Source organism: Arachis hypogaea, chromosome 11 (assembly GCF_003086295.3).
Source record: "Arachis hypogaea cultivar Tifrunner chromosome 11, arahy.Tifrunner.gnm2.J5K5, whole genome shotgun sequence".
In the NCBI taxonomy this organism is placed as follows: Eukaryota; Viridiplantae; Streptophyta; class Magnoliopsida; order Fabales; family Fabaceae; genus Arachis; species Arachis hypogaea.
Window position 1 is genome coordinate 48,258,737 of NC_092046.1, and position 72,089 is coordinate 48,330,825.

General features: G+C 35.7%; 6 protein-coding genes and 1 non-coding gene across 8 annotated transcripts in view; 5 read left to right on the forward strand and 2 right to left on the reverse strand.

Annotated features, from left to right (window-relative positions):
* The first annotated feature begins 1,808 nt into the window (after nucleotides 1-1,808).
* Nucleotides 1,809-1,915, forward strand: LOC112724926 (small nucleolar RNA R71). Its single transcript, XR_003164065.1, has one exon. It is a non-coding gene; the product is annotated as a small nucleolar RNA R71 (small nucleolar RNA).
* A 12,878-nt stretch (nucleotides 1,916-14,793) lies between these two features.
* LOC112721335 (uncharacterized) lies at nucleotides 14,794-26,935 on the reverse strand. Its single transcript, XM_025772405.1, has 9 exons — nucleotides 26,720-26,935; nucleotides 26,493-26,604; nucleotides 26,299-26,375; nucleotides 22,878-23,993; nucleotides 21,557-22,315; nucleotides 15,824-15,897; nucleotides 15,633-15,720; nucleotides 15,493-15,561; nucleotides 14,794-14,922 (listed from the first exon to the last, which is right to left on the reverse strand). The coding sequence occupies exons 1-9, from the start codon at nucleotides 26,933-26,935 to the stop codon at nucleotides 14,794-14,796; spliced, it is 2,640 nt and encodes an 879-aa protein (XP_025628190.1).
* Nucleotides 26,936-32,925: 5,990 nt separating this feature from the next.
* Nucleotides 32,926-36,984, forward strand: LOC112720820 (uncharacterized). Of its 2 annotated transcripts, none has more exons than XM_025771913.2 (2): nucleotides 32,926-33,320; nucleotides 34,877-36,978. In XM_025771913.2, the coding sequence occupies exons 1-2, from the start codon at nucleotides 33,011-33,013 to the stop codon at nucleotides 36,751-36,753; spliced, it is 2,187 nt and encodes a 728-aa protein (XP_025627698.1). In that variant the 5' UTR covers nucleotides 32,926-33,010; the 3' UTR covers nucleotides 36,754-36,978. The 2 variants fall into 2 exon arrangements, with proteins under 2 accessions (XP_025627698.1, XP_072062915.1); XM_072206814.1 differs by having other exon boundaries at nucleotides 33,177-33,358; nucleotides 34,877-36,984.
* Nucleotides 36,985-59,860: 22,876 nt separating this feature from the next.
* Nucleotides 59,861-62,950, forward strand: LOC112720821 (autophagy-related protein 8f). The gene is made up of 6 exons (XM_025771914.3): nucleotides 59,861-60,025; nucleotides 60,369-60,416; nucleotides 60,520-60,575; nucleotides 61,410-61,462; nucleotides 62,146-62,264; nucleotides 62,692-62,950. Exons 2-6 carry the CDS (start codon nucleotides 60,380-60,382, stop codon nucleotides 62,793-62,795), a joined length of 369 nt encoding a protein of 122 aa, XP_025627699.1. The 5' UTR covers nucleotides 59,861-60,025; nucleotides 60,369-60,379; the 3' UTR covers nucleotides 62,796-62,950.
* Nucleotides 62,951-66,880: 3,930 nt separating this feature from the next.
* Nucleotides 66,881-67,435, forward strand: LOC140176109 (uncharacterized). Its single transcript, XM_072205985.1, has one exon. It carries the CDS (start codon nucleotides 66,881-66,883, stop codon nucleotides 67,433-67,435), a length of 555 nt encoding a protein of 184 aa, XP_072062086.1.
* A 198-nt stretch (nucleotides 67,436-67,633) lies between these two features.
* Nucleotides 67,634-68,428, forward strand: LOC140176110 (uncharacterized). Its single transcript, XM_072205986.1, has one exon. It carries the CDS (start codon nucleotides 67,634-67,636, stop codon nucleotides 68,426-68,428), a length of 795 nt encoding a protein of 264 aa, XP_072062087.1.
* A 2,926-nt stretch (nucleotides 68,429-71,354) lies between these two features.
* Nucleotides 71,355-72,089, reverse strand: part of LOC112720822 (uncharacterized) — a 3,064-nt gene continuing 2,329 nt past the window's right edge. Inside the window, exon 5 of the mRNA XM_025771915.2 lies at nucleotides 71,355-71,973. Within this exon, the coding sequence (XP_025627700.1) occupies nucleotides 71,830-71,973 (144 nt within the window). The 3' untranslated portion in view covers nucleotides 71,355-71,829. The remainder of the gene's footprint in view (nucleotides 71,974-72,089) is intronic.

Sequence of the window (72,089 nt, forward strand, 5' to 3'; positions counted from 1 at the left end):
AAATCCACTTTGAGTGCAGGGAGGTCAGAATCCAACAGCATCAGCAGTCCTTCTTCAACCTCTGAATCTGATTTCTGCTCAAGTCCCTCAATTTCAGCCAGAAAATACCTGAAATCACAGAAAAACACACAAACTCGTAGTAAAGTCCAGAAATGTGAATTTAACATAAAAACTAATGAAAACATCCCTAAAAGTAACTAGATCCTACTAAAAACATACTAAAAACAATGTCAAAAAGCGTATAAATTATCCGCTCATCACAGACAAGGCTACATCTGGGAGGATGTGTCGGGTTGGCATTTACGGACCGACAAGTGATATCACGAGCAATAGGATAGACATTCATCATATGCATCTTTTACATGCTTATTTGCTTTGATTACTTGGGTTTTCCTAATTGTATAATATGCCTACTTGCTTCTTGAATTACTTGTTATATATTTGAATATTACTTGTGTTTTCCTTGCTTGCATTATCTGTGTCTGTCTGGTGCAGAGGAGGCTAGGTAGTCAGTGGCGACGAGATCGTACGGAGGATAGGTTGGCGAAGGCTGTGGGATAGCGGTGACTAGTTTAGTTAGTAATCCCCTAAGTTAGATTACACTGTTATTATATTATTGTCTTAAGTTATGTTAAAATGTTTTAGTATGCTTTAAGGTAAATCTGTGATGGATATGAAGTTCTAGGATTGCCTTTGGCGTCCCGGGATCTTATATCCTAAATCACTGGGCACTGTTACCATACTGAGAACCTCCAGTTCTCATACCATATTCTGTTGTTATTTTTCAGATGCAGGTCGCAACCCACCTCGGTGAGTTGCATTCATGGTGATAGAAGCGAAGGATCATGGATACTTTTGGAGTCTGTTGTTTTATTTTGTTTATATATCTCTCACTTTTGTATTTTGTTTTGTCCAGAGGCTTGTATTTGAGAGCAAAAAACTTGTATAAGCTTATTTTACTATCTGGATTTTGTATGTTTGTATATAGCTAGCTGGCTTAAACTCTGCGAGTCGTGGCTAGCCTCTTATGATATTATACTCTATACTTTTGTTATATTATGTATATACCTCATGCCTCAAGTTAGTAGCTTCGTTAGTACGCTTTGCGCTTTTAAATCCTGATTTTGAGTTATATCTTTCATCGGGCTTCTAGATAATATTAATTCTTTCTATATATTATATGTATGAGCTTAGAACTGTCGTAACCTTTGATTAACCTTGCTTTACGACGCGAGGTAAAGCTTAGGCTAATTAGGGTGTTACAGTCTCCCTTCTTCTTCTTCTTCGAATCGCAACTCCCTCTCTTCTCTCCTTCCCCTGCTCCCATCTCCCCTTTCTTTTCTTTCTTTCTTTCTTCCGATGGGTGTGTGCGTGTTTTGCTGGGCACAAAAAGGGGGATGCGGCTGCTATGTTGTTTGGGGGTTAAGGTTGAATTTGATAAAAGTTAGGGTTAGAGTTTGTGTATTATAATTGGGGATTTTGGGTTAACCAGGGTTTGGAAATTCCTAAATCAATTTAGGTTATATGATATTATTTTGAAATCTAATTTAATCTCTAAAATTACTTTAAAATATTATTTGTGGTATAAAAATATTAATTGATTCTCTATCAAATACTCTAATTGAAAATATATTACAGTATAACTAATTTTCTTTATTAATAAAACCTAATTAGGGTGTTACAGTCTCCCTTCTCCTTCCTCAACAGTCTTGTTTTTGGTGAGGGATCCTCCACTAGAGGCATCTAGGAGAAGCTTATCTTGGGGATTCACCCCTTGAAAAAAATAGCTAATAAGTACCAACTCGTCAATACGGTGGTGGGGGCATACTTCCAACAACTTCTTGAATCTCTCCCAGTACTAATAAAGAGTCTCCCCATCTCGTTGTATAATGCAAGAGATTTCCTTTCACAGTTTGTCTGTCTTTTGTGGTGGGTAGAACTTTTCCAGAAATTCCTTACGCAGCAAGTCCCAATTGGAAATCACATCTCCCGGTTGAGTATAAAACCATTCTTTTGCTTTTCCCTCCAAAGAGAAAAGGAAAGCGAACACCAAAACTGCTACTTCATCTGCACCATGTCTTCTCGTAGTGGAGCATGCAACTTGAAAATCCTTAAGATGCTTAAGAGGGTCTTCTCCGGGCAGTCCATTGTACTTGGGGAGCAAGTTGATTGTGCCGGTCTTAAGCTCAAAATTTGGATCCAAAGCCGGATACCGGATTTGTATCGGTTGCAAGTTAATACAAGGAGCTTCGGCTTCCCTTAAGGTGATTCTACGAGGTGGATCCGCCATGGTGTCATCACCTGAGTCACTCAAAGAGATTTCAGCGCTCCCCACAGATGAATATAAGGTTTCCTAGTTAATTGAAGAATGATGGTCACGGATTGATGGTGATAGTGAATTGGAGTACTCTTCGAGCAAGCCCGATTCACTATTCACAAATGCTAGTCGGCGTCGAGCTTGCCTAATATGAGTTAAAGTTATTTCTATTTCTGGATCAAAAGGGGCCAAGCTCGGATTTGGAAGCGACCGTGTCATTCAACTGAGGAAGCAATAAAAGCATGCAATTATGAAAAGCAAAACAAGAATGGGCAAATAAACATAAACCAACCTAGCAATTAACAACTACCAAGACTAGCTAGATAGAAATAATATCTACAAATTAGTACCAATTAGCAAACAAAAACCAAATATTCACACTATTCACAACAACCAAAATTATAGCACTCATTGCACTTAAAGTGATTCACTGGCAACGGTGCCAAATTTGATGCAAGGAGATTTACCGTTAATCCAGGTTTTCACAAATTAGAATTCCATCATTGAAAGCATAGCCTAGACCAACGATTAATTCCTAAATCAAATATCAATCTAAAGGATACGTCACAATTCAAAACCAATTCAATTCCGAGAGTTTCAATTCCGGGAGTTTCAATTCCTGGGTCGTCTCCCAAGGACACTTGAGACCAATGAGTGTGCAATCTTGGTTGTGAGGATCATGGGATTTTCAATAAAGGGATAAACATATAAAGCAATAAAAGAACATGCAAAATTGTAATAAATGAACTAATAAAGGAATCAAAGAAGTAACTATGCAATATAGAGAAGTAAAGTGTAAAAGGAACTAATGTAATGTGTGTAAAGGAATTTAAGCATAAAAGGTATCTTGGCTTGGAGTGAGCTAAGGGTCCTTTCCTTGTTGGAACCACAACTATACCAACTAGAATGGATCAATCTCACTTGATTAACCCTCACATCGGAGAGGAAGTTAAATAAGCATAAGTGTTCTTAACCCACAAATCCTAAATTGCTTGATAATTGCCTTAGCAACAACCTAGCGTTAGTGGGAACAAGAACAATTAACAATCCAAAATTAACACTAAATGTTTGACATTCCAACTCTAAGAACCCAATTGCTCACTTTTCCCAAGCCAAGAGATAGAAAACTAGCCCAAAATCATACTTGACATTTTGTCAAACACTTGGTGGGCAAAAACCTTGAACATGGGAAAAATGAGAGAAAGCTTGGAACCAAAAGCAACAAATTATCTCAATCAACAATAAAAACTTAAAAAAGCATGTAACAATCATCAATCATCAAATTCATCAACAAAAAATAGAAATTGCAAAAGAGAAGTAAAATTGAACTATAACTTGAATTATAAGAAAGTGTAAGAACAATGTAACTATAAAGAGTAATAACAAAGAGATACTTACAATGGAAGCTAGCAAAATCCAAGATCAAAAATGGAAATGACACTTGAATGTAAAACCCTAGTAGAGAAGATAATGAAAAACTTAAAGAAAAACTATACTAAAGCTATCTACTACTACTCCTAAAACTACACTAATGTTTTGCTATATTATGGTCTTCATTTTTCCTTCCTTATGAGCTAAATGGCTTCAGAAATGGGCCTCCAAACCACCAAAATTGTGAGTCACGTGAGATTTTAATGAAGGCATGTGCGTCCACCTATGCGGACGCACAGACTTGTGCGTCCGCACACTCTGCCGAAAATCCCTACCCGTGCGTATGCACAGGAAGTTGTGTGCACGCACACTAGGCAATGCTTGATTGAACGCGCGACGCGCACGGTGCGCCCCACGCGCACGCGTGGCTCTGATCTGATGGCTATGCGTACACACACAGGTCTGTGCGTACGCACACTAGGCTGAGCTCTTCTCCTTTGATTCTTCATGCTTCCTCCACTTTGAATGCTCTTCTTCCATTATCTCTAAGCCATTCCTACCTTATACCTCTGAAATCACTCACAAATAACATCAAGGCATCGAATGGAAGGTAAATGGAATAAAATTAATCAAATTAGGCACAAAAGAGCATGTTTTCATAATCATGCACAAATTAGGAGGAAAGTTCAAATGCATGCTTTTTAGTGGAATAAGTGCAAGTTTATATGATGAAATCCATTCAATTTTGACCAAAAATCATCATCAAATATGGATTCATCAATGAGCTTAGAACTTTCGTAACCTTTGATTAACCTTTGCTTTACGACGCGAGGTAAAGCTTAGGCTAATTAGGGTGTTACATTTAGTGGTATCAGAGTGATTCGTCCTCGTGAGCCTGAGGGATGGACCGATTGTGCTTCATTGCATACTCTGTGTGTCTTTTCTTTTATGCTATTAGGTTATCTGTTTGATATTGCATAGCATGCTTGTTTGTGAGTGCCTGTTTGGGATAATTGAAGCACTAGGCTTTTGATATTGAGACTGATTACCTTGATATCGATTGTTTGGTGTAGACAGGAACCCTAATGGCCACTCGCGGACGAGGTCGTACACGTTCACGAGAGAGTAGGAATGAGCAATCGGCCGATAATCATGCTGAGTTCATGGCGGTAATGGCGAATCTTGCAAACACCATGGAGGCTAACGCTGTTGCGACTCTGCAAGCTATGCGGAGGTTAGGTCAATCGACCGGGAATGGGATCGGAAATGGTGAAGGAGATGCAAATGACAATGCTGAAGGGAACGATGATAATATGAGTTGTGCTCCGATGACCTTGGCGACTTTTCTCAAGGTTCATCCTCCAAGTTTCAGAGGATCAACCAATCCCACGGAAGCGGATAACTGGTTCCAAGCTATGGAGCGCGCACTACAAGCACAGCATGTCCCGAACAACCAATACGTGGAGTTTGCTGCTTATTAGCTTCGGAAAGAGGCTCAGCATTGGTGGCAAGCAGAATGCCGCTTACTATAGCTTCAGAATGCCGATGTTCCTTGGGATGTATTCCAGACGGCCTTCTACAAGAAGTACTTTTCTGAGTCTGCAAGGGAAGCGAAGGAGATGGAACTTATGCAGCTGAAGCAAGGTTTCTTATCGGTGGCGGACTACACCAGCCAATTTGAGGAATTCTATAGGTTCTCTAGAGCGTGTCAGGGTGCCCCAGAGACCTATGAAAGTTGGAAGTGTGTCAAGTATCAAAGGGGCTTGAAGGATGACATCATGACTGCTGTGGCTCCTATGGAGATTCGTATTTTCTCTGATCTGGTGAACAAGGCAAGAGTGGTTGAAGAATACGCAAAAATGGTAGCCTTGTCAGGAGACACTCATGAAGGACACACTAGTAGGGAGCGTGACGATTACCTTGGACCAAGGGGACAGAACTTCAAGAAAGATGGACATACTCCTTAGCATCTGCAAGGTCAAGGGAACTTCAGAAGAGACAACAATGCCCAGTTTTACCATATAAGGGGAGATCGTCTGTGTTTTACTTGTGGGAAACTTGGACATATATCTAAGTATTGTCGCCGCGGGAGGAACCGAGATGAGGGTCAGAATCAATAGTCGGGACGTGTGTTTGCCTTGGATGCACGTGATGCGACGAGGTCGGATCCTCCGACGAGAGGTAAACGTATGCTTTGAATATTATATATTGCCTGGACCTCAGGGTAGCTTAGCTCTATATTACAAGGACTTAGAGTTTTGTTGAAAATAAACCATGGGTTACGAGGATTCTAGTGGCGGTAGCGAGGATTCCGGACTTGTGATGACGAGCGATCAGAGTGATGCAGCGAAAACATGCTGATTAGCATTTTCGAGGGCGAAAATCTTTTTAAGGAGGGAAGGATGTAAAAACCGGAGTTTTCATAAATGAAATAAATTAAATGCCCAAATTAGGTTCTGGAAAGTTAGAACGAGAATTTGGGGATTTAAATATGATTTTTGGACTCAGTAGGCTTTTTTGAGTCAAAAAATGCGTTTTCTATGAAAAACCGTAAAAAACTGCGAACCGGCAATCGGACCGGTTAAACCGGTTCAAGTCTGCCCGGTACTGTGCAAGCAAAAGCGAAAATAGTCGGAAACCATAGAAAAATATTAGAAGTCGAAAACTGGGCGTTAATTTTAAAGGTTCGGCCCAACATTGGGCCAAACGGGCTAAAAATGCTAACGGATTGGACCGGACCCAAGTTGGGCCCAAGTCCCATATATATAAGGGTTCATTAAATGAACCCATTCAATACACCACACACATAAACACACACACACCAGCTGCAAGAGGAGAGGAGAGAAGAGAGAAGAAATACTATTCATCCCTTCACTCTTTTCATCATATCTTGAGCTGCGGTGCTCCGATTTGCATGCCGTTAGCGGTTACGCGAAGCTCTCGCCAAGACCGTCATTTCTATCGAAGTTTTGTGGTAAGTCTCTCGAGTTTCCCTGCCTATTTTTCGTGCCCTTGTGAATTTCGAGTTTTGGGGTTTGGTTTTGAGTGAAATCTTGTGTTTTAGGTGTTTTAGGTACACTCTAGCACTTGATTGTTTGTGGTTTTGGCTTCCAAAAACTGTTGGACAAGGTAAGAGCTCTTGAAACCCTTGTGAGATTATGTTTATGTTGAGCCCTAGGTTGATTTGTGGTGGTTTATGTATATATAGCTTGATTATAGAGTTTGGAGGCCTTTGGGGATTGTTGGTGGCTTGGATTGTGTTGGAAAGCTTGTTAGTGATTATTGTTGTGCTCGTTTGGGGTTTTAGCATATTGGGAATCGGCCAAGGTATGCTTTCGGTTTTCTCTATGTAGTATATAATATTCATGGACACTTAGGCTAGTGACCTATAGGATAGGTTTGGATTATAATGGTTGATGGGTTGTTGAATGATGATGTATGATGATTTGTGATGGATTGATGAAATTTGAGTTTGATTATAATGATTGATTATGATATGATGATGATGGATGATTGTGTGAGGGTGAGAAGTGTTATGATATATGTGATATTGATGTTAATTATATGGTAATGTGGTTGAAAAAGTTGAATGTGGGTTGATTATGGTATTACATCTTTGATGTTGATGGCTGGGAATAGTGAAATGTGATGGAAAAATCGTACGAAGGGTGTTATATGATATAAAGGTTAGATGTTGATGAAAATTGGAGTTTAGAATGGTTTTATTTGGTTTTGGTTGATTTGAGTGGTGAAAGTTGGGAAATTGATAACTTGTGAACATTTGGTAAAAGTTGGTTTTTGGTGAACTTTGTTTGATCATAACTTTTGCCTCGGTTTTCAAATTTTGTTGAAATTAGTTTAGAATTAAAGTTTATTGAAAACTCTTCGAATCAATATAAAGTTTGTAAAATTTGAAATTTTGTAGAGGAAGTTATGATCATTCAAGGATTGCTGTTAAAATCTGAAATTTTGCAAAGTTGCAGAATTTTGTGATTTCTGGTATGTGTGCACGCACAACCCTGTGAAAATTTTAATCTGTACGCACGCACAGACTTGTGCGTCCGCACACGCAGGGGAAGGCTCCCTGTTTGCAGCGCTAGCACAGCTTGTGCGTGCACATACCAATGAGGATTTGCAACCTGTGCGTACACACGCACACATTGGGAAGGTCAGTCTGTTGAGGGCGCTAGCACAGGTTGTGCGAGTGAACAGACATTGTGAATTTTGGCACCTGTGCGTACGCACACCTTTATGTGTATGCACACGTTTTAAAACTTCTCTAAGGCGTGTGCACTCACACCCCTGTGCGTACGCACACGCTCTGTTTCTCAAATTTAAATTTAAATTTTCAACTATTTGACCTTTCCAACAAGATTGTAAGCTTCTGTAACACCATTTTAAAACTCTTGGGTTTTTATTTGGGCATCGGATTTGAGAAAGGTCCTAGGAGGATTTCATTTGGTATTTCTTTGAAAAGTTAGAAAGCGGAGGTTTAGGTTTCTGGTGTATTTAAGGTGGGTTTGGTTGAGGGGGAAGGAAGAGTAATGAATTAGGTGATTGCTGACAATGAATTGAGAAATTGACGAGCTGACGAGTTTGGAATGGAGAATTGTGAATTTACGATGGTTGTGATGAGTTAAGAACTTGGAAAGGAATGATGAGGAGATGATTGGATTATGTTGAGAAGTGTGCGGAGCCTATATCTCCGGCATGACAGATTATTCTGCTGCATGACGAGTTGTTGTTGAAAAGTATGTGGAGCCTATATCTCTGGCGTGGCAGATTGTTCTGCTGCATGACGAGTTGTTGTTGAGAAGTGTGCGGAGCCTATATCTCCGGCGTGGCAGATGTTTTTGTTGTATGACTTGTTCAATGTTGAGAGTGTGCAGGGCCTATATCCCCGGCGTGGCAGATTGTTCTGCTGCATGATTTGTTGTGGTTGGTTCCTTCTCTGCTGCAGGAAGTGTGCGGGGCCTATATCAGTGGCGTAGTAGACTCCCTACTGCATGAGTGTGCAAGGCACTATATCTCTGGCATGGCAGAAAAGGATAAATCCGAGAGGATGTGTCAGGTTGGCATTTATGGACCGACAAGTGATATCACGAGCCAATAGGATAGACATTCATCATATGCATCTTTTACATGCTTGTTTGCTTTGATTACTTGGGTTTGCCTAATTTTATAATATGCCTACTTACTTCTTGAATTACTTGTTATATATTTGAATATTACTTGTGTTTTCCTTGCTTGCATTATCTGTGTCTGTCTGGTGCTGAGGAGGATAGGTAGTCGGTGGCGACGAGATCACACGGAGGGTAGGTTGGCGAAGGCTGTGAGACAGCAGTGACTAGTTTAGTTAGTAATCCCCTAAGTTAGATTACCCTGTTATTATATTATTGTGTTAAGTTATGTTAAAATGTTTTAGCATGCTTTAAGGTAAATCTGTGATGGATATGAAGTTCTAGGATTGCCTTTGGCGTCCCAGGGTCTTATATCCTACATCACTGGGCACTGTTACCATACTGAGAACCTCCGGTTCTCATACCATATTCTGTTGTTGTTTTTCCGATACAGGTCGCAACCCACCTCGGTGAGTTGCATTGATGGTGATAGAAGCGGAGGATCATGGATACTTTTGCAGTCTGTTGTTTTATTTTGTTTATATATCTCTCACTTTTGTATTTTGTTTTGCCTAGAGGCTTGTATTTAGAGCGAAAAACTTGTATAAGATGATTTTACTGTCTGGATCTTGTATGTTTGTATATAGCTAGCCGGCTTAAACTCTACGAGCCGTGGCTAGCCTCTTATGATATTATACTCTATACTTTTGTTATATTATGTATATACCTCATGCCTTAAGTAAGTAGCTTCGTTAGTACGCTTTGTGCTTTTAAATCCTGATTTTGAGCTATATCTTTCATCGGGCTTCTAGATAATATTAATTCTTTCTATATATTATATGTATAAGCTTAGAACTGTCGTAACCTTTGATTAACATTTGCTTTACGACGCAAGGTAAAGCTTAGGCTAATTAGGGTGTTACAGTATCCCTTCTCCTTCCTCTTCAAATCGCAACTCCCCCTCTTCTCTCCTTCCCCTGCTCCTGTCTCCCCTTTCTTTTCTTTCTTTCTTTCTTCCGATGGGTGTGTGCGTGTTTTGCTGGGCACAAAAAGGGGGATGCGGCTGCTGTGTTGTTTGGGGGGTTAAGGTTGAATTTGATAAATGTTAGGGTTAGAGTTTGTGTATTATAATTGGGGATTTTGGGTTAACCAAGGTTTGGAAATTCCTAAATCAATTTAGGTTATATGGTATTTATTTTGAAATCTAATTTAATCTCTAAAATTACTTTAAAATATTATTTGTGGTATAAAAATATTAATTGATTCTCGATCAAATACTCTAATTGAAAATATATTACAATATAACTAATTTTCTTTATTAATAAAACCTAAAGTATTTATTTAAAAAATATTATCATATAAATATCTTATTATTTTACAAATACTAATTTTTATAATTTAAATATAGAAATTAATTCAATAATTAGAAAATTAGATAAAATTCTAATTTTTTTATATCCAAACATCATTATTTTTAAATTTCTAAGACTTTAAATAGTAAATAGAAAAATAATCCAAAATTATAGAGTTTGGATAAAAACCTTAATTTATTTCAAATCCAGTTAATCAAAACTACCTTTAATTATCTTCAATAAAATAAATTATAAAATTAAATATTTAAATAAATATATATTTTGAAATTAATTCGTAATAACTTTTCAAAAGTTCTAGATCTTACATTCCACTCACCTTATAAAAATTTTCGTCCTCGAAAATTAACTTAATACGCAAAATACTAAAATAGTTTTAAATACTTTACTTTAGAAAAGCAGGGGTCTTGGCATATATATAATCTTCCAAATAAGTTTAAATCATAAATCAACCAAATCATAACTCCTCTTGTAATCCTTTAAAACATTTAAAACTTGTCTCTTTTGGCAATTAATTCAAATCAAACTCAGATTTTGAAATCATAACCAAATCAAATGCAGATCAACTGGAAATCAACTGGAAAGAGGCAAAAAATTTTCTTTTGAAGAGTACTTAAATACATAATCAAATAAGGATTTTTGGAAAAATTGTAATAAAGTTGTTAGAAAATCAAGTTTTATTTAAAGTAAGTATATGTCCGTAAACCAGTAAAAGAACAAGCGAGGTATTAGAAACAAATAGTTTTTTTTCATATTTAGCTTTTCAAAAATGCGGGATGTTACATCATTAACCGCCATTCTCATGGTCACTTAATTCCAATTAGGGGGTTAAGTTCAAAAACTAGTTTATAGCCACAAAAACCCTAGTTACCCAAAGCTAACAGGATTAAATGTCACATATCCCAATTAGTTCATGTAATTAGCAATATAGGAAGAATTTGTTTTCAAACTGTTGTTCAAGCGAGATAACTCTCTCGAGAATCACAAGAACTCAAATAGAATAAGGGTCATACTTTCGTTCCACCCAGATTCATAAGATTAAGAACGAAAACAATCCTTGAAATTGAATCAATACATTAATTAAAATAGAAAGGTAATAGTTCTAATTCAGAGAAATAAATAGAGTTCCTAACCTTAATCAAGAGGTTTAGTTGCTCATGACTTATAGAGAAACTAGGGTTCTGAAAACATGTGGAAGGGAGAAGATCTGAATCTCCCCTAAAGGGTGAATCTTTTCCCTTTTATACTAACCTAATTTGATTTTGAAAATAAAAAAGAATAATAAATTCTAGGCCTAAAAGATTTTGTTTATAAATAAAAATAACTAAAATATGATAAAAGACAACAATTAAAAGCTAAATCCCACTAAAGATGCTCCATTGGGTGAGTTTGACCCGTCTGCTGGCATTTTTCTGGCGTTCAACGCCGGGAGTGGGCAGTGAGTTCTGTCCTCTTTGGGCGCTAAACGCCGAGTTTGGTAGTGATTCCATAAGAAAATTATAGACTATTATATATCGTTGGAAAGCTTTGAACGTTGGCTTTCCATTGCCATTGAAACCGCATCAATTGAACCTCTGTAACTCAAGTTATACTTGTTGGAATCTAAGAAGGTCAGGGTTGACAGCATCTTCTTTCTTCCTTTGTTTTTGCATAAAACTCTGCCAAACTTGCCCAAATTTCACCTGAAATAATAAAAATGTCAAAACAACTCAAAGTAGCATCTAAAGGGGATTTTTGCACTAAAATATAATAAAACTTAATCATTTCTAACTAAAAACAACTAGAAAATAAAAAAAAGGGTACAAGATGCTCATGCATCAAGCACAGTTTGTTCTCAACACTCCATCTTGCCATGAGTTCTTCCTTTGCTTAATGCCATTCCTATATATATTTTTTGCTTCTTTTTTTATTTGTGTTCAAAAAAATATTCCTGGCATTGTTGCTGGCATGAATTATCTTCCCACGTATTTATGCCTTGTATAAATTTTATTAATCATGACCTAATCTTGTGGTTTGACTATTATCATCTTATGCTTAATAAATGTACCTCTCTTGCACCAGCTATGCTTTTAGCCATCTCAAATTAATGTTGGAACTTGCAGTTTAAAGCATTATTTTGGGTTATGTATAAAACTTTGTCCAATAATTAATATTTATATGTTACTATGCCAGATGCACATTTGTTCATAGAAGTGATTGCAATTGTTATCTAATCATCTATGATTGATATTGTTGTAGGCAGGCCCATATGATAATTTGAAGGATATTGCTGTGAAGATCCTACAAAATGAGGTTTCAGCTTCCAATATGTGTAATTCCTGTGGGTACACGGCTGCGTAAAATTGGGGACTCAAATCGATGACCTCCAGTAATGTTGAGACCAAGTGCTTCGATTACGTCGGCACTAAACCTATTAGTTTAAGGTATGATTTCTTTGTCTGACCTTGAACATATCAAACCAAAAAGAAAAGCAACATAGACAAAATCGTAGCATGTTTCTGATGCATTAGGCTGGTAGAGGGCACTGTCTCCTACTTTATGTAGAAGGTTGATTGCTAGGTGTGATTAATCATGATCAAAAAAGGGATGGGTAGTTTCTGATTTGAACAAAATACTAAGAAATATATACTTATCCATACTTACAAAAGCCCCTTGCTTTTGTAGCTCAAGTTAAGTTCAATATCAATAGTTGACGATTCAACCAAATTACTGGATACATATTGTCGGAGATTAGTTGTGTTTTTCCTTATTATTATACTTTGTGATGTGTTTTTGGAGATATTTGGAATTAATTTATTGCCTGTCTTGTTGAAAGTTCTTTCTTTAGGAGTGGCTGGTCAAGTTTCTAACTTTTCTTTTCCTACCCACTTTATAGTGATATAACAGCTTTGGCAAAGGACAGAGCTTATACACATATTAACCTTGATGAAATGACTGTACAGCAAGTGAGTGAGTTTGTTAATTTTTTCAATCCTATTCAAATAAACGTCTGTTGACAACTTTTGTTGTGTGAAAAAAAGAATTGCAAAAATTAAATATGTGAACACAAATCTTTCTTATTTGTAACCTGGTCAAGCAGTTTTACTTACATAGTCTATGACAGGAGTGCAATAATAAGAATTAATAGATGAAGCAGTACTTGTCTTTTATAAAAAATAGAAACGATTTGATCAGAATAATCTAGATGATAGATGGGATTTACTCGATGGAGGATAAAATAAATCCGAAAATTCACCCGAAAAGAATTAAGAAAGAAAGAAATTGTGTCTAAGAAACAAATGCTAGACATGCGCCACCATGTCCCTGCCTCTCTGGTGGCGCATTCATTGAACTGATAAGTTTACTATAGATCTTAAGATTGTATGCATTTCCTGAGTATGCGAGCTAACTTCTTAGGATCTAATCATCTCTTGCATGTTTGTTTGTCCAGGCATTGCAGTTTGGCTAGGACTCTTCACACTCGTTTCTTCTCTCTGGTAAAGAATACAAAGAAGCTTCCTCCACAGCGCCCTGCCAAGGTCAAATGACTGAAGCATATGACCTAAATGTCCAAACTTACAATGTCTTGATGAGTGACCTCTGTAAAAAAGGAAATTTTTCTGCTGCCAAATTTCTAGTTTCAGAAATGCTTGACCGAAATGTTCAATCAGATGCATATGTTTATGCCACCTTGGTAGATGGATTAATTAGAAATGGTGAACTTGATGAGGCAAGAAAGTTTTTTGAAGTCGTAATTGGAAAGGGTATAGAGCCCGATATTGTTAGGTACAATGCCATGATTAAAGGTTTTTATAAATTCGGAAAGATGGCAGATGCTCTGTTAGTTTCAACTATTTAGTTTTTATTACATATTCATAAATTGATTTTGTTTATTCAATTGAATTCACCAACAACTAATTCTACAAGACAATGGTAGCACTTATTGAACTACACGTTCCTAATAAACTTCTGTTATATCAGCATTCATTGTTGTTTATATGTTATACGATAAATAGTATATTGCTAGTAACATTCAATATTAATCAAAATATGAGGACTTGCATAGTTTATAACACAGAAGTGGTTCAAGAAATTGAAATGATAGAGCGAAAATAAAGTTTCATCTAAATTCAAATATAATTGAACTAAAGAAAAAAACATCAATTTCCAAAAAGAGTTCATAAAAAATATAGTGCATAATAATTTTTTAAGTAAAAGAGATTAAACTACCAATTCTAAATATAAACCAAACATGACTACATGACAATTACGAATTTTTAATTTTTTTGAATCTTTTTATTTATACTTATTGTTATTTCTGCCAGAGTCAATGACATTATGCAGCATCAAGTTGTGAGGCCTGAGAATCAAATCCATTGCAAGTCGCATCCTTGTACCATCATTAACCTAAAAAATATAAATATTTTAGGTTACCAACAAAATCATACACATTAGTAAGTGAGGTACTATTTTTTTAAGCAAAAGAAAATTACATTTATTGTATAATTATACGTCTTCCTATAGTTTGTCATCCAGGTTGCCACTCATACCCTACAATCATTACTGTGTTAAATAAGACGCGGTTAGCTTATGCAGATAAACATTTTAAAGAGGAAAACACAAATACAGATATTCCTTACGAGTCAGGAGCTTGTTCTCCTGTTTCTAGCATATCCACAAATGCAAAATCAAGTATCATTGGCCTAAATAGAGCGTTGTATTTATAGAACCAGTCATACTTGAGCATATCTTTTAGATATTTTGCCTATTCATATTGAAAAAAGTTAAATAAAGGATGATATTTGAAACTTTTAAAAAATGTCACAAAAGTGAAAATAGAAAAAGTTAATTTACCAGCTTTACAATACTCAATCTCTTTCTCTCTTTATTTGAAATAATCGAGAGGAAATCTAGCAGAATTGTTTGATGATTGCATAAATCAAAAACAACTAGATAATAATGCGTGTTGTTCTTGTTAACAAGTAAAAAAATCTAGTAGCAACTTTCACGTATTAGAATATTACTAGATACAAAAAATTTTAAAATAAAAAGTATAGATCAGTTCATAAAGATAAAGGCCATTAGACAATGAAAAAAATAAAAAAAAAATACAATAAATCATATACCTTTTTTAGACCTTCATCAACTTTTTTCATGAATTCTTTTTGATAATATTTCAACAAAACTTCAATTTTGGTATCACATTCTAATATAAATTGCTGAATTTTAATAGTTAGGGGCTAAGTCAGTGACACTAATTATACAATAAGATAAAATAAAAATTGTAACAAACTTGAAAAAGATATGGCATATCGAAAACAAAGCTGGAAAATACCAATGTGTTTGACATCCTATTCCTTTTTCCTGCACGGTTAGCATAGTACGTAGCCACCAAATCCAACACCTATGTGGTAACTAATAAATTTATTAAGAATTGAAAGTATTCTAAAGATAATAGTTTAATTATGCACTTACATCCCCATGCACCCATTCCTTGGAAATTAATGACTTGAAGTTGTCACGAGTTCTGCTAAACTTGTTTGTTGTCGCCAATACCTCACCACTGCAAACATGAAACATATGAATCTTGTACCATTTTTTAAGCTTTAATAGATAGATAGATAGATAGATAGATAGATAGATAGATAGATAATGGGATATGTAACCTTCTTTTATTTGGTGCAAACACATAGGTTGCCATTTTAATATCTGAGTCATCCAAATTCATGTATGCAGGAGGCTTAAATAAAACCAAGATCCATTGCAAAAAAAAAAATGGTGAGATTACTAAGTTATGTAACCTTAGATGATCGATGCGAATTCTTGTGATATGCAAACTTCCAGATGGCCATTCAATTTTTCGTTTATTGTGCTTGGCCTTTTTGTTGTTTAGGGAACGCATGCTAATAGAATATCCATTTGGTGTACTCTTTTTTAAGAGTGTCTTTTGCTTCTCAGTTAGGGATTTGTGTGATGTTCTCAATGCAGTTCTTTTATTTTTTGAAACTTTGTCTTTAATGGAGACAGTATTCACACCAACCATACTCTCAGACAAATGTGGATTCTAGACAATTCTTCTCTTGACTGCAAATACCTTCTTATCGTGACACTTGTATGCTTTGATGGTTTCTTATTTTTACCAGAGTCAAACTGATGATGTTGTGGAGACTTTAGCAGTTTAAGAATTTCATCTGTATCTCTTGGATTAGTATACTGAAAAGGATATAAGACAGTGGGATGCCAAAATTTTGTGATAGTTGGACCTACGATAAATGATGGTGAAAATAGGTTGTATAGCGATGGATGCAGGGTTATCGGAGATTAGTTAGAATATACTGCAGTAGTATAAAAATTCTAGTACATAGAATAGAAATATTGGGGTATGTGAGGTACATGGTTGAAGTACGGATGATGTAAAAGTTTGTTATCAATAACATTAATGCTAACATCTTTTGTGTCTCTTTTTTTACGCTATGCTGAGGTGGTCTGGATGATTCTCGCTTACCCATGTCAACCACCCAAGAATATATGTAATACAATTAGAATAATATGGTGAATATAGTTTGCTAATAACATGTTGAGCAGTATCTTTATATATAGGATAAAATTTTGTTTGTTCGTTTTTTATTTTTGAAAAATTATCTTTTAAAAAGATTTCATTATTTTATATTTATATCATAGAATATAATTGTAAGGTATGTGCATTTTTATGATTGTAATTTAAAAGGATTTACTATTCAAAGTAGATATTATGTTTATTTAAAAATTATTTAAAATGGATATTATTATTCAAACCTACTGAGAGCATATAATTTTTAATAATAAATACCTTTTTTTTCAAAAAAAAATTTGAATTAGAAACCTATTATTCAAATTCATTATTCCATGTGATTATAAATACATAATATTTAATAATAAATATATAATTTTTTAAATCATATATTATTGTAAACTTATTATTTTTATTTCAAAATTATTCAATATTATTATTTAAATTTATTATTCCACGTGATAATAAATACATAATATTTAATAATAAATATATAATTTTTTTTCCAACGAGCTATAACTCAAATGACATAGTCTTTCCATACTCACTTAGAGGTTGTGGGTTCGAATCTCCTTATCTTCAGTAAATATATATATATATATATATATATATATATATATATATATATATATATATATATATAAAACTGGAAACTTATTATTTTATTTAGAAATGATTCAAAATAGATATTATTATTCTAACTTATTACTCTACGTAATAAGAGCATTTAAACTTGTAATTTTTACATATAATATTGATTTTGGCTGAATATATGATTTACTTATAAATAATAAAATTTGTGTTATTCATGTTGATTATAACACTAATTAGATTATCAATAATTAGATTGAATTTATATTTAATACAAATTCACCTTAAATTGATATATAATAACAACTCTCTTTTATCATTGTTATGTATTTTTTCTCAAATGCATAATATTACAAGCTAATTACAATGGCAAAAACGCGTAGAAATAATTGGGCTGCTTCTATTGAGGCAAGTTCTATTCCTGACATAAAGATCCGTCAAGAACCAACTAAAATTTTAAACAAGTACATACTAATTATTTTTTTATTGTTCTTGTTTCATAAACTTTTTTTCAATGTTCTTCTATTATTTTTTGTAACGAGTCAATTTATTCACATCTTCGATTAAAAAATAAGATATGAATTATGTTGCAATATTTTTAATTTAGAGTTATAAAAAACTATCTTAAAGAAAATGTGTTAGTGTTGGCCCAAGAAAAGAAAGAGGAGAGAATAGCCTTGGAGTTTAGAATTTCGTCACTCATTCGTCTCTCACTCCCCGCCGTGTGACGTGGAGGAACGGAATTGGAGAGCGGTGGAATGGGGAGGCCGTGGAGTTTGGATTCAACGAAGAGGGAGCGCGTGATGGAGACGGTTATTGATGTCGGGAGAAGGTAAGAAGAGAGAATAGGAGAGGTTATTATGGTTGCGGTGAAGAGGACGAGGGTGAGAAGGAAGAGAAGCTTCGCAATGCCAAGTCTGAAAACGACGATGCATCTTCGTTGTTGCCGTGGTGACGGTGGTTGTGTTAGGTGGTGCTTTGGTTTCTTCATTTTCTCTGTTCTTGTGTTTTGCGTTTGTCGTGTCCTCAGCCGTCTGCCCTATTGCACACATCCTTGGGTCTGTTCCAAGGGGTGACAGCGGCACATCTCTTGCATATGGTTACATTGAATTGGATTTGTAATTTGACGAATGATCTATTATGCCTTAGATTTAGTTGTTTATTGTATATTTCAATTTGTCATTTGATTAATATCTTATTATTATCTTTATTTTAACATCCTTGTTAATTTTTTTTATGTTACAGTGAACACGATCTATCATTGAAGGACAAAGTGGCTTTAGACTCATTAGCTAATTCTGTTGAACAATTAACTCAACTAGTCCAATCTCTTGTTCAACGGTTGAAAAATAATGTCAGCTCCCCCTCTAAGGTGTTTAAGGTCTTTGCTTCCAATTCTAAGACTCTTAATCAACAAAGTAGTGCATCGAATAATCTATTGTTGCTATGTTCTATGGAGAAGATAAGGACGGATTGTCCATTGCTAAAAAAAGGAGAAGAGACTCACTTGCTCCAATTAATGTTTCTGGATTAAAGCTACCTATTGTGAGTACTAAGTAATAAGTAGTTTAGTTTTATTATTATTATTATTATTATTATTATTATTATTATTATTATTATTATTATTCAATAGTAATAGTTTTTTTTTATATTTACTGGGTGCAAGTGTGTTTTAGACCAACGACTTCGATGGGTTTGGACGATACTGAACTTGCAATTGCAACATACTTGTATGGTAATCTATTGGTGGATAAGTAAACTCAATAAGAATATTATTTTTTATCGGTGTTGTGGATTTGTTTACCTATTTTTATTTATGCTAAATTATTTTTGGCAACTATGAGGAGGATATAGTATTTTCAGGGGTTACAGCTCGCAGAAATGTATTCAGGAGTTTGATGCTAGGCAAGCCAATTGATTCTCTTGTGCTACTCTTAGTAGTAGATATGATGAGGACAAAGTTGACCAGAGAAAGTGAATATTGGTTTTTACTTCCAGCATTTGCGGTAAGTATATAGCAGTGTATTTTAAAATAAAACTGGTATTTGTTATTTGTATTACGCATATAAGCAAGTGGCAAAAATAACGTAGATGGCAGTGAAGACAAAAATGGATCCCAGCTATTTGGAGTCTTGTATCACAGATGTTTATTTGGACAAAGTTGACTTCTTAAAAAGAGTAAGAAATGTTGCATACATCATATAACATAATATAATGCATTTATGTTTAATATATACATAAAATTTGTTTTCGCGTAAAAATAGTTTGTCGTATAAAATCATATGCTTGTTATTCAAGTAAGTTTATATCATTTTTAAAATTCAAATTAGCAAATATTGGTATAAAATTAATTTAACAACTAAAATGACTTTTTCTTGATTAGGTGTTTATCCCGGTATGACAGACCCAAGAATTAGAGGAAGGGACACTTGCCCCCACTAGATTTAAAAAAAAAAGGTAATAATTTTATATAAATTAATATATTTGTCCCAATATAATTTATTTTTGTCCTACAAAAAGTTACAAAATTTTATTTTGAGATTCATATTATAAATAAGTTTTTTTATTAAATTTAACGTATAACAATATTTATTTTGTTAAATTTGATTTAATATCAAAATTAAAAATAAGTAAATAAATTAACTCAATAAAAAAATTTAATAAACAGTGATAATATAATTTTTTAAATCTGATCAACTTGTTAATTACCAAACTAAATCTCAGTTTTTTAAATATAAGCAAAATTATCAGTATTTTTTGTCTTAAAAAATTAGTTGAAATAGGAAAAAATAGTATTTATCTATTAATTAATTTTTATTTAAAATAATATAATATTTTTTTATTTTATCTTTTAAATAATCTTGCTTGTAATAACTATTTTAGATTAAAAAGTATCTTATGTCATAAATGTTATAAAAAATAAACTTCCTAATTCAGGTAATTAATATTTAAAAATTATAATGCGTAGTAGAACAATCGTTTAAAAGTATGGAAGTTAATTTTGATATATTAAAAAATATATTTTTTTTACATAGTTATTTGATTATATTTATTCTTTTAGATAATTATTTACGTGATGAATGTAAAAAGTATTTTTAAATTATAATACATAATTAAATAGATGTATAAATTCTTTAATCTAACAGTATATCAAAATTAAATTAAAAAATATATAAAAAATTAATTATTTTAAAAAATGGAGAGAAAAATAATTGTAAATTAAGTTTTTATTATTTGATATAAACATAATTTTCATATATAGGTTTATTTTTTTATGGTATTTATATACAATTATAGTTTCAAATTATAAATGCTAGTGTATTAATAGGCGCTAACGTGACAATTGATTCGGTCTTTTTTTTTTTTCAAAGATAAATATTATTTTATTAATATAAAATAAAAGTGTTTCCATAAGGAAGTACAAAAGAATTGGGTATTCCCATTTATTACCAGCTGTGACTGAAAGACTAAGAGCTTAAAGAAGAGTAGAAGTAAGAGTAAAGAAAAAATAGCATCTATCAGGTATGGTTCACGAGTTCACGCACTAAATTGCTGGCTTCTTTCACTATCTCTGGTGCTGGGCTTATTACCTTCTCAAAAACACATCGATTCCTCGCTTTCCAAGTGCTCCAACACAGCGCCGCTATGAGGAAGGTCTTTTGTCTACCGTCGAATTGAGCCGCTGCCCAGGATAAGACTCGTTGCCACCAATTGAAAAAAGTTTCTTCTTCTCTCATCCATAGGTCAGGGGTTATTAAGCTTAGGCTCCATATTATTGAAGACATGGGGCATTGGAACAAAGCATGAGAAATTGATTCAGCCTTCAACATGCATCTTGGACAAGTGGCAGGAGTGGATGCGAACCGGCTGTGAACTTGTTGCAACACTGGAAGCTTTTCATGAAGACTTTTCCATAGAAAAATCTTAATTTTATGTGGTAATTTCAACTCCCAAATGCTATTCCAGACTCTGTTGTGTATGTTCTGGGGCCTCAATGAAGTAGGAGAATGAAAGAATCCATAAGCAATTTTGTATCCTGACCCAACTTCATATATACCAGATTTTATCCAGCACTAATTAACTTCATCCTCCTCCTCTGTTGGTTTGATTGAAAAAAATTTATTGCATATATCAACTGAAAAAATCGACTCAATCAGATTTTTATTCCAACTTCTATCAGGATTTAGTAACGCACTAACGTAATACACTTGCATATTTGGCGGGATTGTGAGTGCATTTTGAGGGACATTAAGGGCACTGGTGGTGGGAGCCAGGGGTCATGGAAGATGCGAACATTAGTGCCAGAGCCTATTTTCCATAACAAGCCTTTCTCGATCACCTTGCGCCCTTCAAGAACACTTCTCCAACCCCACGACGGTACGCTTCCTATCTCTACATGTAGGAAATCTGTATATCTGAAATATTTAGCTTTGAGCATTCTTGATATAGTAGAATTAGGGTATTTCATTAGACGCCAACATTGCTTGCCCAATAAAGCCAAATTTTGCGCCCTTAGATCCTTGATCCCCAGCCCTCCATCTTTCTTTGGTCTCGTCATTGTGTCCCATTTAATCCAAACCATTCTTCGTTCTGCGCCTTTTTTACCCCACCAAAATTGCGAGAGCATGCTATGAATCTCAGTCAACAGCGTGTCCGGGAGCTTGAAACAAGAAAGTGTATAAATAGGAATCGCCTCCCCCACCGCTCTCAATAGCGTGTGTCTGCCACCTGATGACAATATACTTCTTTTCCAACCCATAATCCTCTTCTGAACTTTATCCTTGATAGCTCCAAAGGTTGCTTTCTTTGATTTTTGAACTATAGAGGGCAGTCCCAGGTATTTGTCTTGTGCTCCGATATGTTCAATATTTAGTGTCTGAGCAACTGCTAGTCTTGTGTTCTGAGGAGTGTTGTGACTGAAAAAGATAGCCGACTTATTCAAATTGACTTTTTGCCCACTAAAACCCTCATAGGTCTCTAGCAATTCTAGAATGCTTTGGCTTGTATTAGGTGCGCTCTTGCAAAAAAGGATTGAATCATCAGCAAACAAAAGGTGATTAACTGTTTGGCATCTCCGATTAACTTGAACTCCTTGAATTAATCTGTTTTGCTCTGCCTTGTGTAGCAAGAAGGAAAGTCCTTCTGCACAAAAAAGAAAGAGATATGGAGATAGGAGGTCACCCTGTCGGATGCCCCTATTTGGCCTAAAATAGCCAAATGGTTGACCTTCCACAACAACAGAGTAAGAAACAGTCGTTACCAATTCCTTAGTCCAGTTAATCCATTTAGCATCAAACCCCAACTTATCCATAATATACCATAAAAAATGCCATTCAACCCTATCATAAGCCTTGCTCATGTCTAGTTTAATAGCCATCTCATGCTCTGCCCCCACTTCTCTTATTTTTCAAATAGTGCATACATTCGTGGGCAATTAGAATATTATCTGAAATGAGTCTTCCTTTGAGAAACGCACTCTGATTTGGACTTATAATTTTATTCATAATACCTTGTAATCGGTGCACCATAACTTTAGAAATAATTTTATACATAATTGAAGACAAACTGATCGGTCGTACCTGAGTCATGTCACTGGCATCTGGCACCTTTGGAATTAAACAAATTTGAGTATGATTGAAGCTTTTTAAAATTCTGCCACTGTGAAAGAAACTTCTCACTGCCTTAAAAACGTCACCTCCAACTATATCCCAGAAAAAGTGAAAAAACTTAGCTGTAAACCCGTCATCACCAGGAGCACTCTGAGCATGAACACTAAATGTAGCTCTTTTGACCTCGTCCATAGTTACTGGCCTTTGGAGCCTACGGTTCATGGAAGCTGTAACCTTAGGCTCCAAATCCTCTAAGTATGGATTCGGATCAGCCGAACAAGAAGAAGTAAAAATATCGCAAAAGTAGTCCTCAGCTACCTTTGCAATATCCTCCGGTTTCGATGCAATCTCATTGTCCCTCCCCACTAATCTCCAAATTATGTTCCTTCGCATCCTTGATTGAAATTTCTGGTAAAAGAATCTAGTGTTCTGATCTCCTTCTTTTAGCCACTTGATTCTAGATTTTTCTCGCCAATAGCTCTCTTCTTTCAAATATGCCAGCTCCAACTTCTCCTCCAAACTGGTAACCTTCTCTCCCCCATTGATTCCAGCCACCCGCAACTCCTCTAGTTTAGCTTGAAGGTCCTCAATTTCTTTCCGGGAGTTTGCTTTGTGAGTTTGCTGCCATTGAACTAGTCTATATCTACAAACTTTCAACTTTTGAGCCAAGGAGAACATAGCCGATCCTACAACTTCCATTCTCCACACTTCACTGACAATTCTCTTGACATCCTCTTCTCCACACCAACGTTTCTGGTATTTAAACCGCCTTTTACTATGCCAGGATTGAGGTTCGGTTTCCATCAAAATTGGAGCATGATCCGAGCCTGACTCTGTGAGCCTGTGCACCACTGCATTCGGAAACTTCAACTTCCATTCCATCCTAACTAAATAGCGGTCAAGCCTCTCCTTCACCAAATCCTCTCCTTGTCTTCGATTTGTCCACGTGAAAGGGTGCCCCACCATTCCAATATCCACCAATTCGTTACTGTCAATAAAATTAGTGAATGTTGCAATGGTGGTTGCTGATTTTTGGCCTCCACCCTCCTTTTCCGCTTGGCTTGTTATAGCATTAATTGATTCGGTCTTTTATTATTAAATGTATATAAAAATACATAAAAATAAAATTAGTTATGATGACAAATTATTTATAATTTAATTAAAATATTTTAAGTTTAAATTTTAGAAATAAAAAAATATTTTTTTATAAATTATATATAATAAATAGTATTTTAAAAATGAAAGTGTTCACTAACTCTTTTTAAATTTTATATCTCTATTATATTTTTAATATAATTAACAATGTTCAACAAAAATTATTTTAAGATATATATTTTTGCCCCCACTCTTAAAATTTTCTGGGTCCGTCACTGCCTGTATATGAAACTATTGACGAAGGTCATGAACACTGGTACCTCATAGTGATCGATCGTGTTAAAAGACAAATCATTTGCTAGACCCATTTCCCATTGAGAAATGGTTCAAACGAAAGAGGATAGCCTTGAAATTAGTAAATATATTTTCTGTTTTTTGTTAATTATCTAGATATATGACTAAAAAAGTAAACTCTGACATAGACATAAACAGGCCATTTTTTTAGACGAAGTATTGGAAGATTGTTCATTCTACGACTTTGAAACCATTCCAAATCTGATTTCTTCACAATTTGAATTTAAAGAACCAGAAGGCCTTCCCACTCTCGAAGCTGGATCGATCGTAAGATAATATAATTAGTAGTTATTAGTATGAAATTTATGCAATTATGTAGTACTCTAATATATATTGCTCGATATTTAGGAATGACGCGGGTGTGTGCATTGCAAGTTGGATGATAGCTTGTTTTGAAGATGATAATTTTAACATAAAGGTAATATTATACACTAATTTTTGTTCTCATTCTTTCTTTGATATTTAGTTAGTTAAGCCTAATGTATAAATGTCAATATTTTATTAAGTTGATGATGGGAATCGAATGAAGATTGCAGTCTCGCTCGTGTCAAAGAATCATAATATGATCGAGTATAGGGTCAAAAGAAATGCATTTGAAAATCTTAGAAAGCTGTATAATAATCACCATCATGATGATGATGAATTCCCACAAGATTAGATTTATAACATTCCCTTCTTTTATTATTTTTGTTTTTATTATTTTCTTGTGGGCATATATAAACCTTCTAGTGACATATGCATTATATTTTGTTCACATTTGTGTTCATATTTGTTTGCTGGATTACTTAATGTTTCGATTTGACTAGAGATATAATTATTATTATTCTTAAAGGTGGATTTTCTTGGCCATCATTATTACTTCTAGGTTTTATGATCTTTTATGATTTGTCTGCTAGTGGTGCTCATTATTATGCCATTTTGATATTAGGGATGATTTGATCATAATCAGCATATTTATAATCAATACATATTAGTAAATAGTAGTATCTTTGACATATGAGTTTCATTCATCTGAGGCCTTAGTAGCAAAAAATGCTGATATTGAGGCACTTCTAAGTTCCATCGATGCACTTAACAGGCAGGCTGCACAGTCTAAAGGAAATCTAGCTTCCATTCAGGTTCTTCTTTGTTATTTTATTTAAGTAATCTTGATGCAATATTTTATGTCCGTACATGCTGCTACTTTGGAGTTCAATAGGAATCAAGAGATGCCAAAGCTTCCCTCATAGCAAACCCTGTGTTAGCCTTGCAACTTAATTTTGTCTTTCAGAACTTTATTCTCTAATATTTGCTTTGGCCTTGTGGATTTGTTCTTGTTTGCAGTTTCTGTGAGGTGAACAAACATTGCTACTTGTCATAGTGTTATATTGTGCTTTTCTTGTTGTATTGTGATTGCTATGGGAAGTTGCAACTGATGCAGCTGCTCTTGCTATCATGATTTAGTGAATGAGCCATTTATGGAATGTTTGGTTTTCTTTGTTAGAAAAGCTTCAAATCATAATTTGGTAAATTCTCATCTTTTATAAATCCTATTCAGTGAATGAGACATCTGGTGTATTTATTTTATGTAAGATAACTGAATTGATCTATTTAATGTTTATCATTGAACAGAATTTTAATGAGATCTAGTATGTTGTCCAATAATGGATGAATTATTACAATGTTATATGCAAAATTAGTAGAATAATCAGTTTTCATTCTTGAATGTCCAAAGAGCATCTGTCTAATTTGTGTTTCCAACAGAAAATCTAAAATTTAATTACTAGTCATGACTCAGTTACATCTGTTTTCTTTTCAATAAAGAAATTTGGGATGCAAAGGAATAATGGGTCACTGTCTGCCTTGGATAACAAATAGGCCAACGCAGCACATGCATCACTATCTTTCACTTTGCCACGCCTAATCTTAGTAATGTGGTTAGGTTTTTGCTGGTAAAACCCACTTTATCGTATCCACCTTTTTGGGAAATCATGTAACCCATTATGTGGCACGTTTTAACACCACATGCTCGCAAGTTGTCTGCATATGTTTTATCGGCATCATTTAGCCCACGATTCATAGCAACAAGATGTCTGTACTTAGGTGGACACAGTGAATGATTGTGTTCATTCTCAAAGACACTGACTTTCCACTTACCCGTCCTATAGTGATGAATGAGACGAATCCTAGCCTTGCAATTGACTTGAGTAATTGCCCTATGCCCTTTGTCGATTGTCCCTTTTAAGGTGCTTTCAATGTCTTTCTCATGCTTTATTGCAAACCAATTGTCTTGTATTAATGTTGCCTTTAGTATCTACCGTCTTCAAGCCTTTCTGGGACACAAATCCATAGCATTTGACATATTTGGCATAAAATTCACAAACTTGAGATTCCATATCAAACACCAATCTCCATATGTCTTCGATGGTCAAATCAGTTATCAACTTTTCAAAACCATCAATACTAATTGTATCTGCCTCTGCTTTATCTACAGTTACATCTACCATATCATCACTTTCATTGGAACTGCATTCATACTCAACACTTAAATCCTTAGATTGATGACCATCTTTATACGACTCTTTGCCATCATTCTCCATGATTGAACTTAAAATTTTAACATGTTAGCTACTAAATAAATGCTAGGAGAATGGAATAAGCAAAAGGAACTCAATTTTTTATGACTAAAATTATTGATCAATCAAATTCTATGAAACCTAAGAGTTATTAGTGCATAAGAATGTTATTTATATGACAACCAAGAGTTACAAAAAAAAATTCTCTGACTCATTAATTTTCTATGGTCTTTCTTTTGAAAAAATAAGAATACAACGCATTCAAATAAAAATGATCTAACTTATTAGCTAGGAGCATCATCTTTATCTATATAGCTAGGAACATCATCTTTATCTATAAAATTGATATATATGCCTAATAAAAAAATAATTAACAATCAACTCTCATGGTTTCTAGTATATTAGAATATACATGCATGTGCAATTTTAATGTACATAACACTAACTTGCTGATAAGAAAGAGGGTGTGTATCACTACCCTACTCAAAAAAAAGTAATAAGAATAATAAAGTGTAAATCTTGCACCTGAGACGAATATTGAAAAAAAAAAGCATACAATGAAAAATATTGGGATGTGCCAAACTCCCAATTCAAATGACCTTTATTGCCAAAGAACGATAATATTATTATTAATCCACCAGACCGTGCTTGTATTGAACATCAATAATATTATTATACACCTGAATATTCACACTCAATCCCCTCTCAGCCATTTCTTTCATAAGTTGGCAAAAATACCTTCAATTTCAATTCCTTGAAAACTCTAGTTGCACCTTGGAGATCACCCTTCTTGTAATACCCATCAATAATCATATTGTAGAACACAACATGGGGCATGCAACCCTTCCCCCATTTATCTACAATCAACCTTCTACCTTCCTCAACCTTTCCAAAGTCGCATAGACCCTTAACCGCCAATTTACCTAAGCCTAGTCACTAGAATACAAATTTGATTCTTTTCCTCCTTAAGAAATACATTTAGAATTATCTCTGAAATATCTGTTAATCTTTCTATACAGTACCAAATATATGCCAGAATATGAAAATCATAACAATACCTAAAAAATAAATTAAATGGAACAAAAAACAAAAAATTAAATGATTGATCATATAAGGATGCAATTGGAATAAACTCAGTATAATAAATGATTAATCTTTGAAATATAAATTAAAAAAGAAGAAGAATAAAACACAAATTTTGATCAAAATTCAACAAAACAAATGAATAGTTATAGAATTTACCTCCATTGAGAATTGGTAAAGCTCCACAAAAGAGAAAAAAGGGTCTGAATAGTAGGGGTGTAATCGGTTCGGTTCTACACTGATCTCAACCGTTCGGTTTGCTGCTGTCTGGACAACCGAACCGAACCGAACCGAACCAATAGCGGTTTGGTTCGGTCGGTTTTTTTGGTTTTTTGAAACCTAATATTCAAAATTTAAATTACCATAAAATAAGTTTAAAACCATCAATAAATTAGAATAACAAGAGTATATCGCATCCAAATTCAATACAAATTCAACTTGTCCCAACAATTAAAATAAAACAAAGACAATTAAAAATGTCTAGCAAACAACAACAACAAACAAATTTTAAAACATACTAAAAACCTAAACAGCCACTTTAAACCAAATAAAAATCAAGCAGCCACCATGCTTAATCTGAATCTACACCAGACTCATCATCATCTTTCCCGGTTCATTGGGCACCCCCAACTTCAGGCGTCCGTTCATTGGGCACCTCATTGCTTGTTGGCTGCGTATATATAGAACAATAAAAAATTAGCATTTTAACTCATCAACAGCGCCAAAAGTATTGTTTCCAGCAACAAATTTAGTATTCAAAACCACAGCAGCTCATATATATGTAGCCATATATGCAAAACAAAACCACAGCAGCTCATAAGCAATTTAACAGAATTTAAAGCCAATCAACAGAAATCTACTAAGACATAAGCAGCCCATACACAACTAGCTAGTTTATTTGTATTATTTAATACTCACTAACTGCCATACATTAACAGTTTGATCGTTTGCAATTTTCACCCAACTGTTGAAGTAGTTATATTTTTTTTTTAATACTCACTAACTGCAATACATTATTTTGAGATAATTCAACACAAATCTACTAAGACATAAGCAGCTCATAGCCTCATACACAGCTCATAAACAAAACCAAAGCAGCTCATAAACAGAACCATAAGTAATTCATTTTTAAAGCCAATCAACAGAATTTAAATAAACATACACATTCAGAGACAACTACCCATATATATTCAGAAAGACACTAAAAGGCAAAACCATTTTATTCAAAGTTTCTAACAAAGTAAACCTTTTCTTTCTCAAGCATTTCTATCCAATCAGACAGCACATGCCCTTTATAGAATATGCAAACTTGAAACTTCTAAGAAACAAGTTCGTTTTCCATGATTATAAATGTCAAAATAAACAAATGTAATAAGAGGGCAAAAGTATTACTTCCCGATGCTAATCCAATACTTATTGCAAAAACATGGTTTTTATTTCATTAATCACAAATCAATCCTTCCAATCAAAACCCTATAAATCACAAAACAGATTCCAAAAAAAAATGCATTTTCCAAACTTTTTATAATCAAAAGGAAAAAGAAGTTCAACCCTAAATCCCTAATACTGACTAATATTATTGCATAAATAAGCCCTTTTATCGCAACTCAAGCAATCCAATCAAACCCTATAAATCACAAAAACCTCAACAACCACAGAAACACTCTTTCAACCCAGAATTACATATCTGAACCAAAAACAATTAAAAGAAAAACATATCTAACCTCCGAAGAAGATTTTGTTCGGTTGCTTTTTGCAGGAGAGGGCTCGGTGAGACGGTGACTGGAGTACTACTCGAGTTGGACTGCTCGGCCACTGGCGTCTTGCTCGGTGACAGACTGCTGCTCGGCGACGGATTGAATTGGAGTGCTGCTCGGCTTTGGCTTTGTTGCGACGGCGACCCTGCGACGGCGATGAAGCGACGGCGACCCTGGAACCGTGGAAGAATGGGAGATAGAAGTGTGGGTGACTGGGTTTAGGGTTCGCGTAAAAGGAGAAGAAGAAAGCTAGGGTTGTGCCGGCCCTGCGACGGCAACCCTGTGACGGCGATGAAGCGGCGGTGACCCTGGAACCGTGGAAGAATGGGAGATAGAAGTGTGGGTGACTGGGTTTAGGTCGCGTGAAAGGAGAAGAAGAAAGCTAGGGTTGTGCCATTGTGGGCTTGTGGCTGCAGTGCTTGGCCCTTTTATACCTAGGTTAAAGGGTAACTTAGTAAAAACACACACTACTAAACTCTCATTCTTCGGTTCGGTACGGTTCGGTTCTTTTTCTGCAAAGGCAACCGAAAACCGAACCGAACCGATCGATTTAGTTCCAAAAAAACCAAAAAAATTGGTTTTTCAGTTTTTTTGGTTGTTGTAAAATTCGGTTCGGTTCTGTGATAATTTTCGGTCCGGTTCGATAACTTACACCCCTACTGAATAGTTATAGAATTTACCTCCATTGAGAATTGGTAAAGCTCCACAAAAGAGAAAAAAAGGGTCTGAAGAAATTTGTAGTGATTAGGATTTTATGATTATTATTGATTATTGATTTGATTTTGATTGATGGGTTTCTTTACCAAATATGTGTGTGTAAAATGAGGAATTTTGATTTTTGACAAGAAACCCCCACTAAGGCCCTAAAGCAACTGCATTGTCAGTCTAATTTCTACCATAGTGTCATGGTTTGCCGATTGTCGTGCCCACCCATTAGGTTATAAGCCCGAGTCATATGAAAAACGATGAAACTCTCGATTACAGAATCTTATAACAATTTTCTTTACTAGCATATGAAGGGTTCTGAGAAACAGATTGAGAAATACAATTTTCTTAAGTTTTTTATTTTGTCAAAATTAATAATAACTAATATAAAATCACATAAATCAAACCAAATTACGTTAATTACAAAAATCATAACAATGCTATAATAATTAAAATTACAGAAATCACAAGGAGGGAGTTACCAGAAGGAAGAGGCTAGCGACGCTCTCTGGAACGAGGAAGATGACGACGCTCTCTGACGCAACGACGTTCTTCTCGGCTAGGTGAGGCGCGCGACGAATGCTGCGTTGACCTTGGCAGGGCGCCGTGGAGAAAGCTTCTTCGTCTTCTTTACCGGAGAGAAGAGACGAGTTTAAAGAGAAGAGAGGGAGACACTAACACAGAGAAAAGATATGAAGGTTGGGTGAGAAACTCAAGAAAACAAAGAACAAGTGATATTTTTTAATATTTTAAAAAAAAAAAATTTGTTATGAATGATTAATTAGGGTTCATAGAGGATGTCAATAAGATTGAAATAATCTCTTTTAGTAGAGATAAATAATTAAATGTGTTTTTTTAATTATTTAAATTTTTAAAACTGTAAAATTAAATAATTTGATTAATTTAGAAGAATAATTTTTGTCTAAAATATAAAAAAAATATTTAAGTCTTTTAAAAAATTAAATAAATTTTTTTTATTAAATTATAAAGATATTTTAATAAAAGTAGTGATATATATATGTTTTAAAAAAAATTAGGTGTTGATATGAAAAATAAATTTTATATAACTTATTGTTATTTGTTTATATTTTAAATGTATCAATATGTATAAATTTATTTTCATACGAAACAAACAACTGGTGTCATTTCTGTCAAATCTGTCACAATACATATTTGTTAGTTGAAGACTTGTAGAAATTACGCATAAACCATCTTCGCGTGATGTGTTCTCCATCATCGCCCATAATACAATTGTGTACTTAAAACAAAAAATGTTCAAATTTTTATGAAAACGTATCACGTTTGTTTCGTATCTCCTATTATAGTATAGGAAATATTTTAAGTGCATCGGAAGTACCGGTGTACCATTTATTTTAACCGTTGATCTAAATTATAAAAAATATATATAATATATATTAATTAAAATCAACGGTTAAAATAACTAGTGCATCGGTACTCTCCGATGCACTTAAAATATTTCCTATAGTATAAACACAATATATATGTAAATATCTATCTCCTTCTCACAGTTAAACGAGATGTCTAATTTAACTTAAGACAAACGTATAAATATTTTCACCTCTATATATATTAGTAATTATTATATCTATTTCATTTATTTAAAAACTCCACATAAAAGATATAAAAATGTAGAAAAATCATTTCTCAATTAACACTAATATTATTCCAAGTGGTACATTCATATCCGTCAACGAAAAGTAGTGACAGCAGATGATTTTAGTCCGTCTAAATACACAGAAAACCCCAGTTTAGTTCCCACCTCATTTGGCGGGTCCGCCATGTCAATTCATTAATCAAAGTTCCATAAACAAACATTATTCATTACTACATCCTTCTACAGCACCCTAATATGATCTTGTATAGTATATCACAGTTATATTAGTCAACAATGTTATTGACGTAAATCAAACTATTATCAATATCAATATACCCTTGCAAAATACCAAAACATCTATCTACAAATTTTAAATTTTGTTCCTAATATTTTACATAAAATTAATATTTAAACATAATTTTAACACAAATAAAAAATATTAAAAATAAAAAATATAGGATAAAATATACTTTTTATCTCTAATGTTTCTAAATTTTTTTAAAATTTAGTTACATTTCATTTTGTTCTTAACATTTTCGATTTGTATCAAAATTATTTCTAAATGTTATTCTATGTAAAATTTTAGAGACAAAATAAAAAATTTTTAGGAATAGTTTTGAGACAAATCAAAAACATCAACGACAAAATTAAATGAATAAAAAATATTAGAGACTTTATTGAATAAAATTAAATTTAAAGATAAAAATATACTTTATCCAAAAATATATTTTACCCTACCAAAAAAGAATTCAAAAAAAAAATTGTCTTAATCGTAGTTCTATTGCAAGTCCGAACTAAGAACATATTCGTAATTACATCATGTTCTCCACATCATTAGCTTCTTCTATAATTATATATCTTTAGCAGAAGAAGCAAATCAAAGCTATAAACATTATATGAAAAAAGAGATAGAGATAGAGAAAGAGAATTTGTAACAAGATGGGAATAATCGGGTGCAACGTTGACGGGTACATGGACGATGACAAGTTCAGCAAGCCAATGCCATGGATTGGAATATACATAGCAGCAGCATCCCTTGCTTGCCTCATAGCAGTAACCGCCGATCTCGTGCTCGGGTTTCGCGGCCGCAAGCTGTGGTTCCCCTGCAAATATTTCTGCCTCAATGCCACCACCTTGACTCTCATTGGCGTTGCGCTGAAGCTTTCCGTGGATCTCAACACTTCCATGCCTCAGCGCTCTGACCAGCTAGCAAAACTCACCAGCAGTGCATTCACCTGCACAATCATGGGTAATATTGTAATATTACTGATTAGCAAGTTAGTTAAGGTAGTTACAAATTCTGTTACTGCTACACTAACAAATTTGGACCAATATTTTGCTGTATTTGTTATAACGTCTGCTAATTTATTAGGAGGTGAATACTCACATGCATTTGTTTTTAAGTGAAGTTGATAGTCAAGAATTATTAGATAATTTGACATATTTAACTAAATTCATCTAACGGTTTTCGATTATCAATTTCATATAAAGATAACTGCACGCGAGTTTTCACCTTATTAGAAATTAGATTGCGCACATTTTATTTCAAGACAAAAGTAATATGGCCAATATTTTTCTTTTATTTGTCTTGTATATAAATCAACATTACTTAATTTTCTATTCTTTTACTAAAAATATTTGAAACATAATATAACAAGCCTGAAAATGAAACTGAAATAAAGTTGAAATGCAACCAAATGCTAGATACAGAAAGTTGTTAGGCAGTTTTTAATTTGTATAATTGGTAGGTTTGATAGAATTAATTCACGGCTAGTTATTTATCCCTCACTCATTGTATAGATATATATAGTGTATATTTATAGTGTAGAAGCATGATGCATTGATGCTTCATCCATTCAATTCAGAATTTCATCATCCAAATCTCTCTCTAATTCTCTGTCTTTATTTTCCTGTCTTTTTTTCAATCTGCTTAAACTTTATCATCAGCTTTAGTTCTCTTTCTCCTCTCTTCTTTCGATTGCTTACTACACAAATCTGATATCATTTTACAATATTGGTCATTTAACATTTTTTAATAAGCAAGTTAGAGTAGCTAAATTCTGCTACTCCTAATTATGAAAATCAGTTGTTTACACATTTGTTTTCACCAAAAAAAGTTGTCGCACATTTGCACTCTTCTACTCTTGTATAAAAAAAACAAAAAATAAAGTAAAATAAAAGACACTAAATTTAATTACTGAAACATAAAGTGGGTAACAAATTTCTCCCTAAATTCTTCATGAGATCATTCTGTTAAATTTAGGAAATAAATTTCTACTGGATTTGTTTTTTGCATAAATATGGGGGATCAATTTTTTTTTCTTTTCCAAATTCAAGAAGATATAATGGAGATTTTCTTGGATTAATATGGATTTCTTAAGTGCGGACGGACATTTTGTTGAGTTGTAATGTCTATATTTTAAACACATTTTAGATTCGACATTCTCGCAACACGCGAATTATGATAAAAAAAAATAAAAAATACTTCTCCAAAAATATATACACACTTAAATATCATCATATATCAGCGTGTTCAATACTATTCTTGGTCTATGCTCTTAAAATGAGTTTATAAATAGTATATATTATCATTTATTAATAAAAAAATTATTTTATATGATTTATATAATTAAAAATATTAAAAATATCTAAAAATTTATTTTGTATTTTAATATTAAATTAATATTGTTACAATTTATCTAAAAGTTACTATATATATATATATACCGTATCCTATAAGGCTGTAAGTGTTGGTGCTTCGTAGATATAGATTAATGATAATTCCCATTTCCATCTCTTTAATAGGTAACTCCATGCCTTCTCTTGGTGTGACGGACAAGAAAGAGACGATGATGAATGTTGTGGCCATGGGAATACTTGTGATCACCATGATTGCGAACATCTGCATCCAATTTGCTACTGGTGTTATCTATGTATTCTGGGCAGAACATGTTGTCATCATACTTCTAATGCTCATTCTCTTGATGACAATGTTCTCCTTAGACATAGCAATTCCCAAGATGAAGCATTACTTGGAGCTGAAGTACGAAACAAACGAGGCAATGCTTAAAGAAAGCTTAAGCCGAATGGAGGAGGAAGACACTGGACAACTCATCAACAATCTTAGAGATGAATTGATGAGGGTTTGGATGATGGCACACACTAGTAGCCCCCAATTTGTTCTTGGAAGGTCAGTAACATGCACTGCATCCGGTGCGTTCTGTCTTCTAAGTACATTGGCATTAGCCGAGGCAATGCTTCGGTCTTACTTGATGCCTTGGTCCTTAAGATTCTGCTCCGGCGACAGCGATTACAAATGGTCTACCACATTGATTCTCATAGTTCAAGTTGCTGCAGTGGCAGTTGGTACTATTGCCCCTGCATTCAGATGGTTCACTGCCATAAGTTATAGGTGGCCAAATGTGAGACATAAGAACAGCAAGAGAAGATTGCAAGTAGAAGGGTATTGGATTGATAGACTAGAACTAATGAAAGAAAGGCCTCTTGGTTATCGAATTCAGAATAGGCAGTTTAGAAAGATAGCCCATGATGCAAAACTGCTTCTACTTAATCTCTTCATTAAAATGCAGGTGGGGATTGTGTTGTTGAGCAAAGCAACACAATTCATTTCAATATCTCTCATGTGCTTGGTTTTGGAGTGTTACGTGCGGTGCAAGAGATTGAAATCCAACTTTAATAACAACGTCTCAAGCATTAGCTCAGGGGCAGAGTCAAAGCCGGATCTAAAGCGTTTCGTTCTTCATCTTGAAGGCGAGGAAGAGCTAGTTGAAGTGATGATGAGAAACAACCGTGACGCGACTAATCATTGGTTTCATGTAGGAGAGAAGAATGAGCCAAAACAAATCATTGAGCTAATACAAGATAAATGCTCTGTCTTGCACGGGTTTAAAGGGGTAGCAACATTTGATAGTGACCAAGTTCTATCTTTGCATCCTGTGGAAGCCCTATATGGTTGGTCACTTCCTTTAGTAACACTAACTAGCATAATAGTTGCAATTCCAAACATCAATAGGCTCAAAGTGAAAAACTTGATAGGAGCTCTAAATGAAGGGCTCCTCTATGTGAAGTTCATAGAAAACAATATGGACAAAGAAGGAAAATTAAGTAAAGTGAGAATGGCAGCAGATATTGTGTGGCTTGGAGTTGATTTATATGATAAGTGGTTAGATGTGGATCTTTATAAGCTCTCCCTTCAAGGAAAGAGTCCCAAAGAGACAATAGAGACACTAGCTGAGGCTGCTAAAATCAGGTATGACAAATTCAAAGCAAAATATAGACACATATGCAATAGGGTAGCACCTTCATCATGGCCCATCAAGATATTGGCATCTAACTCCATGTACAGAATAAGCCAAACTTCTCTCTTAAACAATGAAATCATGAGCTCAGAGAGGTTGTTTGAAGCATTAACAGAAATGATATGTGATATATTGGGTGCATGTCTCACAAACTTGCCCCATGTTATATCCACAAAGTGCTTGAACAGTGCCATTGAAGAAAGAGAGGAGAGTGTGAGATATGCGGTTTGCATGCTTGGTCAAACCCACAGGATAATAGAGATGCTAGAGAAGAGGACATTTCCAAGCTTGGATTTGAGCAAAGGGACAAACATTGAAGATTGGCGATTGATGCATAAAATAGAGGCACTAGATATTGACTAAACTATTTTTTTGTAAATATTTTCCTTTTCATCTTACATGGTTTCACTTTCTATCTTTTATTTTGTAAGAATGAAACTTATCTATCCATATTCAGCCCTCCATTATAGAGTATCCCTTCTTTTTTATTTTTCTTTGCCCCTTTTTATCTACAAGTGGAGTGAATGTAAAGTTATTTAATTTTGTATATTTAACAACTTATTGGATGTTAGTGTAACTAATTTTTACAGCAACAATACATAGAAATTTACTATTTACATTTTTATTTTTTTATCCTTATATTAGTGTGTTCTAGTGTGGGTAGGGAACTTTCGTGTGGTCTTCACGAGAGAGGAAGTCACATGTGTATATGGTGTTGACCTATTAAGTCCAGTTTTTTTTGGATTCCTCGTGGTATTTTCTAATTCGATAGGTCAAAAATTAATCTATCACGAATTTAAATTTTATTTAAGGGTCTACCACTAATCAATAAATTGTTATATACATAATTCAAACTTTCAATATTTATTTAAGTAGAAGAGTGAGCTGACCGCTGAACCAATTTAAGTTAGTTCTATTAAGTCAAGTTTGACCTGTTTAATCTCTAGTTAATGTTATTAACGTGGAGTTTAGCCATAAATTTCAGTGCAATAAGTTTTTGAGCTTTCTAACAAAACTTTGGGCTTATGTTCAAAAAGAAAATAAAAACAAAAACTGGAGATTAAATTCATTCAAGTCCAACAGTCAAGCCCAATTTTTCGGACAAAAAATCTCACCCAAACCCGTAGTTAAGATTCCGGATATCTGAGGAGTAAACATCCAATTCGGTCCTTGTTCATTTTTACTAAGAACAAAGTGATCTTTGTCTAAAAAAAAGGGACACTTCGATTCTCAACCTTTTTATTTTGGGACAATACGGTCCTTCTGTTAAAAAACTTATTAAATAATAATAAAAATTAGTTTTATAGATGTTTTATTTGTATTCTGTGGGGGGTTTTAAACCTCCACAAACTATTAATAACTTTGTTTTTAAAAAAATTCCTTCATCAATAGTGGTTAAGTGAAGAAAAACCATTGATAAAAATGATGCCACAAAAAAAAAGTAATTATAGTACAATACCTTTTAAAGGAAAAAAATAACATCGAATAAAAAATGAAAGAAGAGAACTTTAATGTTGATAATATTGGTATTGGTGATGATAACGGTAGAGGAGATAATGATGATGATAAAGTATGATTACCCAATAAAAATAATAGAGGTAGGAGTGATAATAATGAGAATGAAAAAGATAATGGTAGTAGTGGTAGTAATTGGTTATATTGTTGAAAAGATTTTTATGGGGGTTTAAAACCGCCACAAAATATAAATAAAACCCCCTACAAAACTAATTTTTATTATTATTTAATAAATTTTTTAATAGAGGGACCGTATTGTCCCAAAATAAAAAGGTTGAGGGTCGAAGTGTCCCTTTTTTTTTGGATAGGGATCGCTTTGTCCTTCGTAAAAATAGACAAGGACCGGATTAGGTCTTTACTCGATATCTGAATATGCAATAGCTTTTTTGGTTTTCTTGATAAAGACGTCTAAAACATATTTTTTTAAAGATATTTTTAAATAATTAAAATTTAATATATATAAACGATTAAACTGTGTTATTTTAATTAAAATTAAATCAGACAAATTAATTTAACTGAAAAAATAGTGAATTAAATCTTAAAATAGTCTAAATTAATATTATTTTTTATAGAAAATGACTACAATATTTTTATTATAAAAAATAATTAAAATATTTTTATTATATATATTAATTTTGAGAATCTTAAATTCTAGCCCTTTATCTTTCTGTCGTCATAAGGTTAGGATTTAAAATTTTTAAAATTATATATATATATATATATATATATATATATATATATATATATTAGGGATATTTTAGTTATTTTTATAATAAGGATATTGTAGTTATTTTTTATAAAAATATTAATTTAGACAGGTTCAAAATTTAATTTATTAGTTTTTCGGCTAAATTGATTTGTTCGATCTAATTTTAATAAAAATAGCACAATTTAATCGATTTATATGTGTTAAATTTTAATTATTAAAAGACATTTTAAAAAAAAGACGTTTTTGATATTTTTATCTGAGTGGCTCCCTTTTCCAAATACTGTTGAAGTTTGGTGTCTCCAACTATATCAAACAAATAAACAAAATTATGTTTAATTATTATTTTAAGGGTTAAGTATTTTTTCGTCCTTAAGGTATAAGGCTAAAATCAAAATCGTCCCAACCTTATTTTGTTATTAAAATGATCCTGAACGTTACAAAACGTTATAAAATCGTCATTTTCTACTTTAATATTATTTTTTAACCAAATTACCCTTAATAATTAATATAAATAATAAAAATAATATTAAAAAATAAAAACAAACCCTTCCATCCCCTTCCCAATCCCTCAAAGCTTGTGGATATGTATGCCAAGTGAAGTGACCTTAATGCGGCCAAAGGTGTGTTCTTTGGGATGTGGAGGAAAGATGTGATTTTTTGGACTTCTATTATTGTCGACAGTGCATAACATAGGAAAACTGAGGAAGCATTGGCTTTGTATGACAACATGGTTTCAGCTGGTGTTAAGCCGAATGAGGTGACATTTGTTGGATTGATTTATGCCTGTAGTCACGCTAGTTTGGTTGGCAAGGGCCGCAAATTGTTCAGGTCTATAGTTGAGGATCACAGAATTAGGCTTTCCCTGCAACATTATACATGTTTGCTTGATCTTTTGAGTCGATCAGGTCAACTTGAAGAGGCTGAGAATCTTGTACGGCGATGCTAATTACCCCTGATGAACCTATTTGGGCTGCTTTACTGAGTGCTTGTAAGCACCATGGTAATGCCAAGATGGCGATTAGGATTGCTGATCATCTATTGAGCTTAAAACCTGAAGAGCCTTTCTCTTATATGTTGGGGCTGGTATGTAGGAAAATGTTTCAAAGGTGAGGAAGATGATGATGGTAATGGAAGTTAAGAAACAACCTAGGGTATAGCTACATTGAATTGGGAAAGGAGAGTTATGTGTTTTATGCTAGAGAGACGTCTCATCCGATGAGAAAGGGATGGGGAGAGAAGAAAGGGAAGAGATACGGGAGTGGGGCCGGGTGCAGGTGAAGGGGAGAAGGGTTTGTTTTTATTTTTTAATATTATTTTTATTATTTATATTAATTATTAAGGATAATTTAATAAAAAAATAAAATTAAAGTAGAAAAGGACGATTTTATAACGTTTTGTAATGTTGATAATGATTTTAATAACAAAAAAAGGTCGGAAACGATTTTAATTTTGGCCTCATATCTTAGGGACGAAAAAAGTACTTAACCCTTATTTTAAAAACAAAAACTCTTTGTGGCTAGAAAATTTTAGCAATTTTGAACCCCATTTGATTAACAGAAATATCAAATTATTTTTAATAAATAAATTGTACTCATTTATATATGCGAAATTTGGATAAATGTAAATAAAATCTGTATTAACTAATGCAAATTATGATAATAGAAGTGCAATGATAATGACAACGACAATCACAAGAACAATAATGAAAGAAAAAATGAATAAAAAAGGGAGAAAAAAAACAGCTTATTATTCAAATGTGTTAAAAATTATCTTAACTTTTGATAAAAGCTGCTCATCAATATTATAGAGAAATTGAAAAAAAACATCGAAAATTATTTTTGATTAAATCAAAATATTTTCTAAATGCACCAAAATTAGAAATATAAATAGATTCAACGAAAAAAATTTAAAAGTCCTACATTACATTTAAATTCAAACCTTTAACTATAAATACTAATTTTTACAAACAAAAACGAAATTATTCAATTACAGTAGCATCAAATACTAACGAACTGCATTATCAAGGTTTGAACCATATCTCATCCACTTGATTCATTTCAAAATAATAATCCAATTCATTTTAGTTCAACTGACAATGTGAACTTACATCATTCATTGTCTTCGAAAACAAAATATCTGTTCAAATCTGATATCACAACTTAATTTTAAAAAAAAAAATTAATCCCAATTTTCAAATGAGATCAAAGAGCATTGATCGTGAACGAAGAGACGTAGAGAATGAAGAGAACACATAAAAAAAAGAGAATACAGAAGATACAGAAAGAAGAAAATATAAAAAAGAAAGAGAACGCAGAAAACGCTGAAAATTTGAAGAAAAAAATACGAAATCCATATAAAAAAACGTTATATATAATCATGCGTTAAATAAAAAAATTGTTAAAAATAATAGCGTATAAAGCTAAATTAAATTATAATAATTTAATTAGACTTAATTGATAAAATGACTTGAGCTTTATTGTCCTCTAAAATAAAAGTTAATAGTGAAATTCATCCTTGAAAGATCACTTATTCTTCAAATTAGTCCTCAAAATATTTTTTTTAGTCATATTAGTCCTTAAAGGATAAAGCGTAATTCAAATTGGTCCTTACATTAGTTAGATGATAACGGCATGATGACGTGCAGTGACACCTAGCATGCCACGTGTTACTTGACGTGTAAAAAAGTTATTTATAATCAAAATAGTCCCTGAAAGTTTAGATGTAAGTCATTTTCATCCTTAAAATTTTAAAAATTAATCAAATTAGTCCTTATATAAATTTCTTTTAATTTTTCTTCATAATATTAAATTTGAAGTATTTTTTGATAGTACTAATTTTAATATTATTTTTTAGACCTTAATAAATAAATTTTTCATTACATAAAATAATAAAAATAATTAAATTATTATAAAGTTATTTTGTCATTTGTATTTTAAATTTTATATTTTCAAATTATAATTTTTTTATAGTAACATTTTTTATTTAAACAATTTTATCAAATTATTGTTGATTATATATTTAAAAATTTAATATTTTAAATTTATAATTTTTTTAAAATAACTACTATATTTATTTAGTGAGATATAAAAAATTAAAATATTTAAAATAACTACTATATTTATTTAGAAAAATTTAAAATAGGGTAAAAAACAAATATATGCCAAGGGAAGTTCAAAATTACGTATATCAGCCAAACGAGATTCTCATTCATCAATCAACCAAAGCATACTTTTATGTAATTCGAATCAACAAAATTCGAATTAGGTTTCTACATAATTTGAATTGATATAGCTCGAATTATTACCAAGCATTATGCCAAAGTAGTTCGAATCAAGCTGCATCGAATTAGGGAAGCATAGTTCGAATTAACTCAATTCGAATTACAAAGATCACGTGATTAAGGAGGAAGTTCGAATCTTCTTGATTCGAATTACTCTAGTTTAGTAATTAGGGCTAATTCGAAATGACTTGATTCGAATTACATATATATAGTGCGAATGAGGATGATTCGAATTACTGTGAAGCAGAGCTCTATATATATAATGTGAACGTGAGTTGCTCTCAATAGAGGGGTCAGATGGCTAGTGAGGATAGTTTTCTAGTGTTGGTTCACCATAGAGGATCGATTAAGAGAAAAACTCGATCCGGTGTGAAGTTCACCGATAAGGATCCTCTCTGTATTATTGTGAGGCCGACGATGAGCTATGATGACCTTGTTAGCTCTGTACTGCTGAAACTTGGTCTAGAAGGTGTGAAAAGGGTTAAGAAGTTTTTCTATCGCATTCCAACCACCGTGCTCCAAGATACCGTGAAGTATGATTGTTTCACGATCGGGAGTGATGAGGACTTGCAGGTCATGTTTCATTGTCGCCGGCAGTTTTCCGAGGTGAGGACACCAGAGCTGTTGGCAAAGTTGGTTGATGTGGTATCCAGCTCGGGGGTTCGAACCGGAATACGCACACTTTAGCCACGGTGGCCGGTTCTAGCTCGAGACCTGCCGTTGCTTCTTCCTCCGTCCCTGCGTATGAGCCACCGATCCAGCCTGTGGCCTCCTCTTCGTTCGCTGTTGATCTCAGCGGCAATGTTGGCGACGAGGTTGGTACAGGGGAACATCTTCCGACCTCAGTACAGTGTGCTACACCGGCTAGTGTTGGAGACGGATTGTTTGATGATCCAGATGACGATGATGTTGAGCCGGATACGATTGCTGATGACAGTGGCGATGATCTCGGAGCGAGTGACCCGAGAGGGGCTGCAGGTGGATCTAGCTCTGGCACACAGCAGTACCCACCCTATTTTTCATCATTGGATCTGGATGCCATGAGGCAGGATGGGCTTCCTGGGTAGCCTGCTGGATTTGACACTTGAGATGCGGAAGGGACTGCTGGTATGACAGAGTTCCAGGTTGGTCAGCAATTTCATGATAAAGATGAGGCCCTGTTGAGTGTGAAGACTTACAGCATCCGCCGAGGGGTACATTACAAGGTAGTTGAGTCTGACTATCGCCGGTATGTGGGAAAGTGTTCTGAGTTTGGGAATGGGTGCACATGGTTGATTCGGTTGAAACTCCGGCAGCGCAAGGGTATTTGGGAAGTCAAACGGTACAACGGACTGCATACGTGTCTCGCCACCTCTATCTCCAGCAACCATAGGAGTTTGGATTATCATGTGATAGCGACATTCATTATGCAAATGGTTAGGGCTGATGCATCTGTCAACATCAAGGTGCTCCTAAATGCCACGGCCGCACACTTTGGGTTCAGGCCGACGTATAGGAGGGTCTGGCTGGCGAAGCAGAAGGATGTTGCCGTCATCTATGGTGACTGGGATGAGTCATACAACGAGCTCCCTAGGTGGGTGTTAGGAGTCCAGTTGACCATGCCTGGTACTGTAGCAGTCCTTAGGACTAGCCCTGTTCGAGTTGGGGGACAGCTGGACGAGTCTCAAGCTTATTTTCATAGGCTGTTCTGGACGTTCCCACCTTGTATCGAGGCATTCCGTCATTGCAAGCCGTTGGTGAGTATTGACGGAACCCATCTATATGGCAAGTATGGGGGAACATTGCTTGTCGCGATTGCACAGGACGGGAACTCCAACATACTCCCTGTGGCATTTGCACTAGTCGAGGGTGAGAATGCTGAGTCGTGGTCCTTCTTTTTCTCCCACCTCTGTCAGCACGTGACACCGCAGCCAGGTCTGCTAGTTATTTCGGACAGGCATAATGGCATCAAGGCCGTGCTTGAGGCTCCTGATGGGGGATGGCTACCTCCGGCTGCATACCGGGCATTCTGCATTCGACACGTAGCAGCAAATTTCGCCCTCACCTTCAAGGGCAAAGACGCTCGGAGGCTTCTTGTGAACGGCGCATATGCCAAGACCGAAGTGGGGTTCGATTACTGGTTTGACATTCTGCGCTCTGAGAATCCGGCGATGTGTGACTGGGCGAACCGGATTGAGTATTCGTTGTGGACACAGTATTGTGATGAGGGGCGCAGATTCGGGCACATGACGACTAATATCTCTGAGTGTGTGAACTCAATCCTGAAGGGGGTCAGGAACCTCCCTGTGTGCTCGCTGGTGAAGGCCACATATGGAAGGTTGGCTAAACTATTTGTCCGCAAGGGGAGGGAGGCCGAGGCCCAGCTGGGTACCGGACAACAATTCAGTCAACACCTGGTCAAGTGTATCGAGGCCAATCTGAAGACGGCTAGGTGCTTCACCGTGACTGTATATGACAGGGATAACTCGGAGTACACCGTGGCAGAGACGACTCCGACTGGTTCGTTCTCACTGGGTAGCTACAGGGTCTCACTAGGTTCTCAGACATGTGATTGTGGATACTTCCAGGCACTTCATTTCCCGTGTTCGCACGCATTGGCATGCTGTGCCTACTCACGGGTTACTTGGCAGCCATACGTCCACCAGGTGTATCGCCTTAGTTCGGTTTTCAGTGTGTATCGGATGGGATTCACACATCCCATTCCGGAGGGTTTCTGGCCACCATATGATGGGCCAACCGTTATACCGGACCCAAACAAGAGGCGTGCGAGGGAGGGTCATCCGAGGTCCACCCGGATACGGACCAATATGGATGAGGCAGATCCGAACCGGCCCAAGAGATGTGGCCTCTGTAGGCAACCCGGACACACTCGTCGGAGTTGTCCACAGGCCGGAGGACCCAGCCATACATGGTGAAATGAATAGGAATGTCTGGTTTTGTGTTCTTATTTGTATTAGTTTGATCAGCTGTACTTTTTTTTTAGAAAACGATGTTCTAGGTTTGGTAAGTAGTCGGTGTTCAGTGCTGAAAAATTGTTGTCGTACAAGACACATATGTTAAATGTCTTACTAATTATGGAAATAAGTAACATAAGCAAAGTACACAAATTTTCATAGTGATTGATACAAAATAACGCAATATGAAACACACTGCTGCATGAACTGATGAACTAACGAAATAAAATATAACACCATTAATGAAAAAGATATAACATACAACACTGATAAGGAAATAACATACACCACGATACACATATCATCTAAAGAGGTGCGACCCCGTGAAGCAACGACGTGGAACCCGTGTCCTATGACCTCTCCGGATAAGCGGCTCCTCATCCTCGATCTCGTCCTCCGGGGGTGGCTGTGCAGGCGTCCTAGGCTGGACATGTACGGGTCTGGATGAGGACGGCCTGACAACTGAATGTGACCTAGCAGTATGTGCGGATGGTGGGGTCCCACCCAAGGCGAAAGTATGAACAGGAGCCACGGAGGGAGGCTTATTCAGATCGACATTTAACGGTGCCTGTGTCCCCGTCGTCTGACCCCGTCGACGGGCAGCCTCATCCTCCTCCATGATGATTATGATCTTATCTAGGAAATGTGATCCACCGAAATCTGCATCAATCCCATCACCGGCAAGAAAGTCTGAAAACATGGATCTCGGACTCACTCATGGCGTACTCTCCTGAAGTGTCTGGTCGTCACCGGGCACGCCAATGAAGTAATCTCCGAGCGGCCCCACTCCAAGCCCAGCGTCAGCATGGCTCGATGGATCTCCCAGACCGGATCCATACCACTCTCCACCATGTCCGCCATGAGCGGGCCTAACACCCCCCACTGGAGCACCTCCTCCAGCGGCATCCTCACCACGATTAGGCGGATCCTGCCTAGGAGCAGCCCCCTCCTCCTGCTCCCACGCCCTCGTCGTTGACCACCGCCCCTACCGGCCTCATCACCCTCCTCCATAGCCTGGTCCAGCCACCTCCACTCACGCTGGCTACGGCGTGTCTCGACTCGAGCTCTCCTCTCAACCCGACGCTTGTCTGGAACGTCGTCAACTCGGTCCATATCAAGTACTCGGCCAGCACCCCTCTGCGTCGCCTCAACCGGAATGGGAATACCTCTCGGATCTCCCAAGTACATCTCAGGTGACAAGAACCTCTTTCCGTGCTGATGCCACCAGTCCAAGAACTCATGTGAGGGTCCCGGGACAGCAACAACGTCGAACCGTAACACGTGATCCGCACGTGTCTCCCAGTGAAGATGCCAATGCTGTAAATAGGACGGGAACCAACGATCACCTCCTCTCCCGTCCTTCGACATCAAGAAGTTGATGTTCAGGGCGGGATGCCGGGAGGCTGTACGCCGCCGAACTGCGGTAACACTCTATCAACCTGATGCCACTCAACCACCGCAAAATATATCAGGGACATCACACACCGCCATAACATCGTATGACGAGGCTCCATGACCTCCGGATGGACAACCTGAAGGACGTCAGGTGTGCTATAGGGCATTCATATAAACAAAAAAAGCAAATCAAATCCATTTGATTTATTCGTTAAACCATATAAACTGAAAAAAGCACTAACTATACATAGGTGCTTAGCGTACTTACATCCCTAGCCTGTAACATGTCGATCCTCAGTCGAGCCATCTGCACCCGAGGTCCCTTCTCGCTAACCACAGGATTGTAACCTGACCACCTGCATAGGAATTTAAACATGGTAGTGCATTCATGAATGATTCTAAAAGGCATAAAATTGCATGCGAAACTGAAAATAAATAAAATAAAGATGAATAGTAGACTACAATAGTGATACCTCGAGGCAAGGGGCCAGCTAAATGCATCATACCCAGTAGGCCTAAAACCAGGAAACCGCCAAAAGATCCAAGACTAAAGTAACTGTAACGGCCCAGCTAACTTCACGACATGTCTGTTGGCCACTCGGCACATGCACCGGTACAACCATGCTAGTGCCGCCGACCCCCAACTATAGCCACCCATCTCCTCAAGCCTAGCCATGAAGGGTAGCCATCTGATGTGAATACGATTGCCGGACTTGTCGGCAAACAGCTGGGTGCCCAACAACATCATGATATAGGCACGGAAAAAGCGCCTAACCGTCTCCTCATCGGCCCCGTTGGGGCTGATAAACCCCGATTTTGTGGTTTATCTTGTGCTTATTTTGGGGGATTTTATCAACTTTTCTCACATTTATTCAATGAATTAGCATGGTTTTGTAATTCTCCCTTGAATTGTGATTAAATATGAAAACATGCTTTTTAGACCCTAAAATTGGTGATTTTAATTCACTTTGATTCCATTCGATGCCTTGATGTGTTTGTTGAGTGATTTCAGGTTCATAAGGCAAGTATTGGATGGAAGAAGTGAGAATAAAAGCATGCAAAGTGGGAGAACTCATGAAGAAATGAAGGAACCGTAAAGCTGTCAAGCCTGACCTCTTCGCACTCAAACAACCATAACTTGAGCTACAAAGGTCCAAATGAGGCGGTTCCAGTTGCGTTGGAAAGCTAACATCTGGGGCTTCAAAATGATATAAAATATGCCATATTTTTCTTCGCGTTCAGGGGCGCGCACGCGCACTTTGCGCGCACGCGCCGATGCTGTCCGTGGCCCACTTTAATGAAATCGCCCCCAGCGATTTTGCAGCTCCTTTTGGGCCCAATCCAACCCATTTCTGATGCTATTGAACCCAAGGATTGAAGAGGGAATGAACCAAGTAGTCATAGTTTTAGTTTTTCATCATGTTTTAGGGTAGAATTCTAGAGAGAGAAGCTCTCTCTTCTCTCTAGAATTTAGGGTAGTTTAGGTTTAATCAATCTCAAATTTCTCTTTTAATTCTTGTTTTGATTTCAATTCTCTTTATGTTTTATTGTTCTATTGTCTTTGATCTTGTATTTTCTCTTGTTAATTTCTTATTTTACTCTCTTTTATGTTTATGAACAATTGATGGATCTTAATTTTCTTTAATGCAATTTTATATTTGATGTTCTTTTAATTGATGATTTGAATTGTTGATTTACTTTTCTTGCAATTGGTAGTTGATAGATTTTACTATTTCTTGTCATTTATTATGCTTTCCTTTTATGCCTTCCAAGTGTTTGATAAAATGCTTGGTTGGTCTTTAGAGTAGATTTTGAGCATTCTTGACTTGGAAAGAGTAATTAGGCAATCTTGAGTCATGAAAACCCAACTCATGTTGGTGATCTAGAGTTGTTAGCTAATATTATTTCCATTGACGCTAATCTTTTGCTAATTTAATTAGTAAGTTGATTAGGACTTTTGGATTGAGATTAGCTAGTCTTGTTAGACTTTCTCTCATGGAAGATAATATGATACCTTCTTCCAATGTTGGAGATGACGTAATAAGATAAATTCTTGTTATTATTGTGGTATGATTGATTAATCTTGTTTGACTTTCTCCCTATTTGTTGGAGTTGACTAAATAAGATGAATTAATCATTTCATGACTAGGATAGAAAGCCTATATTCTCAATCCTTGCCATGAATGTCTCTCTTTATTAATTGCTTTCTTTAATTACTTGCTTGATTTACTTTCTTGTCATTTATTTTCTTGTCCTCTTATTAAACCAAACCCCCCTTGCATTTTCATAGCCAATAATTGACCACTTCATTGTAATTCCTTGTGAGACGACCCGGAGTCTAAATACTCCGGTTATTTCTTATTTGGGGTTTGTTCTTTGTGACAACTCAATATTTTTGATTGGGAGGATTGTTTGTTGGTGTAGAACTATGCTTACAATGAGAATTCATTCATTTGAGGAAATTCTATACCAACACACAAGAATTCGCTTTAATTCTATTCATGCATTAAATAATGTGCTAAAAAGGGGAGATTTGATAAACCCCGATTTTGTGGTTTATCTTGTACTTATTTTGGGGGATTTTATCAACTTTTCTCACATTTATTCAATGAAATAGCATGGTTTTGCAATTCTCCCTTGATTTATGCTTAAATGTGAAAACATGCTTTTTAGGCCTTAAAATGGCTAAATTTAACTCACTTTAATTCCATTCGATGCCTTGATATGTTTGTTGAGTGATTTCATGATCATAAGGCAAGTATTGGATGGAAGAAGTGATGAGAAAAGCATGCAAGTGGGAGAACTCATGAAGAAATGAAGGAACTGTAAAGCTGTCAAGCCCGACCTCATGGCACTCAATCGACCATAACTTGAGCTACAGAGGTCCAAATGAGGTGATTCCAGTTGTGTTGGAAAGCTAACATCTGGGGCTTCGAAATGATATAAAATTTGCTATATGTTGCCTGACGCATAGGGGCGCGCACGCGCCATGTACACGCGCGCGCCGATGGAGCACGTGGTTCACCAAATAGAAATTGTGGCCAGCGATTTTGCAGCCCATTTTGGGCCCAATCCAACCCATTTCTGATGCTATTGAACCCAAGGATTGAAGGGGGAATGTAGAGAAAGTAGTCATAGTTTAGTTTTCATCATGTTTTAGGGTAGAATTCTAGAGAGAGAAGTTCTCTCTTCTCTCTAGAATTTAGGGTAGTTTAGGTTTAATTTTCTTGAATCTCACTTTTAATTCTTGTTTTGATTTAGTTTTCTTTTTAATTTCTTGTTGTTATATCTTAATCTTCTTAGTTTCTCTTGTTCATTTCCTTTATTTTGTTACTTTTATGTTGATGAACCCTTGTTGGATTTCCATTTTCTTTTTATGCAATTTAATGTTTGATGTTTCTTTATTGTTGGTTTGAGTTGTTGATCTTGTTTCCTTGCAATTTGTAGTTGGTAGATTTATATTTCTTGCACATTTTACTATGCTTTCCATGTATGCCTTCCAAGTGTTTGATAAAATGCTTAGAAGGATGTTAGAGTAGATTTGAGCATTCTTGGCTTGGAAAGAGTAATTGGGCAATCTTGAGTCATGAAAACCCAACTCATGTTGGTGATCTAGAGTTGTTAGCTAATATTGTTTCCATTGACGCTAATTTTTTGCTAATTAAATTAGTGAGTTGATTAGGACTTATGGAATATTGTTTCCATTGACGCTAATCTTTTGCTATTTTAATTAGTAAGTCGATTAGGACTTTTGGATTGAGATTAGCTAGTCTCATTAGACTTTCTTCCAATATTGGAGATGACGTAATGAGATAAATTCTTGTTATTATTGTGGTGTGATTAATTAGTCTTGTTTGACATTCTCCCTATTTGTTGGAGTTAACTAAATAAGATGAATTAATCATTGCATGACTAGGATAGAAAGCCTATATTCTCAATCTTTGCCATGAATGTCTCTCTTTATCACTTGCTTTCTTTAATTGCTCTCTTTACTTTTCTTGCCATTTATTTTCTTGTCCTCTTATCAACCAAACCCCCCCCTTGATCTTCATAGCCAATAATTGAGCATTTCATTGCAACTCTTTATGAGACGACCCGGAGTCCAAAATACTCCGGTTATTTCATTTGGGGTTTGTTATTTGTGACAACCAAATTTTTGTATGAAAAGATTCTTGATTGGTTTGGAAACTATACTTTACAACGAGATTTCATTCATTTGAGGAAATTCTAAACCATCAAAAATCTGCTCATCAAAATGGCGCCGTTGCCGGGAAACTGCAATGGTGTTATATTATTGGCTATTGTGAATATTGTGAATATGTTTGCCTTTTGCTTATTTGTTAGTTTTTGTTTGTCTTAGAACTTTGTTGTTTATTTTTGTTAGTTTTTGTTTTTGTTTGCTACTATGAATTCTCACCCCTTTGGCTATGAGTTTAGCTCAAATGTTGTTGTAGGAAATGGGAGCTACAATGAGGATGTGCATCAAGGATGGAGCAATCATGGATGGAGGGAGCCTCAAGGGTTTGATCACCCTTCTTGGCAACAACAACCTCCAAATTCTTATGGGTATAACTCTCATCCTAATGGATATGGTGACCCATATTATGATTGTCAACAACTACCACCACATGCCTATGAACCACCCCCTCAACATGACTTTGAACAACCATACTCACAAGCCTCATATCACCAAACACCTCCATATGATCCCAACCCATATCCACCATACCAACCACCTTGTGAACCATATGAACCATATGAAGAACCACCCCAATTCCACCACCAATACCCTCAAGAACTACCACCTCCATACTATTACCAAGATGAATCACCTCCCATGTATGATAATTTTCAACCACATAATGAATTTCCCTTTCCACCACAACCCTCCATGGAAGAACACCCACATCCATCCATCCAAGAGTCAATGGATCGTCTCAAGGAAGAAATGGATCGGCTTCAAGCAATAATCCGTCAAAAGGAGCAAGAGGAATCCCAAAGGAAGAATTATGAAGCTATTGAGGCTAACCTTGCCAAAATTAAAGCCAACTTGGACTCATGGGACTCATGCAACAAGCAAAGCATCTCCACGGATGAGTGTGAGAAATCAACCGAAGAAAGGAGCATGAAGGAGATTTTAGAATCTCAACATGAGGACAAGGAGATGGGGCATATCTTGCAACAAGTGGAGGAGGGAGAGATTGTTGAAGAAGAAGAAGTGGTTGAAGAGTTAGAGGAAGTTGAACAAGAGGTGGATTCCAAGTTTGAGAACACTTCCACACCAAGTAACATTGTTGAGGATTTTGTGGAAATTGTTGAACCCTCTTCCATTGAGCTTGAAGGCGATGTTAAGGAGGGTGCGCAACCTCCTAAGCATATAATGAATAATGAAGAATTGGAAGAAGGTGAGCAAGCAACAAATCTTCCTCTTAAAGATGAGCCCACACCAACACATGATCCTTTGGTATTTGAAGAATCTTCTCCTCTTGAAATTGAGGTGGATGTTGAGACAAGTTCTACATTACCTCCAAGTTGTGATATGAAGAATGGAGGAGAGCTAGAAGAGGTTGGTGAGGAAGTAATTGGACAAGAAGAGCCTTGTCAAGAGGTGAACATAGAAGAAGCTTGCCAAGAGGTGGAGGTATTCAAAGAAGAGCACAAGGGAATGGAACTTACAAGACCATTGGAGACGTCCCTTCCTAAGTCACCATCCAACACAACATTCAAGTGGGTAAAACTCTTATCCCTAAGCTTTAATTTCTCACTTGAATATGGTTTGCTTGAGACGGATGGGCAACTTAGAGCTCTTTGTGGGATTAAGAATAAAAGAAAATTGAGTAGTGGGTGGAAATGCCAATCAAGGTTCCTTATGGTTGGAAACTCAAAGTCTAAGTGCAATGGTTGGTATAGTTCTCAACTAAAGGGATCTAGGAGGATGCTTTGGTGTTTAGTTGAGGATTCGGATAACTTCTCACCCAAATGGAATTGTGATGATCAACTTGAAGATGGGTGTAGAAACAAGATTTGGGATCCGGGAATAGATGAAGATCAATTTTGGAAGCCCTTAGCTTGTGTGAAACTTCATCAAAGCTTGGTTCCATTAGTTTTGAATTTTGGAGCTTACTTAAAGTCCAAGCATTGGTGGAGGTTTCAAGATGAGTACAAGCACAAGCCACCATAACAAGGAGCTTCCCAAATGTCCAACTTAAGGACTTAAACTAAAAGTGCTAGGTGGGAGACACCCTACCATGGTAAACTCTTTCCACTCTCTTTTAGATTTGGTTAATAAGTGATTGGAGTTGCCATTGTAGGTAGTTCTTCTTATTTTCTATACTCTTATGCATTTTGCTTTTATTGATAGGTTGTTTGTTGCATTCATGCTTTGATTAGTCTAGTTATTGTTGAATTGTATTTTATTTGTAGTTTAAGTTTTGTTTTTAGTATGTTTGAAAATTTTTCAAAAACTTAAAGATTTTTGTTAAATTTGAATTTTGGTTGCTTTGGAATGTTTATAGGTTAGGAGAGTGTTAAGTTCTGTTTTTATGCTTCTTAAAAAAAAAAAGGGCATCGGCGCCCAAGCGCGCAGTGCGCGCGCGCGCCGATGTGGTTTCACAACTCCTAGTACTAAAACTCGAGAGTTGTGCCCACTTTATGCCTACTTTGTGCCAGGCGATCCGCGCGTAAGCACGCATGGCGCGCGCGCGCCGATTGTCCCTGTCGCATCCGCGCCCAAGCACGCATGGCGCGCACGCGCGGATTGTACCTGCTGCATCCGCGCCTGAGCACGCATGGCGCATATGCGCGGATTTGCACTCTGTTTTTCTCCTTTCTCCTTTCTCCTTCTTTCTTTTTTTCTTCTTCTTTCTTTCTATTTTTTTTCTTCTTTCTTTCTTTTTTCTTCTTCCTCTCTTGGAAATTTTTTTCTTTCTTTTAAAAATAAAAAAAAAAAATTTTAAAAATAAATAAATAAAATTAAAAAAAATATAAATAAAAAAATTTCTCTCTTTTCTTTCATCTTCTTTTATTGCATTTCCTTGTTTTCATTCATTGCATTTTAATTTTATTTTTGTAACTTGTTTTCCATTTTCTTTTCTAAGTTTCTTATTTTAATAAGGGTGTTGAATTCTCTTACTCAATTGTTGAGAATTTCTTGGTTAATCTTGGTGTTTCGTGACTTGTTTGGCATTAATTGTGATAATTGTTCCACACACAAGATTAGTGCTTTAGTTCTTCCTAACTCCTTATTCTTTCTTTTTGTACCTCATTACCATTGAGTTAGGATCAGACCAATTGCTCTCATGCTTATCACTAACCTTGTTTGTGTCCACTCTTTCTAGCTGAACTTGATGCTTTTGAGTGCTCTTCATGCTTTAACTTTGTTCTTGCATCAAATATTAGTTGATATGCATGCCTATATTGCTTTCTCACTCACATGCGTAGCTAACATGTAGTGAGAGCCCTATTCTATTTGGCATTAGCCCCGCCTATGTTATACCTGCTTTGCTATCTTTGTTGTAGGCGTAATTATCTTTCTTTTTCTTTCCTTTTAGGTTGGCCACCAAGAAGGAAAGGATTGGAAAGACTTCTAAATGGGGCAATAAACAAGTCCATCCGCACAACCTTTTGAAGAAACTCATCAATTGTAGCAACCCGTCCACCTTGCTCTTCTTTGCATGCACCGAGGACGGTGCAAATTTCTAAGTGTGGGGAGGTCGTCCGACCGACCTCCATGGGTAACCATTTTCTTTTTTCAACACTAATTTTTTAATTTTTGTCTTTGTTAGTTAGTTGTTGCATTGCATAATAGATTGCATGTTAGTTAGAATTTGTACATATTTCACCATTTCTTTTTATGTTATGACTACTTGGTTAGGGTGATGATTTCTTTTTCAAGAAAACTATTTTTAGGGCACCCTACCAATTTGAAAAAATTTTTTGTGACAAACTTGCTTGAAGAATTTGTTTTGGAACATGGTTTTTGAGCTAAGAACACAAGCATGTGAGTTTTGAGCCTAATTGTGTGGTTACATTTTATAACCGCATATTTCCATTCTTGTGTGCATTATTCTCTTTCTATGATTGTAATTTTTGGTTTGTTTGATTCTCTATGTCCATTGTTCCATGTATACATGCATTTATATGATTGAGGCCATCATTTCATTTAGCTCACTTACCCAAATAGCCTACCTTTCATCAACCATTGTTAGCCACTTTTGAGCCTATTTAATCCCTTTCGTTCTTAATTTTAGCACATCACTACCCCTAAGTGAAAAATAATAAATGTCCATAATTTGGATCTTTGATTAGCTTAGGCTAGTGAGGGTGTGTATCATTTGGGTATGAGAAACTTGGGACATTGGTTGAGGTAAAAGTGTATTTTGTATTTTTGTTAAAAATATTGGGAATTGGGTATATATTCATGTACTATATGTAAAACCATATGCATTGATATGTTTGTATATACTTTTCAAAAAAAATGTAGGAAAATATATATATATATATATATATATATATATATAAAGAAAAAAATATATAGAAAAAGAAAAAAGAAAAACATATAGAAAAAGAATACAATAAAAAGGGGACAAAAATGCCCCAAAGTAAAGTTCAATAAAAATCAATGCATATGGAATGTGAATTAAAAAGAATGCATGAGTATGTGAAAAAAGTGGGAATCATGGGTAGCTAGGTATTGTATTAGAATTGTATAGGTTGTTATATGTGTTTGGTGAGAGCTTAGGCTAATCAAAGATAAAAATTTTAAGCTCACTTGACCATATGCATCCTTACCTTGACCCTAGCCCCATTACAACCTATGAATAAGTCCTCATGATGAATGTATGCATGCATTGAATAATTGTTGATTGTTAGATGAAAAACAAATCTTGGAAAGCATGAGTAGAAGGGAATTGAGTGATCGACCCTATACACTAGAGCGACTAGAGCGGATACACACCCGGTGAGGGTTCGATACTCAATTCCTTGTTCCCGGCTTTCATGAGCGTTCTTCTTGCAAGTCTATTTGAACTTCATTTTGATATTCAAATTGGTAGAGTTGTGAGTCGTCATATGACCTTTACCCTACTTGCTTATATATGTTCTTGGAGATTGATTTACGTTTAACCAAGTAGGTAGAATCATATTGCATTTAGTTGCATGCATATAGATAGGTGCATATATTTTATTTGCATTGAATAAATGTTCATACCCTTTTCTTGTCCTTCTTTATTCTTAGCATGAGGACATGCTTGGTTTAAGTGTGGGGAGATTTGATAAACCTCGATTTTGTGGTTTATCTTGTACTTATTTTGGGGAATTTTATCAACTTTTCTCACATTTATTCAATGAATTAGCATGGTTTTGTAATTCTCCCTTGAATTGTGCTTAAATGTGAAAACATGCTTTTTAGGCCCTAAAATTGGTGATTTTAATTCACTTTGATTCCATTCGATGCCTTGATGTGTTTGTTGAGTGATTTCAGGTTCATAAGGCAAGTATTGGATGGAAGAAGTGAGAATAAAAGCATGCAAAGTGGGAGAACTCATGAAGAAATGAAGGAACCGTAAAGCTGTCAAGCCTGACCTCTTCGCACTCAAACGACCATAACTTGAGCTACTGAGGTCCAAATGAGGCGGTTTCAGTTGCGTTAGAAAGCTAACATCCGGGTCTTCGAAATGATATAAAATATGCCATATGTTTTTTCGCGTTCAGGGGCGCGCACGCGCCGATGCTGTTCGTGGCCCACTTTAATGAAATCGCCCCCAGCGATTTTGCAGCTCCTTTTGGGGCCAATCCAACCCATTTCTGATGCTATTGAACCCAAGGATTGAAGGGGGAATGAACCAAGTAGTCATAGTTTTAGTTTTTCATCATGTTTTAGGGTAGAATTCTAGAGAGAGAAGCTCTCTTTTCTCTCTAGAATTTAGGGTAGTTTAGGTTTAATCAATCTCAAATATCTCTTTTAATTCTTGTTTTGATTTCAATTCTCTTTATGTTTTATTGTTCTATTGTCTTTGATCTTGTATTTTCTCTTGTTAATTTCTTATTTTACTCTCTTTTATGTTTATGAACAATTGATGGATCTTAATTTTCTTTAATGCAATTTTATGTTTGATGTTCTTTTAATTGATGATTTGAATTGTTGATTTATTTTTCTTGCAATTGGTAGTTGATAGATTTTACTATTTCTTGTCATTTATTATGCTTTCCTTTTATGCCTTCCAAGTGTTTGATAAAATGCTTGGTTGGTCTTTAGAGTAGATTTTGAGCATTCTTGGCTTGAAAAGAGTAATTAGGCAATCTTGAGTCATGAAAATCTAACTCATGTTGGTGATCTAGAGTTGTTAGCTAATATTGTTTCCATTGATGCTAATCTTTTGCTAATTTAATTAGTAAGTTGATTAGGACTTTTGGATTGAGATTAGCTAGTCTTGTTAGACTTTCTCTCATGGAAGATAATATGATACCTTCTTCCAATGTTGGAGATGACGTAATAAGATAAATTCTTGTTATTATTGTGGTATGATTGATTAATCTTGTTTGACTTTCTCCCTATTTGTTGGAGTTGACTAAATAAGATGAATTAATCATTGCATGACTAGGATAGAAAGCCTATATTCTCAATCCTTGTCATGAATGTCTCTCTTTATTAATTGCTTTCTTTAATTACTTGCTTGATTTACTTTCTTGTCATTTATTTTCTTGTCCTCTTATCAAACCAAACCCCCCTTGCATTTTCATAGCCAATAATTGACCACTTCATTGCAATTCCTTGTGAGACGACCCGGAGTCTAAATACTCCGGTTATTTCTTATTTGGGATTTGTTCTTTGTGACAACTCAATATTTTTTATTGGGAGGATTGTTTGTTGGTGTATAACTATGCTTACAACGAGAATTCATTCATTTGAGGAAATTCTATACCAACACGACAATTTTTTTAAATCAGGGGCACTCTCCAAATGTCTCCTGGAACCAGGTGCAGTTCTCTGCGAACTTTTGAATTTGGTTTGCGGGAGGTAACACACCGAGTAACTCCTGGAACCACTGCCAAGCTGGCCGGCCACCCTCTATGTATACGTGGAAGTCTGTCAGGCAACCACTGATGTAATGTCCGTCCACTGGCAACCCTAACTGGTATACGACGTCCTGAAGTGTGATGGTGCACTCTACGAACGGCATGTGGAACGTGTGCGTCTCCGGGCGCCACCGCTCCACGAATGCACTCACAAGGGGCTCGTCTAATCGGAACCATCTGTTGTTCAGTCTCGCAAGATGGTATAATCCGGCCATCTGCAAGTACGGAACGTACCTCTCATCAAGACGCATCCCCTGCTGCCACCGCATGCTCGATATGCAACGCCGGGGCTGCGCATTACATGAACCGCATAATTAGAACGAATTAAAATACCACTAACATATACAATTCACGCCGTAAAGAACCAACAAAGTAATCATGCAATAGAAGATATATTAAACCAGTAACCAAAGTTGCATACGTAAACCGTAAACATAGACCGGTTCTAAAAACCACATGGAAAAGCAAAATGTAGTAAAACACTAGCAAAACCGCATCATAAAACTGCATCCAAAAAACCACTAACATAACCCACATGCAAATCCACTAGAGAAACGAACATGCAAAACCACTCAGTTAACCACCTCCAATACCACCAACCTAAACCGCTGACATAAACCGCTAAAATAAACCATCGACAAAACCGCTTTCATAAACCACTAACACTAACATAAACCACTATCATAAACCACTAACAAAAACCACTAACATAAACCACTATCATAAACCACTAACAAAAACCACTATCATAAACTACTATCATAAACCACTAACAAAAACCACTATCATAAACCGCTATCATCAACCACTATCATAAACCACTATCATAAAACACTATCAAAAAATAATATCAGAAACCACTAACCTCGTCGTTGATCACCCCGGCGATATGAGCAACTCCATCCAAACGATACAGCCTCCCCGGATCGTCCCCCATCGCCTGAATATGCCGCTCGAGTCTTTCTCGTCCCGATTCTAGGTCGTTTTCTCTGGGATTTGGTGGGGTATGAGAATGGAAAACTGATTTGAATGACCTTGGTTCGAACTCCTTTTACAGGCGAAACCCATGTAATTCGAATCAACATATTTCGAATTACCACTTGAAAAAAAAAAACGAGTAATTCGAATCAATATAATTCGAACTCTTTATGCGTCACGTGATACTAGTAATTCGAATTGATATAATTCGAACTATGTATTTGTAATTCGATGCAATATGATTCGAATTACTTAGGAGGAGTGGTGGGGATAATTCGACAAAGGTCGATTCGAATTATGTTGAAGTGTAGTTCGAATTTTGTTGATTCGAATTACATAAAAGTATGCTTTGGTTGATTCATGAACGAGATTCTCGTTTGGCTGATTTGCGTAATATGGATCTCCCCTTGGCTTATATCTGTTTTTTACCCTTTAAAATATTAAAATTCTAGTTTTTTATATATTTTAAAATAACTATTATATTTGTTTAGTGAAATATAAAAGATTAAAACATTTAAAATAACTATTATATTTATTTAGTGAAATTCAAAATATTAAAACTCTAATTTTTTAATATTTTAAAATAACTACTATATTTATTTAGTGAGATATAAAAGATTAGAACATTTAAAATAATTACTATATTTATTTAGTAAAATCCAAAATATTAGAACTATATTTTGGATTTCACTAAATAAATATAGTAGTTATTTTAAATATTTTAATCTTTTATATCTCACTCTATAAATATAGAGTTATTTTAAAAAAATATATTAAAATATTAAAATTCAACAAGTAATCCCACAAATTAATTTTTTAATTATTAAGTTCTACCATATATATTAAATAATAATAAAAATTATAATTTTAAAAAATTTAAAGATTTAAATTTTAAAATAAATATTAGATTATATAGTAAAATTTAAAATATTAAATTTTTAAATATATAATCAACAATAATTTGATAAATTCTTTTAAATAAAATAATTTGCTATAAAAAATTATAATTTAAAAATATAAAATTTAAAATACAAATGATAAAATAAGGTTATAATAATTTAAATTAATTTTATTATTTTATGTAAAAAAATTTTATTTATTAAGGAATAATATTAAAATTAGTATTATAAAAAATACTTCAAATTTAATATATGAAAAACAAATAAAAAGAATTTATATAAAGACTAATTTGATTAATTTTTAAAATTTTAAAAATGAAAATGACTCACGTTTAAACTTTCAGGGACTATTTTAATTATAAATAATTTTTTTATACGTTAAGTGACACGTGACATATTAGGTGTCACTGACCTGATACGTCAACCAATCATATTGTGACATATGGCATTAATCTGTCACGTCATTATGTCACGTGACACTTAACGTGATACGTCATCAGCCATTATCATCTAACTAACGGAATGACCAATTTAACTTATATTTTATCTTTTAAAGACTAATATAACTAAAAAAAATTTTTGAAGACTAATTTAAAAAATAGGTGACAAATTTGAGTATTAACTCTTTAAAATAAATATACCAAATCTTTCTCTAAAGAAAATTAGCTCGAGTGTTTGATATAAATAGTTGGAGGACTAAGCAAAGCAGTTCTATTTTACTTTTCTTAAAGCAAACAAACGCACGGAGTTCTTGCGAGTCTTCCTAATCAATCACACGAAAACCAGAGAGCGTTGGTTTTCTTTCTGTTGTTCGAACGTCTTCCAACAGGTTCAAACTTTCCTAATCGATCTTTCTTAAATTTCTCAATTAGAGTCTTCTTTGCGTCTTCTTTATTTATTTGTTTTTTTGGTTGCAAAGTTGGTAGGAAATTCCAAATAAATAAATAAATAAATAAAAGCTTTGAAGTTTAAGGCGCTTTTATTGATGTTCTGGTGGTAGGTCCATCTTCTTGATTAAGTGATTATTGCTGGGTTTGTGTTTGTTAATTTTAACGATGCCCTTTCTTTGTTGCTTTTTATTTTTGGTTGAATGATTACTTGATTACTTGCTCTTTGTTAGAAATTCCATGTCTCATTCTACCTGAGTTGACTTTTGCTTTGTTTATCGCTAGGTTCAAGAAAAATGGCAAAGAGTTACTTCAAACAAGAACATGATCTTGGTATATGTTGCTGGTTTCTTTTCTGTTTTTGGTGATGAATACTTGTTTTGATTGTGTGTTTTGTTGTTGCTAATATACGGCAATGATTAATTATTGTCTTCAGAGAAGAGAAGAGCTGAGGCTGCTAGGATTAGGGAGAAATATCCGGATCGTATCCCGGTGAGAATTCGTAGTGATTTTTTCTTTGCAGCTATCCCTTATTGATGCTACTGATGTTGAATCATGTACTTGTGTAAAAGACAAAGTTATCTCTTTTGTTGGTTATAGAGCCAATGCTTTTGATTTCGTTGATTCTTTTGGGCCTATTCTAGCAAGCAAATTTTGGTTAATAGTAGTAACTGCATGTTAGCTACCTACCTACATATTTGACACTTTAGCATATAGTATTATACACTATGGGAAATACTTTGTTTGGAGGTTTGGTATCATGGCAAGTGCTTTTTCTTTTATGATTTTAGTTCTTAACTATGGTCTCTACAAGTATGGCTTTATTTTTGTGGGGAAATCCTTTATTTGAGGTGAAATGACTCACTGCAGAATGCTTCGGATTATTGAATCAATAAATTAAATTCAAAAGCTAATGTTGAAATGATTTTTATATATGGACTTTTACAAAATGTTGACATTAGTCCTGGAAATGCCTTATGCCCTCAAGCTATTTTATTTGCTTTTCAGATTTGTTCTTCTTAGTCGTGATTATATGGTTATATGGAACAAGGGGCTGAACAGTTTTATTGTATTCTACTCGAGTTTTAATATTATGGTTACATCATTCCTGTCATTTGGTGCGAATTAATGGGATAAGAATATCCAGTTCAGCTTTAGCGATAGAATAATTTTAAGTTTTCAGGAAGAAATAGGTGTGATATTTTATTAGTCAAGAACGATTCATGTTTAGTTTATGATCCTAGTTGCTACCTGTGATACCTGAATATGAACATCAATGATGCATCTCTAGTTGTTGTGCTAAATATTCTCTGGATATTTCTGAAGGTGATTGTGGAGAAGGCAGAAAGAAGTGATATCCCAAGTATTGACAAGAAAAAGTAAGAGATTCTTAGAATTTATCATATCATCTGGAATTGTCGAATTAGTTTTCTACTAATATTTGTTTCTTTCAAAGTAATGGAGTGGTGAAATATAATGGATTCTTATAGCAACTTCTTTGGATAATCAAGAATTTTTCTTGCAATGGTTGTGATTATAACAAGCAAATTTTTTATGCTAGAAGCTTGCTCCAATAAATATTTTTTCTACTATATGAATGATTTTTTTCACAAATTTCACATTGCATTGGAAGTTTTTATCTTGAAGTTAACCATTGTTGTCTTAAAACCAACAGACAATATAATTTTTTCAAGAAATATTGTTGTTGTTTAGATTTTCTAAAATTGGTTTTGCAATTTTGACACAATTATCATATATAATTCAATACTAGATTCTTCAAAATCTCTTTTAAATAGTTAAGTGATTTGATGATATTATCAAATAGTGAGGTTTTAGATCAATGACTAATAATTCATGATATTATATGAGGGCAGGTTCCTGAAGAGCTTTCTGGTAACATATATATTTATATATATCAGGTTATAATCTAGTTTATATTGGAGGAAGATATTATTTATTTATAATGTTTCCGCTGTAAAAATTGAGCATGGTGTTTAATTTGAAGCTGGCAACCATATATTCTCTGTTTTAAGATATCAAATTAATGAACTTATTGTTGTAGGTACCTTGTCCCTGCTGATCTGACAGTTGGACAATTTGTCTATGTAATCAGAAAGAGGATCAAATTAAGTGCAGAAAAGGCAATCTTTATATTTGTGGATAATGTCCTTCCACCTACAGGTAAAGCTTCAACAAAATCATATTCTCTGTCACACATCTTCAGTATGGTACTTTAGCCTCCTAACATAATTAGGATATAACTGAGTAAGAAAGTTTTATACTATCATTCAATAAGATACTTGTTTATATAATATTTTTAAGTTAGTGGATGGTTTAGTTAAACACTTTTAATGATGTGGCTACGTATAATTGGAGGTCCGACTCCAAGTTATTCAAGAATAGTGGCGTTGAGTTCCTCGACCTTTGCCTTAGGATTAGTTAGTTCTATTTCTCGATAGGGACATGGGAAGGGGTATAATTTAGTTGTAGAGTATCACTTTGAGCGGGTGGAAGTCATCAGTGTGAGCTTGATTATCCCTAAATCCAACCTAGTGTATAGAAATTAATTTTGTTCCGGGTTTTATTTCAATTTTTTGTTCCTTTTCAGGAGCAATAATGTCTGCCATATATGATGAGAAGAAGGATGAAGATGGGTTTCTTTATGTTACTTACAGTGGAGAGAACACCTTTGGGGACCTAACTTCCCACTAGCATATTATGGATTTACGCGACATGATCCAATTTGGCTTGCCTCATAAAAATTCATGATGTTACTAATATCAGACACATTGCTCTCAATGTTATGTACAGAGATGTATATAAAATTCTAAGAACCTATTTCATGCTAAAATGTTTTCTTGTTTCAACTTTGGAGTACTTAGCTGTTTCAACTTTAAATAAGGGAAAGTGGCAAATTGTTGATGAATTTGGTCTCCAAATTTCACGTGTGATTTAATTTGATCTTCAAATTTCAATTGACCCAAAATGATTTCATAAGTTAATTTTGTGACTTAATTTGGTCCTTCAATTTTCAAGGAATTCAACTCGATCTTTTAAATTGGTCTCGGGATGTAAGTAACTCAATTTGGTCTCTCAATCATCCATTTTACATAATCAATGTTGCATTGAGGGAAGAAATTAATGGGCTAATTATAGATCATTGATCTCCGTTTTATAGCATCCGGTGATTTACGCAGCTAATTGTTTCCTAGTATAGTATGATTAACAACAATGCATCTAGAGTTGCAAATTAATTATGCCTGGGAATAAATTGTTAGTTTTTTGAAAGAAACATTTAGGACGAGTTTGGATAAACAATTTAATTAAAATCTTCTAAAAAAAGAGCTTATAACATAAGAGGTTCTATTAAAAGTAGTTCATAAATTATGAAGCATGGAAACATAACACGACATGAGACACGCAGACACACAAATTTTAATATTTTATAAGACATGGGAACACGACATATATATGAAATATAAAATATTTTTTAAATAAATTTTATTAATATTTTAATATTTTAATATTTTATTCATATTAAAATATAAATTATATATTTAACTATTTTTAATGTCTTTTTAATTATATAAAATATTTAAAATAAATTTGTGTTAATAAATGGTAATATATGTTATTTCTAAATTCATTTCAAGAATATAGGTTAAGAATAAAATTGAACACGGCTGACACGTGATGGCATTTAGATGTGTTCAAAGTTCAAACATGTCTGAAGAAGCATTTTGTATTTTTTATTAAGGCATGGTTGAACACAAAAGACGTATGTCGAACGAGTGAGAGATGAGTGTCATGTCAAAATTGTGTACGGCACGCGAATATAGCTACTCACGAATATAGCTACTCAGGAAAGTGTTTGTGCTTCATAGTTCATACTTCATAAATAAATTATTGTGTTTGATTTTTCACAAAAGTACTTATTTTAAAGAGTGATAGAAATTTAGAAAACTTTTTATCATAAGAGAAGACATATTTTTTAATTCTCTATGAGCACTTTAAATAACTCTAAATAATTTTAAAAACTGTGACTAATATGAATTGATTGAATGATCAACTCACTTATTCATTTAAACAAATATCCGAATTTTAAATCTCATCTTATGTATGCAACACTCATACCCTTAAATAAAACTTAAATTTGTTTTTAGCTTTAACTCTTTATAAGTTAAAAGTTAAGAAAACCACATCTAGACCTTCCCAAACAGAATTAAAACATTAGCAAATAGCAACTTTAGCATTCTCTTATTTCAATATTTCACTTTTAAGCTAATCTTCAAGTTAAAACATTATTTCTTTCCCCTTCCCACCAACCGCTTATTGAAGGCGAACATAGTAATTCAGAAACCGCGAAAGATGTTAGAGAGAGAGAGAGGTAGAGAGAGAGTGTGGGTGGGAAACACTGAGAGGGGTAGCTATAGGAATCAGGTTAAGGATCCTAGGGTTTGGAACAGAGAAGAGTATCGTCGATTGGAAAATGAATCGTTCTCGATTTTCTTGGATAATCTACCAGAGGACATCTCGAAGAGAGAATTGTATCAGTTGTTCAAGTGGACTGGCCGCATAAATGACATATACCTCTCACGGAAACAAAAAAGGGGTACAATCTACATGTTTGCGTTCATAAGATACACTACAAAGGGAGGAGCGTTGAAAGCTATAACAGAAATGAATCGTTTGAAGCTGAGAGGAAAGGAGGTGTTTGTAGGAGAAGCAAAGTACAGGAGATCTGTGGCTACGAAAGACATGAAGAAGATACAGATAGCAGATGACAAGCGAAATGACATGATCCGCCAACCGCTGCGAGAAAGCAAGCCTGCTCAGATAATTCCATCTAGATGCCCTGAAGAGGTATCCAAAGGGAAAAAGATCCAAGATCCACATGGAAATGGATGTACAAAGAAACTGGAAGTGGCCGTGGCGAAAGAAAATTTAGACTGGCTACAGAAAAGTATTATAGGTGGTACGACGAAGGCCATTGACTTTAGGACACTAGAGGGCATGGTTGAGAAGATGTTCCCTCAAGTAGTTCAAGTTCGTGAAATGGGAGCGTATAAAGCAATGTTGACCTTCGACAGTCTGCTGAACGCTGAAGAGACGTACACGTTTAAAATGAATAGCCTACTGCAGCTGTTTCATACCGTATGGAGGTGGGATGAATCAGAAAGAAGTAAATCTCGCAGGGTGTGGTTAGAGTGCTTTGGAGTTCCGCTTCATGTTTGGTCTGGGGATACCTTTAGGTCGATAGGAGGTCTGTGGGGAGAGGTGGTCGGGTGTGATAAAGCAACGGAGTCATGCTCTTCGTTCAGTGTCGGACGTGTCCTAATTGATACCTGTGCTATGGATGTAATTAATGAATGGATTCATCTCACAATAGGCACCAGTGGATTCGATGTTTTGGTAAAAGATGTGGGTAAGGAAGCTTATGGTTCGCATTGTAACATGAACAACGTGGCAGATGATATACAAAGACGCGATTACTGGGATTATGCAACAACAAACGTTGGTGATAATAAAGGTACAACGTCTGGAACGTCAACAAAGCTGACAGGTTATGATGATCAGGCTGCGGAAGTTGCTATGAAGGTGCTAAGGGAGGAGGTTGAAGATGAGGGTAGACCTGTAATTTCAGAATTAATTTTAAACGAGTGGAGTTATGACAATTTAATACAGAATCAAAGTAAAACGGTAACACACCAGCCTCTTAATGAAGTGAATAAAGGATTGGCAGATTCGGCGGGATTTGATGATTGCAATGAAGGTGAATCTGAGGCCACCTTATCGTGTAATTATAGTGGATCACATATTGGGCTGGGAAAGGGGGTTAGTGTGGTTAACTCCAATGCAAGGGGCTTGATAAAATATTCAGATAGTTATGTTTTGGACCAAGAAGGCCCAAGATCACAACCAGCAGTGAAAACAAGCCCACAACGCAAGAAGGGCGCTGGTGGATCTCCTGGGCTGGATTCACGCAAGCTGATTCGGGTAGGTGGACTCCAAGGAGAACGGGGCGGGTCTGGCCATGCGTCTGTAACGCGAAGGTGTTCCCGTGTGTGGAGGAGCGATGGCGATTCATCGCGCCAGGAAGTCATAGGCGCTGAAGGCCGCCGATGGGACCTGGCGGTGATTACGGAGTCGGCTCAGGCGCGCCATTGGGTGGGTGACGAACCCACACTGGAAATCGGAAACTTGAATGGCGAAGTGCAAAGTCCCGTGGAGGGGGAAGAAGCCTTCGACCGATCTGCTGGAAGGGATCTGAGGATGCCTGGCCCTGTTGATGGCGGAGATGAAGATAGAGGATGCCGATCAGTGATGGTGGTGGACCGGGCAAGAGAGGAGGCAGTGGATGCGATCGTGTTCGACAAGACTACAAACGAACCTGAGGAAGATACTACCTTCAGGCTTCACGGGGAAAAAACTGCTGCTGGTGGTAATGAAATTAGTGGTATTGGCTTTATAGAAGACACCAATCTCACCGATCAGAATGTTAGCAAGAGTGCCGGTGACAGACATAACCAACCGGGGGAAGAAGGCTACGTGAATTCTGATGAGGGCAGTGGCACTGAGGCCCCAAGCCTGGCTGAGCAGGAGATGGAAAATAAGAAGACCTGGGAGCTAGCCAAGGAATCAGGAGCAGTGCTGTATGATGAAGAGGATGACATTATGGCTATTCTCCAAGAACAGAATGAAGAAATCGCTCGGAAAAAGAGGTTGGCAAAACAGAAAGCTAAAGCAAGACGGAGCAGGCCGAAATCTCACAAAAAGGTGTGTAATTATATTGTAAAATGACTATAGGATCATGGAATGTTAGGGGGTTAAGGGGGGATGGGAAGATGAGGATGGTGAAGGACCTAAAGAAAAAATATAGATTGAACATGTTAGGCCTGGTAGAGACTAAAAGACAGACTATAACAAGATTTGATGTTTTGAAAATTTGGGGAAATGGCTGTATAGGGTGGGAGTATGTGGGGTCTGATGGTGCGTCTGGTGGGCTAATGTTAGTGTGGGATGATGGTTTTTTTAAATTGCGTAATTTCCATAAAGGAGAGAGGCGGTTGTGTGTAGAAGGGAGCTTGGTGAACAATAATGTTGATTGTGCTTTTTTCTTAGTTTATGGTGCGCATTCTAGAAATGAAAAACTTATTGTGTGGGAGGAGTTGAGTTACATAACTGGTTTGTGCCAAGGCCCCTGCTGCTTTCTTGGGGACTTTAATGAGATTGTACAGGTGGAGGAAAGACAAGGCACAGATACGTTAACTCCATCGGCGGAAGATTTCAAGAATTGGATAGCTGACATGGGATTGGAGGACTTGCCAATCACTGACCGTAAATTTACATAGTTCAGAGGACGATCTTGTAGCCGCATCGATAGAGCCTTGGTCAGTTTGGAATGGCTTGAGGTGTTCCCGGAGACTCGCTTGAGAGGTGGGCCACGGGGATTGTCAGATCACTGCCCTATTATCGTGGAGGTCAACAGGCGAAGGGATGGCCCGAGACCGTTCAGAAGTCTAGATTCGTGGTTCACTCATGAAGGCTTTATGAGATTGGTTAAAGAAGAATGGAGAGGGCTAGGCGACTTACAATTCACTGATAAGTTAAAGGCTTTGACGGGTCCTCTGGGAAGGTGGCATAGGGCGAATTTTAGAGACATGGATAAGGAAATTGCGAAGTTTGAAGACGAGATTAAGAAGCTAGATGATATGGTGAGTAACGGGGTTTATGATGGAACGATGGAGGCTAGAAGGAGAGCCTTAGTTGTGTGTTGCGAGAAATGGTATGTGAGGAAAGAACTACATTGGAAGCAACTATCAAGGTCGAAGCACGCTAAGGACATGGATAAAAATACCAGATATTTTCACAACTTAGCTTCTGCGAGAAGGAGGAATAACAGGATTGATGAGCTGGTTATTAATGGACGATTGATAAGGAATCAAGCTAGGATTAAGGTTGCCATCAACGGTTTTTACAAAAACTTATATCATCAAGAGAGGTCGCCCAGGATAGGTTTCAGAGATGGTCTGGTGAATGTGATATGTGAGGAAGATGCTTTGGCATTAGAGTTACAACCGACACCTCAGGAGATTAGGGAGGCAGTGTGGGATTGTGACTCCTCCAAGGCTCCAGGATGTGATGGGTACAACATGAACTTCATAAAGAAGTGCTGGGATGAAATAGGTGCTGAATTCACGGCAGCAGTATTGGACTTTTTCCAATCCTCCAAGTTACCGGCAGATGCTAATGTTACTTGGGTGGCACTAGCCCCAAGTTTACTAGAGCCAAAGAAATCAAAGATTTACGGCCGATCAGCATGGTGGGGTGTGTGTATAAAGTGATCTCGAAGCTATTGGTTAGGAGAATGCGGGGAGTTATGCCAGGTCTAGTGGGCGAGACACAGACTGCTTTTGTCAAAGGCCGGAAGATCCATGATGGGGCCCTGATAGCGTGTGAAACTGTCCAGTGGTTCAAACTAAGGAAAAAGGAAGCGGCAATTGTTAAGTTAGATTTTCAGAAAGCATATGATAGGGTGAAGTGGAGCTTTGTGGATCTTGTTCTGCAAAAGATGGGGTTTGGAGAAAGGTGGAGGGGCTGGGTTATGGAATGCATTAGCACGTGTTCTATGTCAGTGTTGATAAATGGATCACCTTCTAAGCCGTTCAAGATGGAAAGGGGTTTGAGACAAGGTGATCCTCTGTCCCCCTTTTTATTTGTTCTTGTTGTGGATGTCTTGCACAGGATGATTGTAGAGGCCGTTGGGGACGGTCGTATATCGCCGTTGTTGGTTGGGAGGGATCATATCCAGCTGTCACATCTTCAGTTTGCAGATGATACGGTTTTGTTTTGCCCACCTGAGGAAGAAACCATTAAAAATTACAAGAGGTTACTACGGTGCTTTGAGTTGATGTCGGGCTTAAGTATCAATTTTGACAAATCTAGTTTGATTCCTATTAACTGTGATGAGCTATGGGTACGGCGTATGTGCAGGGTGTTGGGATGTAAGGAAGCAACTCTTCCAGTAAAATACCTGGGAATCTCGCTTGGAGCAAATCCGAAGTTGGTTAAGACTTGGAAGCCAATTATAGACAGAGTGGAGGAAAAGCTTAGCCTCTGGAAAGCCAAGGTCCTCAACAAAGCTGGAAAGTTGGTGCTTATCAAATCTGTGCTGAATAGCCTCCCGGTGTATTATCTAATCTTGTATAAGATGCCTAAGGCGGTAGCGGAGAAATTGATCTCATTACAGAGAAGATTCCTATGGAGTAAGGAAGATGGGAGGAATGGTATGGCTATGGTCAAGTGGGAGGTGGTGCAGGCTCCTAAAAGGCTAGGAGGCCTAGGAATTGGAGATGCTATGATCCGGAACACAGCTCTCCTATTTAAATGGTGGTGGCGATTTTCTAAGGAAGAATGTCCGTTGTGGAAGAAGGTGGTCTGTTCCTGTAATAATCTAAATCCAACTGTGCCTTTGTCCACCCAAGAATTACCAGTGCGGCGCGGGGGGGGGGGGGGGGGGGGGGGCGTGGAGGGATATTTGTCAGTTACAGTTCAAGAGTCAAGAACTGAGGCAGAAGATGATTGATGAGTTGTCTATGGAGGTTGGAGATGGAAGAGAAACTCGCTTCTGGGAGGACGCCTGGCTACTTGGAGGGTTGTTGAAAGATCGATTTCCTAGACTTTACTCTGTTTCAAACCAAGTAGGATTGGTGATAGGGGATTGTGGGTTTTGGGATGGGTTAGAGTGGATATGGAACTTCCAATGGCGCCGACAATTGTTCCAATGGGAGTTGGATCTTGTGAACCAGCTACTTGATGAGTTAAGGCTGGTTAGACTTGCATATGACAGACAGGACAAAATTGTGTGGAAATATGATAAACAAGGTGTTTTTACAACTAACTCATTTGTGCAGGTAATGCAGGCGGACATGGTCCCGGAGGAGATCACAAGCTATAGCTTTACAAGTACTATCTGGAAAGGACTCGTGCCACCAAGAGTGGAGGTGTTTGTTTGGTTTGCATTGACTGACAGAATCAGTACGAAGGAGAGACTGAGTCGACTTGGAGTTATTAACCAACAAGATACCTTATGTGTATTATGCAATAATTGTGTTGAGTCTGGTCACCACTTGCTTCTAGGATGTAGCTTTTCTTGGCAGGTTTGGTGTGCATGACTATCTTATGCTGGTAGATTATGGTCTTGTCCGGGTTCGTTGAAGGAACATTTCCTAAGTTGGACTGAGGTCACAGCTAGAAAGGCGGATCGTAAGGCATGGATGGGGAGCTTCTGCGCGATTATCTGGAATTTGTGGTTGGAAAGAAATAGAAGACTATTTCAGAACAAGAGTAAAGGAGTGGAAGAGATTGTTGACATGTACTCTCTGAACTACAAGGAGTGGCTAGGTGCAAATCCCTTTGGTTGTTGATGGCAATGCCGGAGATAACATGGGGATATAAGTTCCTGTTGTGTTGATGCTTGTCTTTATTTTCCGTTTTGTATTGCTCCACTTCACGTGTTAAGCTCCACTTTAAAAAAAAAGTTGATTTTAACTAGTATTATTTTCAAGAGCAATAACTACGAGTTAATACTCAATTTGATCCCTGAACTTATACGTAAGTCTTAATTTAGTCCCTAAAATTTCAATTGCCTCTATTTAGTCCCTAAAGTTTATAAACGTGCCTCATATTAGTCCCTGAGACAATTTTTAGTATAAAAACGTTAATAGAACGGTGTTATAGACTATCAGATGTCACATTAAAACTTGTAAAATGATATAATTTTGGTTTTGAAATTTAAATAACTCAAAAACGGCATCGTATCACTTATTTTGTTAGGAAAAATTTTAGTAAACACCATTTATGATGTTTTTGGGTTATTTAAGTGCCAAAACTAAAACGACATCATTTTACAAAGTTTAGTGTGGCATCCAGCTGTTCACGACAGTGTTCCGTTAGCGTTTATACGTTGAAAATTGTTTCAAGGACTAACATGAGTTATGTTCATAAAATTTGGGGACTAAATAAAAGCAATTGAAACTTTAGAAACTAAATTGAGACTTACATGCAAGTTCAGGGACCAAATTGAGTATTATCTCCAATAACTACACATCTTTTCCCTCTTTTATATTGAGTTAATTCTCAATTTGATTATTTTTGCTTGTTTTCTTTTGTCCACTTGAACCAAAAAGGGAAAAAAAAAAGAAGAAAAAAATCTCTACCTTACCATGGGCCTATGAGAGAGAGAGAGAGAGAGAGAGAGAGAGAGAGATCTGTCTAACATTATCCGGTTACAGAATGTCCTGTAAACAGAAATACGACAACTCTCAGTTGACATCAAATTCATAATCATCATAATAACTAATTCATCTATTTTCAGGTGGATACATCATGCATTCTGTGAGAATCTGAAAGATCAATCATCCTACTACGAATTGTTACGAATTGATGCTTGCTCTGGGTCTGCTCTAAACTCAGGCATCATCACCTCCTGTGTTAAACTTGTTATAAATTCATTCAACAATAAATACAAAAAGTAAAGGATCAACTCACCATTTTTTTTTGGGTCTCTAATGATGTTAATAACCTTCAAGAAAATTAAAATACGAAGCCATGATGCTGACTGCAGTCGTATCTCCATAAAGCACAAGGATATTATGCAGACTACATAACTTCATATGCAGTGGGAAGCTGAAAATAGTGAAGCTCCAAGCGCTGTTAGTTATGCTGACTTCTTTGTGTAACAAAATCAACTGCCGCTACAGTTGACAATGAAGGGGTTGACAAATCTGATTAACTGAGAGGTCCTTATTCCAAGCTTAAGATCAACCTCACCACCACCCAACCAGAAGAAATCTGGGGTCAGTTTTACGATAGCTTCATCCAAAATCACCTGAAATGAGACCATAATATCAAACAAGGGAACAAACTGAAGGGTAATTCCTACACATAATGCATTGTGCTATCTAACTGGAAAAGAGAATGAATTGTGACTAGAAATAGTGCGCA

Coding starts and splice junctions, on each gene's coding strand:
- LOC140176110 (XM_072205986.1), top strand. CDS start 67,634: ATGAGATTGGTTAAAGAAGAATGGAGAGGGCTAGGCGACTTACAATTC.
- LOC112720820 (XM_025771913.2), top strand. CDS start 33,011: ATGGGAATAATCGGGTGCAACGTTGACGGGTACATGGACGATGACAAG. Junction 33,321..34,876: donor ATTCACCTGCACAATCATGG/GTAATATTGTAA, acceptor TCTCTTTAATAG/GTAACTCCATGCCTTCTCTT.
- LOC112721335 (XM_025772405.1), bottom strand. CDS start 26,935: ATGGAGAATGATGGCAAAGAGTCGTATAAAGATGGTCATCAATCTAAG. Junction 26,605..26,719: donor TGTTTGATATGGAATCTCAA/GTTTGTGAATTT, acceptor TTTGCAATAAAG/CATGAGAAAGACATTGAAAG. Junction 26,376..26,492: donor CATTCATCACTATAGGACGG/GTAAGTGGAAAG, acceptor AAACATATGCAG/ACAACTTGCGAGCATGTGGT.
- LOC112720821 (XM_025771914.3), top strand. CDS start 60,380: ATGGCAAAGAGTTACTTCAAACAAGAACATGATCTTG. Junction 60,417..60,519: donor CAAACAAGAACATGATCTTG/GTATATGTTGCT, acceptor TATTGTCTTCAG/AGAAGAGAAGAGCTGAGGCT. Junction 62,265..62,691: donor TAATGTCCTTCCACCTACAG/GTAAAGCTTCAA, acceptor GTTCCTTTTCAG/GAGCAATAATGTCTGCCATA.
- LOC140176109 (XM_072205985.1), top strand. CDS start 66,881: ATGACTATAGGATCATGGAATGTTAGGGGGTTAAGGGGGGATGGGAAG.